Source organism: Maylandia zebra, linkage group LG12, assembly GCF_041146795.1.
Source record: "Maylandia zebra isolate NMK-2024a linkage group LG12, Mzebra_GT3a, whole genome shotgun sequence".
In the NCBI taxonomy this organism is placed as follows: domain Eukaryota; kingdom Metazoa; phylum Chordata; class Actinopteri; order Cichliformes; family Cichlidae; genus Maylandia; species Maylandia zebra.
Genome location: NC_135178.1, coordinates 37,121,513 through 37,173,199, shown reverse-complemented (window position 1 = coordinate 37,173,199; position 51,687 = coordinate 37,121,513). Strand labels below are relative to the sequence as shown.

The 51,687-nt window shown below is 40.0% G+C and overlaps 3 protein-coding genes across 6 annotated transcripts in view; 2 read left to right on the top strand and 1 right to left on the bottom strand.

The window, feature by feature from the left end:
- rufy3 (RUN and FYVE domain containing 3) overlaps window positions 1–1,347 on the top strand; it is a 17,411-nt gene extending 16,064 nt beyond the window's left edge. For all 3 annotated transcript variants that reach the window (XM_004555640.4, XM_012920346.4, XM_004555641.5), the window contains one exon: window positions 1–1,347. This exon is cut by the window's left edge and continues 393 nt beyond it. The gene's annotated coding sequence lies outside the window, so the exon portion shown is untranslated.
- A 105-nt stretch (window positions 1,348–1,452) lies between these two features.
- On the bottom strand, window positions 1,453–7,330 carry grsf1 (G-rich RNA sequence binding factor 1). Of its 2 annotated transcripts, XM_004555643.3 has the most exons (11): window positions 7,253–7,330; window positions 6,889–7,136; window positions 5,690–5,834; window positions 5,437–5,592; window positions 5,151–5,285; window positions 4,593–4,731; window positions 4,367–4,476; window positions 3,059–3,183; window positions 2,850–2,985; window positions 1,914–1,965; window positions 1,453–1,536 (listed from the first exon to the last, which is right to left on the bottom strand). In XM_004555643.3, the coding sequence occupies exons 2-11, from the start codon at window positions 7,087–7,089 to the stop codon at window positions 1,533–1,535; spliced, it is 1,203 nt and encodes a 400-aa protein (XP_004555700.3). In that variant the 5' UTR covers window positions 7,090–7,136; window positions 7,253–7,330; the 3' UTR covers window positions 1,453–1,532. The 2 variants fall into 2 exon arrangements, with proteins under 2 accessions (XP_004555700.3, XP_076747320.1); XM_076891205.1 differs by lacking the exon at window positions 7,253–7,330 and having other exon boundaries at window positions 6,889–7,245.
- Window positions 7,331–10,338: 3,008 nt separating this feature from the next.
- mapk1 (mitogen-activated protein kinase 1) lies at window positions 10,339–48,408 on the top strand. Its single transcript, XM_004555644.4, has 9 exons — window positions 10,339–10,718; window positions 34,468–34,650; window positions 35,687–35,876; window positions 36,166–36,282; window positions 36,496–36,610; window positions 37,557–37,688; window positions 38,700–38,809; window positions 39,919–40,047; window positions 43,845–48,408. The coding sequence occupies exons 1-8, from the start codon at window positions 10,573–10,575 to the stop codon at window positions 40,033–40,035; spliced, it is 1,110 nt and encodes a 369-aa protein (XP_004555701.1). The 5' UTR covers window positions 10,339–10,572; the 3' UTR covers window positions 40,036–40,047; window positions 43,845–48,408.
- The last annotated feature ends 3,279 nt before the right edge of the window (window positions 48,409–51,687 follow it).

Below are 51,687 nucleotides of genomic sequence, written 5' to 3'. Positions count from 1 at the left end.
TCACATGGCTGGATTTAAACAAATAAATAAAAGAATCATCTCATTTATGGACACTAAGTGATGAAAAGTTTAACTGACATTTTTATCCCCAGTGTTAACAGATAAAAAAGGAAAAACTGGAATTCAAGGCTCGGTGTTTCGATTCAGAGATCAGGATACGGAGTTACTCGTACCTTTATGCACTTTTGTGATTAAACTGGCGTCACATTCAGGGAAAATCCTGACAAACTCGGTCAACAAAATGACCAAATGCTGTCATGTTGTGTGTCATTACTTCCTTAAAGACGGTTTTAAATAAAAAATAAAAATTCATGCAATATATATAAAAAAAAAAAGTTAGTGTTTATTTCCAGAGTGGAGCGGATTCTGGGAATTATAAACTGGAATGAAAAATCAGATCACCAAAAATCCACAACGATGTTGTGAGACTTAGAAGCAGTTATGATTATTCCCTGCTTTCAGAGATAAAAGATGAAAACGCTGGTATCTATTGTCTCTATTTGCTTAAATATGACTGTTAGAGTATTAGCATAAATAACCAAATCCACCATAAGAGGTCAACATGCCAATTTGAGTTTACAGTGTTGTGTGCTGGAAACTTGGACACTGATTCAAAGTCATTCACAATAAAAATCAGTATCACCATTAAATTCTTCATCTAAGAAACTCAGCTTCATAGAAGCTGAGTTTGTCTCTTGTCTTAATATTGGTAAAGCTTTAAAAATTGGAGACCAATTTAAAGCCGTTCATGGAGACTCAACCTCAACAAGTCGGTGAAAACAGCAAGATCAGAGTTTTGATCGAAGGTTTGCACATTTCAGTCCCGGTGCTCTGTTCAGGAACAGCTGCTCCCGTCAGCGCGGGGAGCTTTAGATGCAGTGTTTCATTTTTGCAACGTTGTGTTAGTCGGCACTCGTTTCCCTTCTTTATGCTAAGCTCAGCTAGTTTCATGTAATGAGAAATAATAAATGTATTTTGCAAATGATCACCTGATTCTTAAGGTCACAAAGCTGCTTTTTCTTTCCTGCTGTTGTGTATTAGAAGTGTCATTAACAAAAAGGCTTAAAATCAGTCATGTAGCATGAAGTCACATCTGAGTCTGGTGTGTTTTAAACTGTAGCAGGTGAATCATACATTTTTAGACCGAAGGCTTTTTGCTCTGGATAAACTGAATGTGTTTCAGCACTTTTGATGCACGGCTCTGCCTGGCTGAGGTAAAGTGAAGACAGGTTTATAACTTATGTTCTGTTGATTTAAAAACTAAATCTTTTTTTTTTTGTGGCTGATGATGATTAACAGGTGAAGTGGAACAGCTTCTTGGCTTACAATAAACATGAGCATTTACAAGTGTTCGCCTCTTTCTTTCATTTTAAAGTGGAGATGCAAACCTCCAGAATAAAATCAAAAAAGCATTACAGGAATATTACATTTGATTAAATAAAGACCGACTGCTTTGTCTTTGACACCAGGAATGTTTATTCGATGTCCACGTGAGGCTGGAAAATAAATATGGGAATCCTGTGTGTCAACGTTCACCTGCAGAAGAGGGAAAAACAAAACGCGCTCAGTCAAGGCAGCTTAAGTTTTTCTCTGGGTTACACTCAGTAATACGTGTTTAACCTCTTTATATTTTCTAATATTAGTTTTACATGTAAAATCAGTCGATCCGTCCATGAATAAGAAACAAGAAGAGGGAAGGATCGTTGTACGGACCTCAGAGCAGTTTGTCTACGACACATTTGCATCCTTTCCTCTCCAAGACTTTGAGACCAAATATTTTCTCAGAAAAAGGAAACGGCACTCTGTTGGACTCTAGTAATTATTGGTTTACACAAATAGGGCCACTCCACTGTTTTATGCATAACTTGGTCTCTTTTAAAAGTAAATTAACTGATGGTAGATGTGTTTCCTACCTGCCGTCACCGTCTGCAACAGAGTTGAGAAATAACTCGATGTATCGCTCGCCTGAAAGAGAAGAACCAAACAAAGTCAATATGCCACCGATCAGCAAGCAGCAAAGACACGCTTTAGACATTTAGGCCAATATTATTTGGATCACAGAAAAATATATAAAGAGCAGAGAAGACTCAAATTATTCTTGTTTTTCTGATTTACGACGTTATCACAGACATTCAGGAGAGAGAAAAGGGGGGCATGGGGTGTACTAGACCACATTAATTTCAATACTTTCGTAACATTTTTCATATTGAAAGAGAAATAATATCAAATACTGTGTTAATTATTGTAATATTTAAACATGTAAAAATAAAAGCTTTTTTTCCACAGTTCCATAAAAATGCACGAGGGCCATTAAGCTCGCTGACCTGAGGGTTGTTGGTTTGGACGCTGAATTATTATTAATATAACATCTGTTTTCAGCAGCACAAAAACTTGCCTCCTATTAACGTCAGAAGGTTTTCCAAGAAGACTGAGTAAAGATAACGTTTTTATGCCTTAGTTTAGATTGCATCTATATCTTATTTCATTCAAGTTTGACATTTGACTCGAGATCATTTCCAGAGTTTTGCATTTAAAAATGTTTTAAATGTAATTTTAATACGAGGCGTACGATCAAAGAGTTTATTTCGGGGTTTTGACAGATGTTGTATGCAGTTAAACTTTAAAACATTCAAGTTTCTAAAATGGAAATCAATGAGAAGTTCATTCTGAACTCATCTTTTGAAAATGTATTGTGGCTCATTTATAAGACAAAAGTATTTCTTATCCGATTACTCAATTAGTTGATAAATTACTCGATTACTAAATCTATCGACAGCTGCTGCCCTGGTAAAGAGTTGAACTAAAAGCAAAAATAAACAACGCTGTGAAAAGCTCACCAACGGGCTCACCTATGTTCATCCTGTCTTTGGACATGGCGGCCACGGCGTCTCTGTGGCAGTGGAAGTAAACGTCAGCCTCTCCGCTCGGCCTGCCGTCGGGACCGCATTCGATCAGGATCTTACACACGGCCAGAGGACAGAAGAACTGCGAGAGAGAAACACCGACACGTGAAATCACCAAACTCAGCTTCATTGTCTCAACACGTGAACAGCTTTACCTTCACTATGTCTTCCCCAGAAGCCTGGAAAGGAAGTCCCCTCACGTGGATGTAGTGTAGCGGTACGGTGGAGCTCTGAAGGTGAAGTGACGGAGGAGGCGAAGCAGGTGATCTGTTTTCAGGGGCTAAAACAGGACCCATTACACTGCTGTCTGTTAACCAGGCTCATGTATCATTTGGGCTTGAACTTCCATAAATGGCTGAAATATCATCAAATATTCACTGGAGCTATTAAAGCTTGAAATGTATGTCAGAACATTCACATTACACATGCTGGGAAAGGAATGTGACAGTGACACTGAAATACATTTAATCTATACCCCCCTCCCCCGATGAGTCTTTATCAAGGTAGCAGAATTAACACGCCAGAGGGACGGGCCACTACCAGCACCTGTTGCACCGTATTGAACCCATAGAGGGCGCCAACTGTGTTGTATATGTCAGGTCATTTAAATGCTTTCTACCCTATAAAGCAGCGGTCTCCAGCATTTTTTGCGCCACAGACCGGTTTATGCCCGAAAATATTTTCACAGACCGGCCTTTAAGGTGTCGCGGATAAATACAACAAAATAAAACTAGTACCGGTACCGAAAAAAAAGATTTATTCATAACACACGTGAACAGACCCAGGAAAACCGAGTTAACGGTAAAAACGATAACAAAATAACGCTGGAAACCGATAAAAACCCTGAAAACCATACATTTCACACCTGAGCCTCTACTCTCGCGGCCCGGTACCGGTCCGAGGCCCGGGGGTTGGGGACCGCTGCTGTAAAGAACAAGAAAGTCTTTTTTAAAATATGGCTTCTAACATTGAATTGGCATGTGTAAGAGTTGTCCACATGAAGAGTTTTAACTCCTCTCTGTGTTACCTGTTCGTTACATCCTAAACTTGTCTTATCACATCTTAAGTGTAATTTATTTTCCCATAAATGTATCCGTCTACCGAATGCCGACTGATCGACAAGTAGGCTGGGATTGGGAAAGGAGCTAGAGCAGAGTTCACTGGGAAACACTGGTCAAACTAACACGTGTACACAGGCAGACGCATTTCCAGAACCATAAAAACACGCTTTATTCCCACCAGAGATTTGAGGAGAGGATGTGAGGCGAGAGGGTGTTTGGCTAACTGAGACACCGAAGCCTTTGAGCCTCTTTTCAAAACAATGTTAAATATGATATTTTGCAGAGCCACATCACAAATGTTTTGTTGTAGCCACTCCTGCTGTGCTTCTTTTTATTTGTTTTATGTTTATATTCATATTTTAAGTGTAAGATTTGCACGTTTTTCCAATTAAAATTCCTCACCACTCCTCCGGTCCACTGACTGAGGCCCGGACTGAGACGGAAATGGACTCGTTCTCTTCCTCCAGGTCGAGTGAATCTCATCTCTTCTGCTGGGAAACACCTCGATGTATCTGCAGATATTAGAAACAGCACAACAAGCAACAAACATGACAAAATATAAAAGAGTGCACTTCTTGGTCACCAGAGAAACATCCAGGTGAATTCGAGAGTCAGTGAAGCTTCCCACCTGCTCCCTATGATCTCTCGGTCCCTCTGCAGCGCTTCATCAGCTGCTTCCTGAGACGTGAACTGCACATAAGCCACTCCAGACTTTCTTCCCCTGGAGTCTGTGACCATGGTGATCCCGTTCGCCATTATCTCCAAACCTGTGAAACACAGCTTGTTAAGATAAAGTAGTTATAATTCTTTTCCCCTTGCATACTTTCACCTTTTCAAAAGGCTCAGTGCCAGTTTTCTAACTGAAAGCCGTGTGCTCAGCTGCTCATGTTGGGAGGTGAAACAAATGAATCCTACGAATGTGATTTACCAAGTTTACCAAATCATGCATGAATTTATTAAAAAATAAATAAGCAGGAAACTGCCAAGACTGTAAGTGATAACATTTTATTTAGCCACAGACGATGAGAATTTTACTTTAGTTTTCTTGTCTTCAGACTAATAAGAAACCAAAATCATTACCAAGCTCTACTTACATTCAATAGCTAACGTTTATTTGGGCTTTTTTGCAACTAAATCTACTGAGTTTACACTGACAAGAGTCCCATACTGTAGCAACACAGTGTACCTGAAAAGAAGTGGACAATGTCATCCTCAGTGCAAGTGAAGGGGAGCCCTCTGAGCAGCACCACGCCATCAGCTCCTAGAGGCTGGGTGGCTTTCTTCAGGATGACTTCAGCGTCACCGTTTGTCACTTCATACACTGAGACAGGACAGGAGAATGTGTTCTTGTGAGTTAAGCAAACATGACTGCTTCTTATTTATTATAAATAAATGTCTGTTGTCAGGACCCTGAAACTGAGTTTTCCTTCAAACCATCAGTCTTTGTCAAGGACTTCCTGTTTGGAACAAACCTTCAACATATCGTGGGCCGAGGTACTGCCGGTGCTTCTCCAGTGCTTTGCTGACGTCCTCCTCGTGCTCCATCTCGATGAAGGCTCGTCCTGACGGCCTCCCCAGCCTGTCCAAAGTCAAGTGGATGCCTTTCACCCCATCACGTATCCTACACTCTGGTACATGGTAATTGCAAAAAATAATAATCTCATTTAATTTATTCATATACTGTGTAGTTACAAAGTAAAGGTGTGCCACTCCTCAGACTCCCACCTGAGAAGAACTGCAGAAGGTCCTGAGTGGTGCAGGACCATGGGAGACCTTTCACCTGCACGATGTAAACCTCCCTGGACTCTGGTTTTGATTCAGGATGATAGGCCGGCAGAGGTGGGTAGTCATCCTCATAGGTTCCTCCTGTCTGGAAGATGTAGAGTCAATTAAATCAATATATCAGTGTGAAATGATCATACATGCTCGTTTTATCCACTGATACAATTTTAACTGTATGTGATTTTATATTGTAAAGGACTTTGTCACTTCTGTATTTGCAGCTTTCTGGTCACTGCTAGGTTAGGTCCTACCTGCACCAGGATCAACTGTATTATATGAAAGAGATGCTGCAGTGAAAAAAAATTAAAGGAACCTTTTTGAGAAAGAAACAGTGGTGAAAGAAACAGTGGTGGTAGACGTCATTTGGATGAGTGAAAAAACGTATCTCCCAATGAAAACTCTACGTTAAGATGACCAGAATCAGTCTTTTGGGGTTCTGTACATACAGTTTTTATACCCCTTTTAGTGAAAGGGAAATGAAAGTTAATTTAGATAATTCTTCAGGATAGCTGCCCAAATAAGTGCCTGGATGTGTTTCAATGACAACGACATGCTGCTAGAAGGACCATGTAGTCATCAATTCAAGTTGATGCTGCTCTTCAGTAACACCTGTCAAATCCCACAATTATAGCAGCTTTATAGTGACTAGGAGTCGGAAAGCAGCCACGATAGCTCAGGTAGAATAATTGTATGTACTGTAGAAGGCAGGTGGTAAACCTCAGAACCAGCTCAGGTCAACTGACCATAGCCAGACCACAGAGACATAGCTCACATTAGAAATTACTTATTCTTTTTTTCTGACAGTCATTTCCTCCACTGCTCTCCTACGCCGGAACTAAGGAACCCCCACACTAGCCCCTGCCAGAGTGGGTTTGGTACAAGTGCTTTCCTTTACATGAACAGGGATATTTCTGTCCTGGAGTTTCGCATATAAGGGACACATTTCTAGATGAAAGTTCATAAAAAGCACGAATTTAAGTGTCTGATGCTCCCCAAACAAAACATACGCCCGTGGCGTTAATAAACTCTTCTAGAAGCATCTTCAGAGCAGTTTTAAAGTATCTTCTCGGTCTTTAACCGTCTCTAGTTGCCTCTGTGACCCAAACACATGCTAAACCACGCGGGGCTGCTCTGAGACTAACCTTAGTACAGAAGCGGCTCTGGCTGCTTCTAACTGCGGGCTGCAGCTCGCACAGTCTCTGGAAACAGGCTGTCCGGGCCGCCGAAGTCAAAGTTCGCTGCTGAGTGAAGCCGCACATGCGTGAAGCTGTCGGTACCGTTAGCTGTCTGACTGCGACACACCGCCGCAGTAAAAACCACAGAGATTTACCGCTGCAGGACATCGTAGCCGAACCAAGCCGGAAGTCAGGTCAATAACAGACAGTCTGTTCTGCAAAAGAAATGAGGCGCCCGAACGGTGTGAGACCGGGTTTCTCTTAATGTAGTCGGTTAGCTTAGCTAACTACCGGCTTAGCATCACGATAACCTGTAAATGAACACACTCACGTGGGTCGGTGACAGTCAAGGGCAGAGCTCGAGAACGTGAAACTGATAGTTAACAGTTTCACATTCTCAATATCCGGTTTGGATTTTCGCAATAAAGGTCTATTTCAAGGGCAGGACGCTGCTCTTTCGTCATAATTCTATTGTATGGTTAAAAAAATCTTCAGCTTTGGTTTACTTTTTCTTAGTTCCAATATGGTATCTGACAGGAGAACCTTTTTTTAGAAATCACAATAGAAATTACGACATGAATGCAGCTTTTCAGAAAGCAGTTGACTTGGCCATGTGGACATCTCAAGTCTTTATTTTATTATTTGTGTTAGTGGATTTTATAAGTTTAATAATCTGGCTAATAACTGTTACAACTGTTGTTGTGTTTTTATTATTTTTTTCAAAATGTATTTTTTTTAAATTAAATGTTATTCATATAGCACTAATGCACAACGAAATCACCTTAAAGCACTTCATGCTTTACGTTAATGACGTTAAAAATAATAGAGAGAAACAACCATAAACCCCCCCTATTAGCAATACTTGGTGAAGGTGGGGAGGATAAGCACACTTTTATCAGGAAGAAAACTCTGGCAGAACCAGGTTTTGGTCAGTTGTGATGCAGCAGTAAAAATTTTAAAATATTAAAATAATATTTGTCATCATTCATGACTGAATTATAGAAAAACAAGTGCAAGGGATGATTAACATATTAGTAAGACCTGCTGTGATGCATGGTTAGGAGATGGTGGCACAACTGAGTGGCAGAGTTGAAAATGCTCAGGTCAAATAATCTAGAGACCACAGAGGAGATTCAAGGATGTAGTGAGAACATGCAGAGGGCTGGCGTCACACAGAGGAGGATGCCAAGGAGAGGATGAGATGGAGGCAAGTGACCCACTGTCGTGTCCCCTAAAGGGAGCAGCCCAGATAAGAAGAACAAAACATCCTTGATAATTAAGCAGATCTGATATCTTTTAAATGTCTAATTGCTTGCTTATGTATGTATGTATTTATTTAACTTTATTTTTAGATTCTTTCACATGGATTGGTTGTGATGGGTGCAAACTGCTAAAGACTGTGTGACAACAGATTCATCAGTAGTTATACAAATGTGCCACAAAAAGAGAAGCTGAATTTTTCACATTTATATTTGTCATTATACATGAATATTGCTGTGGTTATTTAAAGACAGTTCATTTCCGCCTTAGATATTAAATAAGAGTTTGTTGATCAGAGAAGCAGACTGGGCTTCTTTTGTTTTAGTGGGCCAAAATGGACGGGATGTTATTGTGAACTACTGCAAACTTGATGATCTTTAGCAACTTCTGCCTTGCAGCGCTTCCTCTCTCACATAGTATTTAACCCACACTGCCATCTAGAGGTCTGGGTCGGGGTCGTTGTGGGTATTATGAAGGGCCTCATTCACGAGTATGTGCGTAAAAATCTTCTCACTCTGTGGAGATAATGAGGAAGTAGTGGTTAGTCGTGGTTTTTGGTATTTTCATATCTTCTAAACAATCTGCTTCGAACCTTCTGTCGTTCAGCACTTCTTCTTTTTTTAATGTAATGGTTTTTCATTCTTTTCTCTCACTTCTTTTTCATTTAGTTATTTATGCTTTAAAGGTTTGTCTAAATAAGTTAAACAATTACAAACTAGAGGGAACTAAAGCTATTAGCAGAATGTAAAGAAACCTATGACTTTATGCCCAAAGCATCAGTGTACTGTGTGGAAGAGATGCTAGCTGAAGCTGAATTATACCTGAGCTGCACTTTTGCATAATACAATTTGCTACCACCAGGTGGTGCAGTGTGTCAATGTAACATTATTTAACCAGGTAAGTCATTGAGTGCACATTTAAAAGGTAAAAGAAAGCAGCTCATGTTTAAAGCACATGACAACTTACTTTTTTAAGGTGCCCCCCTATGGTCCAACATTTAATGAAATTCTGCAGATGGAAAGTATTATATGCAAAATAAAAGTGTTTATAACCTTCCAAAATTAACCAGTGGCATCAACTAAATGCGTAGAAGCTACGTCATTGATATTAAATCCGCTTTTCTTTCTTTAGAGATCGAATAAGTTTTTATATTATATTTATGTTACAATAAATTAATTCTAAAACTTCATCATCATCATTTTATAGGTAACTTTGATGTGAAAATTCTTATTTTTATAATCTATTTTAAAATAGCTAAGAAGGTGATAATTTTCCTTTTTATGTAAAAACCTGAAATAAAAGGGTCTCTATATGTAGACAAGGCTGCATATGAAATAATGTATAAGTTATTATACTTTATGTCCTTAAAACTTTACTGAATTTATTTACAGCTCAGCATGCCAGATCAGATCATAATTTAGAAATATTGTGACATGGAGAAACACCGATTTCATCAGTTACAGAGAAAATTAGGACATGTAGATATGTCATTTCGTCACTTGACTACATTTTTGTCTTTCAATATCTCCACAACCAAAGTTATTTAGTTATTGAACAAACTTGCAAAGGTCGAATTCATAGATAGATAGATAGATAGATAGATAGATAGATAGAATTTTATTTTGAATATGCAAATATAACTGAAATAACAAGAGAAAAACAAAAAACAAAACTTAACAAACATCAAGTTTTCATGTATATATCTATGTCTTCAGAATGTGTGTGCTCGAAAAGGAGTAGGATGCAGTTTAGTAAGATGAAGTTTACACTTCATGCATTTAAAGTAACTACTTTCATCGGGAAAGTGTTACTTTGGGGTGTTTTTTCATGTTTTAAAAGAACATGTAATCTTGTTCTGCAGCTGCTAACAGGTAGATCAAAGCCAACATCAGAGTAGAGGTAAATAATAATAATAAAATAATATAATATAGTATATATAATATTACAATTGCATTTATAGCCCACTTGATAAAGTTCCAAGAGCCCAGTTTCTTTTTTTAGTATTTGTAATGTTTCAAATGACGTAAATGTTATCTGAAGTCCTCTCCGTTACAGCCTTTCTGTGGCAGAATAAAAATAAAGCTTTTTTTCTTTTAAAGTAAAATAAATAAATAAAGACCGGAGTCACGTGACCGCCTCCGTTGATGTCTTGCAGCAGCATCCTCTGCTGCGCGCTCCTGCCTGCGACAGCACAGCCGCGGTGTGGTCGCTCTGAACGCACGTTAACGGAAAGGAAAAAAAACACTCCACACGTCGGGAAGGCCTCCGCCACACTCTACACCCTGTTGCAGTCACAGCGGCGTCGGATATAAGCACAGACACGCACGTTTTTCTGATCCTAGTCGCTCTTTTTTTTACATTTAAAAGCCCTTTTAAAAGACAGTCCTCGTAATGGCGACAGCTGCGGTGTCTGCCCCAACTGGCAGCGGCCCCAGCCCCGGGCCGGGAACGGAGCTGGTCCGCGGGCAGGCCTTCGACGTCGGGCCTCGGTACAGCAACCTCTCCTACATCGGCGAAGGCGCCTACGGGATGGTGTGGTAAGTTGTAGCCGAAGTGTCTCGGGCTGACACTTTTTGATTTTAGCCCGACGTAAACGGCGGCTAACCCGCATCTTTTCCGTTTCTAACTGTCATGTTTCGTCTGGCTAGCAAGGAACAGCGAGAAGCCGATGTTGCTTAAAGGAAGACGGCAGTTAAATCCCGGCCGGTGGTCGCTGACTTCATGGCATTATACTAGCCTGGAAGTGCATTTTATGTGGCTACTTTTAGCTGTTATCAATGCTGAACAGGGTGGACGATATCTGAGGTATCGATCGCTTCAGGCGGACAGAGGCGTTTCCAGGATTTCTTTTAAAGTGGGGTCCGCATAGGGGGCCCGCGGGGAATCGGAACATTTGATCAGAAATAAATGCAGAGTAGAAAAAGTCACTGGGTGTGATTTTTCAGGCTCGTGTGAAGCTCTGTGCACATGGAAAGTGATCGTGCTTAAAGGTTTAAGGCTGTTTTTACTAAATAGCTGTTTCGCAAAGAGATGGAAAAAAACTGTTTAGATTCTTCACTCGGCTAAAGATCGTTATCCTGTTTAACTAAACAGATGCTGGAAACATGTTTTATATTCTTAATTTTCCTAAAGTAAAAGGAAACTCATACATTACAATGTCACATCAAGAATATGGATTCATTGTTGTGTTTATCAGTTTAATATTGCAGCCATTAGCGACTTAATTGTTTGTACTTTATGTGTACTAACACAGTGTCATTTACTGTTATAATTGTGGAGAAACCGAGGCTTTAAAATAACTGGATTGAATAACAATTAGACTCAATCAAAAATGCTAATTCCATTTATTCCAGTGGACAGAAATACAAAAGTGTCTGCTTTAAAACAACCCTCAAGTCACTAAAACGACCCATCAGTGTCAGTTATGCCTCCCATTATCTTTATTTTAATATTTATATTTATGTTTATGTTTGTCACCGGTTTTCCTATAGCTATAGCAGATATTCTAAAAATGCATAGTTTGTTTTTGCAAACCCTCATTAACTATACTAACTTTGTGTGTTAGCTCTCTGCCTGAGGCTTCTGCAGCAGTGCTACTCTGGGTCTGTTAGCCATGGTTCACTGCACAATGTAGTGATTAGAAGTGGAAAATCACAATAAACTCAAACCTTGAATGTAAAAAAAAAAAAAAAAGGACTCCACTTAAAGGTACCTGGAGTCATGTACTCATGATGCTCTGAGAGCATAACTATTGATTTCTTAATATGAGTAATGTCACCTTAGTGTTTCAGCTGTAAACAGGTTTTTAATTTCTTTCCATTCAAAAGTAGTTGAGTAGAAGCAGAGAGTAGCGTGGCGTCGAAAAAATAATGTAACAGAAAATAAGAATGTCTCTTCAGTTTCTGTAACATGCTGCGTGTAGTCATTCAGTGACATGTGCAGTAATTTAATCAACTCTAGTTTCTATATGTGTCTTCATGTCTTCAGGTTCATTTCTGCCACATTTACTTAAACATTTACAGAAATGCAGTTTTAATCTACTACATTCTAGGTGCTAATAATGTAATTTGCACCCCACATGATTTATCTTGAAGCCTTGGGTTCTTAATATTTTAAAGATTGTAATATAAACCCAATAACAGCTTTCATGTATACATGAAAGCACCCAGACACATTTAAATAATCTCCAGCTGCATTATTAAAGTGATCATCAATGATTATGATTTGATATTAATTCTGCATTTGCTTTGTTAATGTTGCTTTGAAATGTAAAGTTTGTTTTGGTGCTGTGTTAGTACTCTCAGGCTGCTTAAGTGAGACTTTCACTTAAGTAAAGAGTCTAAATACATGCGTTGCAAAAACACTGGGTAAAAAAAATATGTTCAGTCTCATGTGCAGCACCACATTCCCTGTAATATCATCTTAATTATTGCACGGAGCTTCACATGAGCCTGAAAGTCATACCTAATGTTTTCTAGGCCAGTTTTCTCAATCAAATATTCAGATTTCCTGTGCCTCATTTAAAGCATCCTGGAAATACCGCTAGTGTGTGGGCTTTATAGTGAGCTGACATTACCTCATTAAATTTTTCTTTCTTTCTTTTTCTTTTTTCTTTTTGTTCCTACATGAGGTTAGTCCTCTGTTTAAGTTGCTTGGTGTTGCATAAAATGCCTGGAAAATGTATTGTGGGAGTATCTCAAGGGGTTTTCCTTGTAGCTGATGGCAGATTACAAGCAGTATATGAAGGAATATGAAGGAAAGATAGACCACAGAAGCATTATTTTCTATCCACTTTCTACCTAATGGTATGCGATCAGTAGTGCAGTAGAGTGTAAACTCAAATTATTCACCATTTTATTTGTGGTTTCTCTTAGTAGTGTACATTCCCACACAGGAATGGCAATCAAAGGTAACTTAGTTTTGTCCACATTTCTTGGTGTATTAAATCAAACCCTACCCTCTACTTTGAAAAACACTTCTTGCATGTGTTTCTTTAGCCTGAGGAGCTGCTTCTGACCTTAAATGTGCACACTGTACTGCATTACATAATATATTGTCCTTGTGTCAAACAGCAGCAGTGTAGTTCTTTTGTCTTCTGTAGTTAGAGAGAGGAGCAGGCTTTTCTGAGAACAGGCTTTGACACACAGTCTGCCCACGGTGTAGATGCACAGCAGGTTGTTTTAGCACCTTTTCGTCTGCAAACTGGAAAACCCACCGAAAGCACACAGCTACAGTTGTACGAGCAAAGAAATGACTCGTAGCTCAAGTCAAGCCGAATTGAAGTACATTTTTCCATGTGAGGATGTTCACTTGTAAAGAGGCCTCTGTGCTTTTACAGTAATGCTTCAAAGTACGTGTTGCAGTCTGCAAAGATAGCATTATTGCAGAGCTGAGCTCACATTAAAATTACTTTCAGAAGTTCACCTGCTTGGACAACTTTAGAAACACTATTGCATGAAAATATTACCGCTGATATCCAGCTAGCTTTTATTTGTATGTTTGCAACACTTCAGTTTTAACCACACACTGTGGTCAGGAGAGCTAACACAACTGAAAACCAATGATGATGCTTTGTCTTGCTCACCGCTTCAGCAGTTTCTTTATGTTAATTGTAACACGTGTTTGCAAGGTTTTACTGCAGTTTACAGCAACCTAATGTTCTACATGGATACATCACAGAAATGGAGGTAACGGCCGCAAGGACACAATTATACACTGTATCTTCAACTAGGCCGCAAACATCAAGTTGTGAGAGGTGCTCAAGCAGCTGAAAGAACGCCACAGCATGTGTCAGCAAAGTGATGTCACTTTTGCTATGTGCTGTCGTTCACAAAGGTGACAAAGTTTTTTTTGTGTTTTTTTTTTTGTTTTGTTTTGTTTTTTAAACCAATGTTTTAGTGAGATAGTATAGAAGCTCAGGGTAAACGGAGGGAGATGTTCCCACAGTTTGGAAAGATGAGACTTTGTGGAAAAACCTTCTTTGCTTCCGGTTTTGACAACTTCTCCTTCTACATCACAGCTGCCTGAGTGGCATACTGTTTTTTTTTTTTTGTTGTTGTTTTTTGAAGAATACTGCAATGGCTACTTGCGCTACAACGGCGAGTACTCATCAATGTGGTTGTGTGACGATTATACTGGTGGCACATGAAGAGACCAATGCATCGAGTGTACTGGTGCCTTAATAGTTCAGTGGTGAGCCTATGGGCAACTTTGCAGACCATCGTCCGCATGTTGTAGCTGTTTTACCAGGGGGAAGTGTCGCAAGCAGCCAGGCTGTGGGCTATTCTTGCATAAGCAAGAGTAGCCCACAGTTGCAGAGGACCCTGAACTTATAACGTTGCAAAGAGCTGAGGTGAAGCAAGAACATTTAATGTTTGGAACAGGGATCCAGCCCAGTTTTGAACAATTTAGCATTTTACTTATGCACAACATCATTCATGGCGACCTTCATGCTGTCTTTATGGAAAGCGAGGACTGCACACAAGCATGTTTGCATAGGTTGCAAACACCTCTGTGTAATCAAACCTACGCAAACTGACAACCAGTGTGCCATAAATTCACCATAATGTCTCTCACACTGAGCTGTTGTTTATTATTTTGATTACAAATACCAGCGCAATAAATAAATATTATTGGATTTATTTATTTGCCACATTGATTTCACACAGTTTGTAAAGCAGCATACCTTAACCCTGTTGTTGTCTTAAATATGAAGGAATGACTTCCAGTCTCTTCCCCACAGTAAGGACTAGAGCTTGGTCGTTTAACAGTGTTAGTGGATCGGTTCTTGGTATCCGCGTGGCTTAGGGTACGCTATCTATAGTGTGTCGGTTTGACACTGACAAAAGTTAAATGCAGTGCATCCCTGTCCATCTTATTACATGCTATCTTGTTTTATGAACTGTTGTGCTAACTATTGCGCTAATTGATGAACTGTGTTAAATGGAGGATTACTACCAAACAGAGCAGTTATGCTTTTTGAGATCTCTATCACTGTAACGTAATTTCCAGGAAGGCGGATTTAGGTAGAACTGTAAAATGTACATATCAGTGCTCTAGGCGTCGTCTTGGCAAGCAGTTTATGTTAATTTCCTACAAGTGATGACTTGCTTAAAGTTTTGCTTCTAAGATTTGGATCTCATCACTGTGGCCTTTCCACACCTTCCCTGTCCATCACACTGCCAACTGGGTGAAAGGTTTGAACTTTTCTTTAATGAACTTTGTTTCCGTCACCGAAATGTGGCCTCTGTCAGTGTGGTCTCTGCAGGTGCCACTTCCAGTAACCATCAAAGTTCATATTTTCCTCCAGAATTGGGTTCTTATTGATGTTAATGATGATGATGATCTTCTGTCTGTCTGGAGCTTTGTCATCAGTATTTAATGGCTGTAGCTGTAATAGTATTCTTTTAAGGGCCTTTTCAGAGAAAGCATGTTGTGACCAGTTTCAGGAATGTTTCAGTCCATTTGATGAATGATGATGAATCTGGGCAAGTTTGAACAAAACCTTTCAGGTCGAAAGGGAAACTCGAGGGATTTTTGCTTCGTTCAAAACTCTAATTTCTTTTGTTAGGGTTTTTTTTTAATTTCCAGTGATAGAAAAATCTCTTGGCTGATCAAAAAAATCACAGGTTTTAAAATGTATGGCCATTAGGTGTTATTTTAAATGTTTTACAATAGAACTTGTGCATTATTTGTTTTTCTTAAAAATATTAAATAGATGTAACAATTCTAATCTTGTCGCAGATTTTCCTACAGAGAAAAATTAATGTGCAAAGCTTTTCACTTCATAATTTATACTTTTAGGAATTTCGAATGCTCTTTTATTTTCTTCTGACTCAAATTTTTAAATTCTACCCTTGGACCCAGTCAACCTTAAGCACTGTGCGGAGAGTAAAGGTACAGCTTTAGAGTGGTATACGTTGCAAAGACGTTTTAATGTCAGTCATCTTGCTACTCTGTGGAGTTCCCCAAGGTTCTCTTTTGGGGACAGTTCTCTGCCCACTTCCCATCTGATCTATTGCTTTTTTAAAGTTAGAGCATGTCCTTCCACTTCTATGCTGATGATTCCCAAATCTACCTGCCCCTCACGCAAAATAAAGTGCTTGTTAAAAAGTTAGAAAGTCTTAGTGACATCAAAACTTTGATGACCATTTTAATGAGAGTAAAACCAAGGACATGATTCTTGGAGCTATTTGTTGTATTTGTTCATAATTGGACTGGATCCTTATCTATTATAAATAATCCTGTAAATCCTGAAAATTGACTTAAAATCGGGTAAAGAGATTAAATCCACTGTAAAATCAATAAACTCTTTCCAGTTTATGCTTATTTCTATGGCCAAGTCCTTCTTATTTTGAGAGAGTTACATCTGCTTTTATTGCAACTTGACTTGACTATTGTTACACCCCGTTGGATTGGATCATGCTTCCCTTTTGGATCTTTAATTGGTCCAAAATGACGCTGCTCGCTTATATACGATAAAGCATGTCCCATGTTCTGGCCTCTCTTCACTGTCCTCCTGTGCTTTTTAGGATATTATTGCATGTTTTTTTTTAAATCCCTTAATGGATTGTCACCAACAACAACTGCACATCTCTTAACACCTTACGTCCCGTCAGCATCACTGAGAACGGCTGACCAGTTATCCCCCATATCCTGAAGATTATACTGAAGAACGGGAGGGTCATGTCATAGCGTCTAAACTGTGAGTTGCCTCTCCATATTAGGCTGACCTTGCAATTTTTTAAGTACACTTCAAAACTTATTCTTTGTCCCACAATGACATTGGCAGGTATTTGGACAGCTGAGCTGTGTCATCTTGGTTTTCAGTGTGTCTGAACGCTCTGCTGGAGACACACTCAGCTATAGTCCAGACACTCTTGCTACTTCTAGAGGTGGTTTTTATTGTTCCTGACTGTACCGACCGCTTCCCGTAGCTTTATTAGCCATATGTTTCAGGGTGCGTTGAGCTTCAGATTTCAGCACTAGCACTGGCCCAAACTGTGCACACTAAGTGTCAGAGGATCTAATGACTTTGTAATAGCAACAACAATAGAGAAACGGATACATGTATGGTGTAAGCACCTGATGTTGTCACCATTAACATCTTTTTGCTTTGCTCCTTGTATTTGCGCTCTTGTCACAGTAAAGCAGACTGTATGGGCCTGAAGGAGTGACACAGATGCCGTCCCATGATGGCTTCTTCAGTTTCGCTTATATTCACAAATCGGTGATCCTTTCGCAGTCCTTACTCAGGTTCAGGTTGAAGCCCAGTTGTTTCACTGACTCTGGTAGCGTTACTGTATTTTTGGCTGTGTGTGCTTCCGAGTCAGAGGCGGTTGGAGCGAGTGCTGTGCGAGCCTCAGCCTCCTTGCACTCCTCTTTCTGCGTTCTTTTTGAGACCTGTGGTTTTCAGCCAGTTGGGCATGTAGCTTTGATGTGCAGCAGCCAGCGAAAGTGTTGCAGGGTGTACTTCAGACATCCCTCAGTTTGCATCTGAAATATTTTTAAATACCATCAGTCAGTTCTTTGTCAGGCTGCGCTGCTGTATGGTGGTGTTGGGCTGCAGTCAGCTGGCCTTTATGAGTCAGTAAAGCAGGATGCACTGTTCTGTTGTTGCATTTTCTATAGAGATTAAACATGAGTAAAAGCCACAGATGCACAGTGATACACTGATTGCTTGTGTGATTTCTTTTTTTTTTTTTTAAAGATTATGAAGAACTATGTTTCTACAGCTCTACTGGGTTTAACTCCTTTGGATTATTTAAACCAAATTCACATTGAGCATTTAACTGTCACCATCTTGCTGTTTTGAAACCAGACATGACAAGCTACAGGTTGATCTGACTAGTTTGTTATTGACAGTTATATACCAAATCGGTATACACGTTATTTCTCCTTTTTGACTTTAATAATGATCGTGCTTCATGTTTTATTCACTGTTACCCAAAATGAGTGACTGAGCCCATAAAGTAATCAGAAAAGTGTTTACGGAGGTTCTATAAGATCAGATATCGCTGATGTAAGCTTCTGCTTAAAGAGCGTATTTTTGGACCAAGAATCCCACTTCTCTTTCTGGTCGCCCACTGTACAGCAGGATATTCGTTTTCTGTGAATTCTCATTAAATGCACATTTTGTTTATTTTTCTACAAAAACCCTGAAACATGATGCAGATTCTTTGTAACCTAAGTTGGTACGCTGCATGAAGACATTTGCTTACCAGTCGACTGTGAGGTATGTCTGTGTCATTTTCAGAGCAGGCCTATTTTTGCTTTCAACAACCTCTTGTTGGTGCCTGTTGAGGCTGGAAAGCCCTGACATGAGCAGATGTACAACCACAGATTGGTGGTACACTGAGCCTCTTAACACTGTATGCTTACACAATCACAAGATACTGTATCACCCTCTGTGATAATATTCAGAAGCTGCCATGGCAAACTCTGCCTTTTTCAACCCGCCCACATGAGCAGTTAGATCATGGGGGAATGCTGCTGAAGTGGCTCGTGTTTATAAAAAGTTTTACATCTGAAAAGATGGGTGATAGTTGGTCAGATTCCACTTTTTTTTGTTCATATCACACTGGAACAAGGAAAACGGCAGGAGGGGATAAGTCGTATGCTTTTATATTAGCTAGTATGCAGTGGGGATCGCTTAGTGAAGCCTGTTTTAGGAAAGAGACTCTGTTTAATGGCCACCAGAGGATTACTCCTGTGGCTGCAAAAAGACTTGTAGTCCTACAGAAGGCTGCAGAAAAACAGCAGCCAGACACCATGTCTATAAATGGATTCTGGTTAAATACATGGGTTCATTCACTCATTTCAGGTCATATTGAATAAAATATTAAAGTCCATTTTGTAAATTTTGATCACTCTAAGTGTCAGATTATTCAGAATATGCTGAAAATGCTCAACTCAAGGCTTCAGAACTGGACTTGACTAACCAGTGGGTGACGTCACGGTGTCGGCGTTTATCTTTTATACGGTTTGTGGTAAAAACAAAGCAGCACACTGAAACTGCTCCAGTGCTATTCGAAAAGAGCTTTTTTTGTGTTGATGGCTATATAAACAAATAAAGGGAAGAAATTAAATAAATTAACCACATTAAAGCGCACTTGCGCAGACATGTATAATAGAAAAGAAAGACATGAACATGACTCCAGATTCGGATTATAGTTAATTACAACTAAATAAAAACGTAAAGTTAATTGTGAAGAAAATAGTTCTTTAGTTTGTCACACAAAAAGCATCAGAATGCTTTGGGATAATATTTGGTTTATTAAACTGACAAATACATGGAACTAAATTTTTCGCACTCACCAAACAGGTGGTCCGATGCTTGGCTGCTCCAGTCTGCATGCCAAATATCATCGGGCAAGATAGTAACCCAAGGTTGCTCTGCGATCCATCCGGTGTGTGCAAATGTTAGATAGAAAACACATACATGCATGGAAAAAACATGAAAAATGTGGTTAGCACAACAAGTGTATTCAAATCATAATTCTGATTGTAAAAGCTGCCAGACAGGATTTATAAAAAAAAAAAAAAAAAAAAAAAAGAGCTCCTGTGTGAATGTGTGAATGAGGTAAGTTGTATAAAGTGTTTTGAGTGCCCAGTTAGAGTAGAAAAGCCCTATATAAGAACCCGCTGGACTAATAAGCACCTCTGATATCTGGCATCTCATAATGTGAACCTGGCTATCATTTGAGCTTTGGTATTGTGTAGAAATACAAAGTTGTGTTATCACAGCAAACTCTTTGGTATCACTGACATCCAGCATGGGAAACACTTGTTGCTTGTAAACATTTCATCCTAAATTTATTTGTCATTCTTGTCCTCTGGTGATTCTGACTCCGTCTCGAGTCCTTGACCTGCCTGATTCTTAGCCACCGCCGATGCTCTGCTTCGTCCTCTCGAAATGCCACTGTGGTGCCCATCTCCATGGCAACTCCTCTGCTTCTGACATCAGTACCACCACTCCACAGCCAATGAGAGAGGGGGGGAGAGAATGAGAGCCTTGACACTCTGAAATCCTGTTGTGCATTTCAGAAGGAGATGTAATTTGGGTAATTTGGGTGGCTGCGCCTGCCAAGACGAGCATGACGACTTCTGGTTCAGAAGGGCTGTAAAACATTCAGGCGCTGCTCTGCTGCGTTGATGTTAATATCTGTGTTGATCATCAGGACTTAGAGGTGCATGTTGTTGCTGCTTTTACTGTTGCATCCGCATTTCTCAGAAACCACAGTGCTGAGCTTACATTAGGACTTGTAACCTAATGAGAAAAAGGCAGATATCGAGTTCATGCACAGTGAAATATGCAGAATTAGCTTTGATTCTATCACCTGCCCTCATTTTTATGTCAAGGTATGCTTACGAAAGTTCAACTTGCCTTAAAACACACACACACACACACACACACACACACACACACACACACACACACACACACACCAGTGTTATAATGAATACTTTTTTTTTTTTTTTTTTTGGGCTTGACAAGCAAAGTTTTGCTGAAGGAAGGATGTTTATCACAATGAACAGTGGAAGATTCTTTTTTTTTTTTTCTCAAGAAAAGTTGCATGTTTTCATTCAGAGATTTTAAAACACGCCTGTCTTTGAATTACCTTAGGTTAGCACCCTTTCGGCTGAATAGTCTAAATTATCTGCATGAATTACAAATCACAAGTGTGCTTCAATAAACAAACAAAATGTAATTGCCCTAAAATAAACACTTGTGACAAACTAAGATATATTTTTTGTTAATCGTTCCGTATATGAAGTGACATAAAGAACTAGAAATCCATGAAAATGACTCTGCTAAGCCCCAGAAATATTTAATTTAAAAGCACAAAATTGCAACATTTTAAAAGCTACGGTCAGAGTATTTGCTGTTTTTAGGACTTCATTATAGTCTTCACTCCCACAGTGGAAAAATACCTTTTTACAATTTTCAGTGTGACATCTTACTTTGGTTCATTTATCAGTTTTTAAACCAAAAGACTGAGTTTTCTAACCAATAAGTCACAGTAAAGTCCAGATTCTCTGAAAGAAGTCTAAAGGATTCCAACTTTCTAATTACAGTTCATCATTATGAAATCTAAATGCGCTTTAAATAACTATGAAGCCACTGACAAAATCCTTGTGTTGGTCAGGTTGAGTTCTGAATTCTAGAGACTGCCGATGCTTTCATTTGCACAATTTGTTGTCTATGAAAAATGTCTCCCTTGAGCTCTTGTATTAATTGGTTTCCCTCATTCAGAGATGCGAGAGAGTGCTTCATTTAAATGAAAGACTTTGAATTGATGCAAAAAAAAAAAAAAAAAAAACAGCATCTGAATCTGAGGTTCAAGTGTTTGGTCAAAGCCTTGGAACTGGAAGGTATGCTGTGGCTAAATAGGAGAGAAGCAGCAGGCCTATGGTCAGAAATTAAAACATGAGTGCTATCTGTAGGAGAGTTCCTATATTAAGCATTTATATCAGTGGTTCTTAGCAGATGCCTAAAAATGGGCTGCAGGGAAAAGTTTCAGTGAGTCACATGTGTACAGTGTTTTGTTTTGCTGTTGTGCTTTTCTCTGACTTGACCTCTGTAAATTACTTGATGCATGCTCAATCATCCAGGTGAGTAAATCCCCAAAAGTTGATTCTGTTCATCTGGAAGTAGCGTTTTCAGCGGGAGAAATGTTTTGTGACTCATCCAGGTGACTTCTTCAGTCTCAGCTGACTGCAGGTTTCCCCAATCTTATAAACAGTACATTTGCATAATGACTGAAACCAGCCCACTGAAGGAACAATGGGCTGGGTGGGCTGGGAGGTCAGTTCCTTAATCTTAATTATGGAAGTTTTCATGACCATTGATCAACACCCACTGATCAAAGCTACTTTATCAAAGATCACCATTCACAGAGAGTTGGGGAATGGCTGCAATCACAGCATTGTAAGATGGTGACAGATGTACCCTTAGGCCCCCTCCTCGATTCAGAGATGGTCTTTCCCTTTTCACGTAAATGGCCTCCTTGACTCCGCCCTCAAACCAGCGTTCCTCCCTGTCCAGGATGTTACATCCTCATCCTTGAAAGAGTGTCCACTGGCCTGTAGGTGTAAATAGTCTGCAGAGTCCTGGCCTGACGAGGTAGCTCTTCTGTGCTGTGACATCCACTTCGGCAGAGGTTGTTTGGTTTGGTATCACCCTCTTCCTGTAGCCACTTCCTGGGTCTCGTTTCAGAGGCTCGTAAGTATTTTCGTCACTGAGCGACAAAATTTTCTTATGATAGTCTTTCTGGTTTAGCAAAACTGTGCATCTACCTTTGTATGCCGGAAAGATGATAATGTTGTGGTCAGTACTAACTAGCACCATTGTTCCTTCAGTGGGCTTGTTTCAGTCATTATGCAAATGTACTGTTTATAAGGTTGGAAACCAGCAATCAGCTGAGACTGAAGAAGTCACTTGGATGAGTGATGAAACTGAAAACACTACGTCCTGATGAACAGAATAAATTTTGGGGACCTCTGTAAACACCTTCCTAATGGGTTTATAAGCTCAGTCACCCATAGCAGGTCATACTGAATAAAACAGAGAGTCACTTTCGGTCATTCTAAATGCCAGAAAGTTTTTTTTTGTTTTTTAAATTTGTTCGACATGCTTTAGAAAAATCGGGTTGTGACTCGATGACTCAAAAGAATGACAGCTGTAACTGATGGTAACAGGTGGAGATGCACATTAAGACTGATGGCGAGATTCTGTGCATTCAGGTTTTGCTTCATTTGCCTGATATTAGTCTGCTTTATGCTTTTAGGTTAAATAAACTATATAAATTTATTTAGATGTCATGTTAGCAGCTGTGATCAGAGAGTGAAATATAAAAACCTAGAAAGAAGTCAAGAGTACGTGTGTGTACGTATAAAGTATACTTTTTTTTTATTTGTTTGTTTTAAATGTATTTTTTAAATACATTTGGTTGTATAATCCACTTCATATGTGAAGAAATGAAAGCAATGAAATGGCTTACAGTATCAGTAAAAACAGATGTTCCTGGCATCTAATTTACCAGTTATTGTACTGGTAAAAGAAAATAATCGACTAGTTTTATAGTAAGAAAAATTAGAAAATAAAACTGAAATAACATAGAACTGAATGAAATGCCTCAGTCCATAGGTTGGCTTACTGACACCAGTATTGTGCCTTCCTAATAGCTGGCAGCTAACTAATAATAACTGGCGTTATTTTATTTATTTATTTAAATGCAAAAATTTGTGTTGGTTTCAGCTTCAGCTGTTGGGTTTTGGTCTGCTGGACTCGTAAACATTTTATACTCAAAAGGATGGGGACAACAAGCAGCAAATTTAAATGTTACAGTAACGTTTAAGCCTATAATGGTTAAAATATTAAGGCTATCATAACGGCACACCTAAATATAGAGCTGGGGTTATGAATGACTCCATACAGTCTCTTGGAGTTATATATGTCTCATTTTCAGTCTGAAATGACACTGGAAAGTTAATGATTTATTCCACGTAAATGGATTCATTATTTTTTTATGATAGTACCAGAGGTGGCTTTTATTATAGGAGTGGCTTCTCCCCTATGTAAGAATAGACTCCACCAGTCACTAATGCAAAGCCTGTGACGAAACCCTGCAGGCCACACTGAGGCTGTACAAATATATTAGAAAACTGCGATGCATACTGTGTGAGGAAATGGCTTTGAGGAAGAAACTTTTCTCTGCTCATGCTCTTCAAAGTTTCTTTATCATGTTTGTGCTAAATAGTCTGAATTGCTGCAATAAGGTTACCTGCTAATTATTACTTATAAATGCGAACAGTGAGTGAAATGATATTGTTGAGCTCCACGCACTATAGCGCTTTACCTCTGAAAACAAACTATAGGTATGTTTCAATGTGGGCATTTTGCTGACGTCAGGGAAACAAATGGCTTATTGTGCAGAGCTGAATATTTCATACACCCATGTAAGCCTGATTGAAAAGCACCTGCAGACACAAACACCATGCTGGCATGTTTTTATAAATGGGTTATTGTGGTTAGTGTACACAGAAACAGGAAAGACTTTTTTGTTTTGTTTTTTTAACTTTTTTTCTTTCTTTTTTTTTTAGTAAGCATGCAAATGCAGTTAAATCTATGATCGTTCCCAATGATAAATGCTGGAGGGTATAAATCTCAATGAACTTGAATTAAGCTTTTGCAGCCAATGGTCAGTGTCGCCCGGTTATCTGCTGAAGCTTCTCAGAGAGCAGCTCAAAAAGATTAAACTTAACAGATCTCTGTGCAGAAATAAATCAATGTTACAGGATGAAATTAACAAAAATAAGATTGCAGATTACGTGTTCTGTAGGCCGGACAATATACCAGTGGTTTCTGGTAGCAGTGCAGTCGTGTTAAGGAGAACAGTTTTCATAGTTGTTGCAGATGCACATGTCAATTTATTTCACTGTAGGTTAATTTTGATATTATTGTTAGGAACTCATTTAAGCAGTTTAAACAGGGGAAACCAATGACGTGTTTAAATTTATGTGTGGCTTATTCAACTGCTATGGTCCAATCACTTTTCTTTTTTTCTTTTTGTAAAGTTATTTTTCTCTTGGTTCTGACTAACATTTGTCTATTCAGGAAAAATTCCATGAGTAATCTGCAATGTGACTGATAAGCAGTTATGACTTGCTGTCGGTCTGAATCAGTAACTGCAGGCCACAGCAGTAAATTGTAAATGGCAGAGACGCTCGAGTCCTACTGTACCACCTCTTAATGCAGCAAACCCCCTCACAGCAGCACTGAGTGTGGTGTGAAGCCCAACCCCACAGCTATGGTACTCACGCTGCCTTTTTAAACCTGTGACTGTGATGTCAGTCCACATTCTCACCATGGGTCGCCCTTTAAGCACAGTGAACTTTGCCCCCCCCCCCCCCCCCCCCTCCCCTTTTTTTTTTTCCTTCCACTCTAACCATGAATATTGTCATGGTTACAGTCCTATTGCATAACTGAGAAAAGCCTTGTATTCTTGTCTCCATGGAAATGGAGGCACCCCACCCCCCCTACCCCCACAAAGCTTCTTCCTGAGCAGTGAGCATGCTCAGAAAACACTAAGTGCACAGAGGAAATAGGAAAAACAAGATTTCACTACAGAGCAACTTCATTAAAATAATGATTGCACAAGCTGTGTTAAATTTAGCTTGTAAAAATATTATTGCATAATCATACCTAGGCCTTTTTTCCCCAAATTCAGGAAAGTACACAATGTGGATCGAAAATTGGTCCTATTTGATTCACCTTTTTTCCTAATTGTAGGCCCGTATAACTCAAAGTAAAGGAGAATTTAAGGATTTAATACAACTTTTATGCTCTGTTTAAAAACACTGATTGGTTGACTTTACAGCTGATTCTTAATAAATGCAGTTACATGTAGGGCTGGGCCATATTATACCGTTCATGGTAATACCGGTACAATGTTAGGCAATGATAAGAAAATGAAATATCGCAATAGAATATGGGTAAAACGCGCATGTGCAGTGCCTTTGTTTTCATACGCACATGGCTGAAAAGCATGGCGGCAACGGAGAATGAGAAGGGAGAAAGCGGATCATTGAGTGAAACGGATGAATGAGAATTGGTTTGTAAAAATGGTGCCACTTCAGTAATGTGGAACTGGTTTGGTGTTTGTCCGTCAGATACACAACAAAGCACTTTTTTTTTTTTTTTTTTTTTTTTGTAGAACATGCAAGCGGGCCTTGTTATTGACTATGTGCACGAGACAATGCTAACTTCCTGGTTTGAGACCGGATGTGGGGTTGTATATTTCCGGTAGCTTTACTTTGCGGTCAATCGCTACTGCGAAGATATACTCCAAAATCATGTCCAAAACTCGAAAACGGAAAGATTGCGTTAAGTTACAAAGAGCAGAACGTGGGAACACTCACCGCTGTTGTGTCATAAAAAAATCTAATGATCAAGCGTTTAGATCATCAGTTGTTTACATCACTCAACACAAGCAGAACTGCATTACTGCAGCAGAAGACACATCGTCCACATTCAGAAGCACATCTCTGTATAATGACTGGTCTTATGAATTAAACAGGCAAATGTTCAGCATTCAAACTACAGGTGAAGAATAGTCAAACCAGATGTTTCCCCGTTATGTCGATATCAGCTAGTCAAGTACACACCTACACAGCATATTAACAAACCGTGAAAAAAGCCACACAAAAAATGAATGATTGCTGGTAATGGTTTCTATACATTAGTATGTAGGAAGGGTATGTTGTGACTTACCTTCAAAATTACAGCGGTCCCTCGCTATAACGCGGTTCACCTTTCACCTCGCTGTTTCAGATTTTTTAGTGCAAGTTTGCATGCTTTTTTTACGTCACATTGTGTCCTGCGTCCTGATCGCTGCAGACGATCTCCTCCGTGACGCCTCTCCTGTACAGTACAGAATCGCTGCATTGATTGTTAACAGTGTGACTCTGAAGTGTCCCCCAAACGTTTTGCATCGTCAAAAATAAATTTGGCTACTTGATTTCACCTCTCGCTGGTTATTTTTAGAACATAACACCCGCGATAAACGAGGGACAGCTGAGAAATATAACATTTGAATCCCTTTTCTCTTTTGCTCTGAGGTGCGGGGGAAAAATATCGACAAGTCAATGAACATCATTTACAGATATATTGGGTAAATGCCCAAGACATCTATAGAAATGTAAATCGCCACTTGATTCATTTGCTTAACTTGTTTTGGACCGTAAACCAGGCGCGAATAGGACACCGGAAACAAAGCTCCCCACAGGAGTTTCCGCACCGGAAGTAGCATATGCTAACGTGCACATAGTCAATTGCAGTATTTGTCGGACTAAGGTGCTCGTAAATCTGGGAGTAATCTGGGTCCTAAACTCCGTCATCTACAGGTCCCAAAGTCAAACGAACACTGCAGCATCACTAAGAGTTAAAAATCTGTCTAAATTCTTTCATCTTTAATAAAACGATCAGCATTGCTGCTTTACCAGGTGTAACTATGAAGTTTAGCATCCAGGCATCCATGAAAACAGAATTTATTACTTTTAACGGAGGTAGAAGTTAGCAGGAAGTTAGCGGAAGTTAGCTCGCTAGTTTCGCTAGTTACCTCAGCATGATATTGCATGTTCTGACTGAGAGATTTCTGAAAAAATTCAAATGTACAGCTCTGCTATCACTTCCAACATAAATGAAGTTAGAAAACTAAACAGCAGTGATGTTTGTAAAGTTACTGAAGTTGGGCTAGCTGGTATATAATGATGTGCTACGTGATCGCTAGCGACACAGCTATGTTAGCATAACATAAACAGTGAAGCTGGAGGATGAACGCTAACACTTTTCCACTCGATAAAAGTTAACGTGAAGGTTCCTGATGGTTAGAGACAAATACAGTCGCATGGCAGGATGCTGTAAACGGACCAAACTTCAGTCAGAAGAACAACTGAGACAATCCATCCACAATACGAGGTTAGTCATTAATATACTGCAACAACATGGGAATAGAGCAGCTGTGATAGAATACAGCATTAATGAATCAATGGTACAGAAGTGGAGGAAGCAAGAAGAATGAGTTGAGTAAAGTTTGATTTATCTGACTGCTTTGTTTCGCTTAATGTGCCTTATAATCCCATGCACCTTTATTGTCCAAAAAATACGTATTTGACTTTTTTATTTGGCACACTGCAGTTTAATGTTGCAAAGCACCTCTTTTTAACTTCAGTGGATATTATACATGGTTATGCTCTGGATATGCCAGCCCATTTCTACTGGAAATGCCTTTTGGTTAAACTTTCAGTAAGGAATTTGCATTTGCACTGTTAAATTTTTATATAGCTTCAATGCACATAAAAAAAACAGCTGCTTGTTTAAGTGAAAATAAATGGATGGGGGGGGGGGGGGGGTTGCACTAGTAAAGTTGTGGAGTTGCATTTTGTCTCGCATCAATTATATAGTCAGTTATATCGTTATCGCAAATTTTCAAATGTATATCGTGATAAATATTTTTGGCCATATCGCCCTGCTCTAGTCACATATGACGTTTAATGCTTTTTGATGGATGGATGTAGGTCAGTGAAATGGTCAAAAAAATTACAATAGTAAAATAAACTAAGTTAAACTATTGCTCATCAAAACAGGATAGCTAAAAAAAATGAGGGCTTTAAACCAGGTTTGATCTGCAGAGTAATAGCTTTCAGTTCAAAGGTCACAGGTGTCTGAGAGCAGCCCGAGTCCACCCTCCAGTGATAAAGCCGTGCAGCTCAAAACTGCCTTAGCAGGCAGAGATAACTGCATTAAAACTACTTGGTGAACTCTGTACTTTGTACTTCCTCAAAGTTCCTTCTGCATGCCAGATAAAGGGACAAGGAACTGCAGGGCTTGGCTCAGTAAATATGGTGAAATACAGTATGAACCAATACTTTTTGTTTGTCATAAATTCCTGTAGCATGGAACAGCATTTCAAAAGCTGAAACCAAAAAGTATTAGGCCTTTTTTGCCTTAGAAGAAGTTTTATCTTATGTCAGTGCGATCATTTAATAAATACTTTACAGTAATATGAACCACAAAAGCACCAAATTCTCTTTTTTGCAGCTGCAGCCTGAGAATAATAAAACAAAAGAAAATTGTGCACATCAGTTCAGGAACAGCAAGGTTGCTCATCTCAGGGCTTCATAACCAACGATTGATATCTGCATTCATCTTTATACCATCCTGGTCTTTTGCAAAACAGGAAATGGTCACATGATCATGAGCACAACATTGTGCCTGATGTATTTCACTAGAAGGTATATTTCTGCATCAGAAAATGCAGAAACGTTTCACCATGCCAACTAAGACACTGAGCTTTTTAAAAGAAGTTGCAACCAATGTTGTTTAGAGTTGGCTAAACCGTGATCCTTTTCTAGACCTGATCCAGTGATTTATGATGCCTCACCCCATAAACCTAATTGATGTGTGAAAATATGTGTAGTCTGATTGTCACCCTTAACCCCTCCCACCTCCAAATGTGGACTTTTCGTCTTTTAAAAGCAGAAAATATTCATTTCACATGCATGCACATGTGAATCAGAGCATAAGAGTCCAGACAGATGAAAATCCTGTCCAAAAATACAAATCAGTAGATTAGAGGTGGTATTTCAGACTGTTGTGTCTGTGTGTTACTCAAAGCTAACAGGAGGTTTTACTCAAGAAAAGTCCAAATGGAGATTTGTTTCACAGCTTTTTTGCACTAAAGGTTTGTCATCCAGAAATATTGCCATTAAATACTGGCTTCATCAGAAAGTGACCTCCAGCACTTACTGGGCCAGTGTGAAATGACAGGAATGAGAATTAACACCTCATAGTCTGAAGCCGTGGTTCTCAGCTGGAAATAAGTGAAATGCCCATTTCAGGTCAGGGAGGAGTTGCTGCCTCAAGTGGAGGAGTTCAGGTATCTCAGAGTCCTGTTCACGAACGAGGGGAGAGTGGTGCTGTACCGGTCTGTTGTGGTAAAGCGAGAGCAGAGTATTGATTTACTGATGAGTCTACGTCTACGTTCCTCCAAACACCTCAACAAGTTCTGGGTAGTGACTGAAAGAATGAAGTTGCTGGGAATGAGCTTTCCTCTTCCGGTGGCTCCTCACCGGAAGAGAAAAGAGAGGGAGAGAGGGTGAGGAGCTGCGCATCGAAAGGAGCCAGTTGAGATTGAGTTGACAGTTGACTAGAGTGCACCCTGGAGATACCCTAGGTGAGGTGTATTGGGCATATCCGGTGTGGAGGAGACCCAGGGCAGACTCAAGAGCTGCTGGAGAGAATACGTTTCCGGCTGGCTTGGGAAGGCCTTGGTTGTCTCTCTGGAACAGCTGGAGGAGGTGGCTGGGGTGGGAAGTCTGCACTGCTTAGACTGCTGCCCTTGTGACCCATACTGGATAAGTAGCAGATGCATAGATGGATTTATGCTGTGAAATAAAGTGAAAGCATCAAAGTCTTCCAAAATATACATTTTGTTATACCATCCAGTACTGCTGCAGACCTGCTGTTCTAAATGGTTCCAAAGTTAGGGACATATTTATCTTTGACCTTTGACATATTATCAGTTTCATGAAAATATTTAGCTTCTCATGTCTGCCATTTCCACAAACTAGGAGGAGGCTGTTGTACCATTGACTGTTTAAAAACAGTACGAGGATATGATGTCTGTGCCAAACTGCCTCTGCCCTGGATCGGATTGCAGCTTTGATGAATAACTACTGTCGTTGCCTGCTTCTCTGTACATGAGGGCATCTGCTGGTGTAGAACAGTTACATGGAGAACTATTTACTTACCTCCCACACACACACACACACACACACACACACACACACACACACACACACACACACACACACACACTCCTCTCACACAAGTGGAAAGGAAGGTCACTCATATTTCCCTCACAGAAGGCTGGCACACTTGTGTTTACATTGCAGTCCTTACACCCCCATCACTATAGCAACTCATTTTCTTATTTTGTCTGACTACGTGGGTGTTTTTCAGTCATTTCTGTTGTGTGTAATGTGCCGAAATAAAACAATGCTTGTGTAGATGTAAACGATGAAGCTGAGGAAGATGATAAAAGCTGCAAATTCTCTCAGTTTGTCATCCCGAGGTGCAGCTGCGTTGTGCAGTTTTGCTTTTCTGGTTGTACCAAATGGGGTGAGATGAGCTGGCAGCAGTGATTTGCATTTCCTGGCAGTACTAGGTCAGCTGGACTTGGTTTGGATGTGTCATCTGAAGATGTTTGATCATTTCGCACACCCAACACCAGGCTGTAAATTAATCGTTCTCCATGACGTATGTAGGCGGGCTCAACTTCTGTCATTATTATTCAGTTTTTTAAAAAAAAACAAAAAACTAGAACATACAAAAAAACAAAGTGCTTTTATAGTCAAAATTGCAGTCATTCATGCAGACTAATAATTGGAAAAGATTAATTGAAGTCGACTCCTGCATATCTTCTTATTTATTTTAGTAAAGTGTGTTTGCTTTTGTTTTGGGTTTTTTGGTAAGGCTGTGAGATTTAGGTTGAGACCACAGCGTGGGTCTGACACAGCCATTAAGAGTGAAAAAAGCCAGATATTCAGCAGTGGACATGTCTGTACCTGGGGTAGTGTGGAGGAGGTGTTTCAGCACAGGCAGGGCTGGATATTTGAGTGGATGAACACTGAGCCTGTTGGGTGCGAGCATAATCACCCACATTTTTCCACATAATCACTAAAGATACTTTTTCTAAATTAAAAATGTTTCCAAAATAAGTTACAGCTGTGAGCAGAAACTGAAGAGGAAAGTACTCTTGATGTCCAACATTTATATATTGTGTTAAAAAGCTGATTCTAGGATGTAAAATAAAGTCAATGAAAGCACTAAATTTGTTGGATCATTTTATGATGAATGGAAATGTGATGGCAGTGAAGTTTAGATTTTGTTTTCTAAAAGGCTTAATGTGTCCCACATTCAAAACATCACATCTGCTTTCTGCTTTGGAAATTATGGTCTCTGCACAGTTGCACAAGAGAAAATAAGACAAAGTGGGCAGACTAAACAAAAATCCAGCCAACATGTTTTTACTAGTTAGTACAAATAAGTGGTGTCATTCTTGGAAGTAAAAACCCTGCAGAGAAAAGTGCTGATACACAAACCCTCTTCATGCCAAAGGGTGTGCTAGTGTTTATTTTTCCCTTTCAACATCTAATCTCACACACACGGTGTTCATGTGCTGTGGTCCTGTCTTTGTTTATGGCCGCTGGAGTTGCATGGTACATAAAAATATTCCAGCACCTTTGGTCAGGGCGTCTGTCAGTGTCTGTAGGCAATGATTAGGATTGGGTTTTCTGCTTAGCCACATGCGAAGTATGACAATGAAGTGTCGTAGACTAATTTTGGAGTAAGAGTTTTGAAAAGGCTTGCAAATGTTTTTTCCAATATAGTAACTGATAAGCGTATTTATTATTTTTCCCTGAGCCTGGATCTGCTGGAGGTTTCTTCCTGTTAAAAGGGAGTTTTTCCTTCCCACTGTCACTAAAGTGCTGCTCATAGGGGGTCATATGATTGTTGGGTTTTTCTCTGTATGTGTTATTGTAGGGTCTACCTTACAATGTAAAGCACCTTGAGGCGACTCTTGTTGTGATTTGGCGCTGTGTAAATAAAATTGAATTGAATTATTTTATTATTATCTATATTTTAATCATACATGTTTGTGTAATGAGCCTTTACCTTAGTGAGGGATCTCTCTGCTAAGGTTGACCTCTGCTGTGAAGAATGTGTGATATGAAAGTAGCTAGCTAAGCTTTGCATGTTAACTCCCTGCTCCTTCTCTAAATCTAGCTTTAACTTTAGATCCTCCATACCCGGCATGCAAGACGGCTTCCTAATTTCCTGAAAATGTTTTGTCTTTATCACATTCCAGATATGGTTTGGTTGAAAGCACTTAAACCGGTTGGGTTTCTATTAGTGGTGCAACGGATCACAAATCTCATGGATCGGATCACGGTTTTAAGTCACAGATCGGATCAATTTTCGGATCAGCAAAAAAAGGAAAAAAGAGAGAATTTTAACATTTACTTATTAACTTATTTAAGTAATTTTTGCCTATTAAAACCTTCAACTCAAGACTCATTCCATGGAACTGTATAAAAACAAATTAAGGTGCAGTACAGGGCTTTGTATCTACCACTCCGCTGTGATATAATGAGCGGTCACGGTCACGTAGCTTTCCGTTGACCTGCAGCTCCACCCATTTTTAGTTGGGCAACAGAAGATGCCTGGGACAGTTCAGCCATAACTTTAATCTTTTCCTGCTCATACATGCCTGGAACGATCTTGTCACTGAAGTGGACGCGCAACGGGATATCATAGCGTGGCTCAAGCACGTTCATCATAGTTTAAACCCCTTGTTTTGCACAGGAGAGTACAGCCTCATGTCTGCAGCTAAACACCCCAGTAGCTTCTGTAATAGCTTTAAGCGGTCGAACTGGGCAGCAAAGGGCTGCTTAAATACCTCAAACTCCTCTGCTCCTCCACTTGGACCACTAGCGCTGACCATAGCTATCGCTTGACAGACTGACCACACTCATACTTTTTTTCCTTCTTTTTCGAATCTTCGGATCACGTGTGTGCCGAACCGTGGAGTGGGATCGGTTTGGATTATGGATCAACCGTGATCCGCTGCACCACTAGTTTCTATATTGCTGTAGTAGTTCTCGTGTAAAAGCTAATGTGCTACACTTATCTTTCCATTTTAGTGTGTGCTTACTGTTTTACAATACTTTTAATTCAAACCTAGCATTTCCTGCCGATTTGACTTAACATGAAAAACTTTTCGCTTGCAAACCACAGGAAGGAAGTGGCATTTGTCACAGAGGTTTGAGCGGGTTTGATTCACACAGCAATGTTTCTTTATTTTTTATCTGCCATTTTCATTTGTAAATAATAGTTAAAGTAACGGTTAAAGGTTTTTTGGTCAGTTGTTTTTAAAAATTGTATGGTACCTTTTTCATAAATCCTTATTTGGGATTATACGTGACTTTTTGGTGAATGAACATGTGGTCTTTTTGTGGAATAGGTTTTATTGTTGTCTTCTAAAGATAGTTATTAGAAGTTAATATAAGCTACAGTATCGTGCTGGTATGTGACATGTGTGGTTCTTCAGGCTGCACTTGTTGAACTTGCTTGGCCCAGTAAGCACAGAAGCTTAGAGCTGGATATGGAAGAAATTGATTATATCAAGTGTTATTTTGTGCGATATTGGTTATAGCTTTAATATTGATTACATTGACTACAGTCTGCACAGTCTCCACCAAACATTGACTTAAGGCAATTACAGGGGGAAAAAACCTTGATTCCAGGTGTGGAAGAGAGGGAGAGTCCTGAGCAGTTCATCTTAGTGAGGTGTGCTCCATCAGCTCAGTGACCCTTGGTCTGTATTTCTTTGATTGATTCTCATATTTACCATCCCAACTTGAAAACATGGTTTTCAACATTTGGATAATGGCTGTGCTCAGTTTTGGGCACAGCTGGGCATTCACAGAGGAGAGAGTGTGACTCACTTTCACCACAAAGGCCATGTTCTTAGCTGTGTTAGCACCATCACCACAGCGAGAAAGTCTTGGTCACCTGCGGCCTTTCTGTCCTAATAAGTGGTTCTGAATCGTAATTATAAATTAATGCAGTTATTGCACATATCTGGCATTTGAGTTTTATGGATTTAAAAGGTTTGCATTTTTGTCTTATTTTGGGGTTTTTGTTTTTTTTAAATACAGCTCTGCCTACGACCGGGAGAACAAGATACGCGTGGCCATCAAGAAGATCAGCCCCTTTGAGCACCAGACCTACTGCCAGCGAACCCTGAGAGAGATCAAAATCCTTCTGCGCTTCAAGCACGAGAACATTATCGGAATCAACGACATTATCCGTGCACCGACCATCGAGCAGATGAAGGATGTGTATCCTCACTGAAGCATGTTTGAGTGTAAAGCGTCTCATTCTTGTGTTTGATGGTTTTCTTTAGCTGCTGGTCAGATTGGTATTACCACCAAACGTTTGTGGTCAAGAGGTTTTTATTTGTCTTCCATTACATAATAGCCACCTGTCGCCATACAGTTGGCAGAGATGCTTTTCGCTGTAGCCAAATGGTAGCAGACTATCAAGCCTGCAGGCACTGTGTATAGTTTTACACTGCGTCTGTGACTGAAGCCTGCAGCTGCTCAGCCTGGCAACACAAGCATGTGCCCAAGAACAAATACTAAATTGCACTGGCTTTCTTTCACCAAGAGTCGTCAGGGAGGTGGAGTCCACCTGGACCAGTTTCAGTACATATTGGCCTCAAGAGCACCAATCAGAATCCTCATGCTTAGGGACTTTGAAACTTGACTAAAAGTCCTAAAAGACCCAACAACTGATCAGATAGTTTTGTATTTTTGCAGCTGTGCATCCGCCTTTGCTCTTATCAAGTCTTCCTTTAACAAAAAAAACAAAGAAACGTAAAACTGAATAGTTTTACTGAACTTAAGTGTCAGTGAGCTTTCAGCATGATGAATACATTTACCAAAATTTACCATACTGACTAATAATGGCCTCGTAAGTGAGTCATGACTATTGACTGTCTGTAAATGATGTACGTAGTCACTCTGACGCCACACGTTAGATTGTGAAACTCTGTTTTGAATCCTCAAGTGTTTTGGCTACGTGTGTGTGTGTGTGTGTGTGTGTGTGTGTGTGTGTGTGTGTGTGTGTGTGTGTGTGTGTGTGTGTGTGTGTGTGTGTGTGTGTGTGTGTGTGTGTGTGTGTGTGTGTGTGTGTGTGTGTGTGTCAGGGTCACGATTAGGTTAGGGTTAGGCATCCATTTTTGATGGTTAGGGTAAGTGGCCAGGGAAAGCATTATGTCAATGAGATGTCCCTGCAAGGATATAAATACACACGTGTGTGTGAGTGATTTTTTTCCGTATAAAGGCCGACTTTCCTTAACCTGGAACCGTGCAGATATATTGTCCAGGATCTAATGGAAACCGATCTGTACAAGCTCCTGAAGACTCAACACCTGAGCAATGACCACATCTGCTACTTCCTCTACCAGATCCTGCGAGGGCTCAAGTATATCCACTCTGCCAACGTACTACACCGTGACCTGAAGCCTTCCAACCTTCTGCTCAATACCACCTGTGATCTCAAGGTAGCGTCTCAAGCAGATGCTGGCTTCATTTAAATGCTTGTTTTCAGGCACTTACCCTTAAGGCCCCATTCAGATATTTTTCTTGTCACGGGAAAGACCTCCTCGTATGGTGGTTTAACTAACACCAGACATATTTTCATCATGATTTCATGATTAAATAACTTAATGTTGTCATAAATCCTCACCAATACAAATCTGCTGTGGAGACTCTCAACGTTTTACAGCCTATAATTTTTATGTTGTGTCCTCTAATGTGACAATTTCTTGTGCCTTTCTCATTTTTTTGTAGATCTGTGACTTTGGTTTGGCTCGTGTGGCTGATCCCGACCACGATCACACTGGTTTCCTCACAGAGTACGTTGCCACTCGTTGGTACCGAGCTCCTGAGATCATGCTCAACTCAAAGGCGAGTAGAGTAACAGTGGAGTATGTTTAGTGTTTTTAGGTTTTCCCAACTTAAAAAATACTTTGTGCCCTCCATTGAAACGTGTTGATTGGAATACTAGTTGGAATAATTTAAAATGACTTGCAGCACTTGATAGGCACATGGTATATTAATGCTGTGTATAACTAAGTTAGTTACTGTAATCATGATTATGTCTGTTCTACTTGATTTCAGGGCTACACCAAGTCCATAGACATCTGGTCAGTGGGTTGCATCCTGGCTGAGATGCTGTCCAACAGGCCAATCTTTCCGGGGAAGCATTACTTGGATCAGCTTAACCATATTTTGGGTAAAAATAAACTTTGCATGCAGTAAACATGTAGAACTTTCCATTTTTAAAAATTCAAATGAGTTGTGTTGATGTGTAAGTCCACAGAGGCTGACATTTAGCCCATAGGCCACAAAATTAAAGCCTCCTGCAAAATGAATCTGCCAGAACGGATCAGAGATGTTAGGGTTAGGTTATGGGTCTATAAGTCAAACACACATCTAGATGAATCCCATGATCCCCACAAACCGCACACACCTGAGTCACTTCTATTGCTCCATTGTTCAGCTCAGGTGGTGGCTGGGGTTCAGCTGGGGCTCTGTGGCTGTGTAGTGCATTGCTTTGTGGGTCTATCATAGCAAGCATTGAGGTTTTCTCCAGTTTGAGCAACAGTGGCCATGTAATCAGTAAACGTCTGCACCGGTTACTGGTTATTCCAGTTATTCCCTCTTGGATTCCTTTTGCTTGGTACTCGCTGCCTCATACTGGGAACCTGTTTTGTTTTGGAGATGGTCTGACCAAGCCGAGTCCTCCATGATGAACTTTGTTTTTCCTGATAATGAATTTGTTTGGTCTGTATTTGTTTGGTAGTACAGTGTATCATTATGGTGTGACTCAGCTGCGTTATTTAGTCTGTAAGAAAAACTTTGATACCTTTAGACTTCACACTCAGTCGCAACAGCTTCCTGGTGCCAGTCCATAGATACCGTAGACACTAATATGTCCTTATCAAGTCGGACTTTTTTGTCTCTTGGTGCTAGACCACATGTTGCTTCTCCCATCTGTCCGTTCGTTGTGCGGTCTGAATGTTTTTGTCCGTTTTTGAGAATTTTTCCTTTCAGTATAAACTTTTAGCGGAGGCTCTGCAAATTGTTACATATCATATCATTTATCATTTTACATATCATTTATTTATCATAAAAGAACAAAATCTGATTGTCTTTATGATTTTCTATTTGTCCTCCAGGAATTCTGGGTTCTCCCTCACAGGAGGATCTCAACTGCATCATCAACATTAAAGCCAGGAACTATCTCTTGTCACTGCCTTTGCGCTGCAAAGTGCCGTGGAACCGTCTCTTTCCCAACGCTGATCCAAAAGGTAAGAGGTGGAATCTCACCATAACCGCAGTATTTGGTCATCAGGGGATTAGTAAATGTTAAACATTTCCTGAGAGAATTTCGTTTTATAGAGCGGGGAGAAAAATGATTGCCTACACCTGGCTCACCTCATACACATCACATTACATTCATGTTGTGTCTACTTCTTTGATGACCTGTGCCCTGGCACAACACACAGCAGTCACAGTAGTCACAACATCTGGACTTTGGGGCTCAAACACGCTCACTACACTCTAATGATGTTTTTGCAGGTTCAGTTGGTTTTTCTGTGCATGATGGTTTTCTGTCTCCTTCACTGCTGAAATTAAATCAAATCATTCATAAGAACAGTGCTAATAAAGGCAGAGTGCCATTTCAACATAGTGAGAAAAGCTTTAGTAAAATCTTTGGTAATCACAATGTGAGTCCACCAACAGGCAGCCTGAAGCCAAATTCAGAGAGAAGCTGATGATAATATTTACACAGTGTAAATTTGAGTTTACTTAAGAAAAACGTCCTCAGAAGCTGTAAAATTCACAGAGAGAAGCTGAATGATGGATTTGGTCAAACTCAAGAACTGTGGCCAAACCTTTACTCAGAGCACAAAAGCAGTGCAGGTGGATGACGCGATATTGCTCTTAAATCCTTTTCTGTTTACAACACTTCACAATGAGTCACCACATATTCACCGTATCACCATGACATCTTCCAAACTGATATCATGCAGTGACACAGGCTAACACAGATGTTTATTAGAGCCATTCTGCAAATTCAGTAAGCTGAACCCCTCATTGTCACACAGTATTAAGGTTGGATGAAGGTTGGATGAAGAGATGCATCAAATTCGTGTTCAGTAAAGAGCTGATCAGAGGTGGACTGACAGACTTTGGTGTCAAAGGATGGTTTAAAAAAATGATAACATGTTGGATGTAGACTAGGACCTCTAGTGGACAGACAAGGATATTGTTGTTGTTTCAAAGTCACCTACAGTAAGTCCATCTTTGTGTTACAGCTCTGGACCTGCTGGACAAGATGTTGACCTTTAACCCTCACAAGAGGATCGAGGTGGAGGAGGCGCTGGCACACCCCTACCTGGAACAATACTACGACCCCACAGATGAGGTGGGTCAGGCATCTTGTGCTATATGGATCACCTGGGTTCAAAAAAACAGCACAACTTTTGTTATTTTACAAGATGATTGAAGAGCAGATTTCCAGCTTTAATTCAAGGAGTTCAGCAGAAGTATTGAACTGTTTTAGCAGGTGCTGTATTCCATATGCAGTTTTTTATATATATATATATATAAATACTGAGTCCTCCATTTTCAGAGGCTCATGTTCAGTTCAGGCCTGATCCTCAACATGAGGTTCAAAGATAACGATGGGAGTGAAGACCGTCAGAGGGTGAATGTACGCTTAAAAGTGTAAGAAAAAATATTATGGCATGAATTGTGCTTGTAGTTAGAAATTGTTTTTAGGTGTTCAAATAAAGTAGAAAAGCATCTTACAAGAACCAGTCGCCGCTAAAACGAATGAATGCACTCGTCAGCAGATGCATCTGAAATACCACAGCAAGCAACTGAAGTGGATGACTGCCAAATTATTTTCATGGTTAATAAAAACAGTTTCAGAGAATTTTGTCACTCTTGAGTAGGTAAACATATCAAAGTCTGCAATCACGAGCCACCAAATGCAACCTTGTACACTCAGGACCAGGAAGGCCAGATTAGACTGGCAGCAAACGTCTAAAAGAGCCTTCAAATATTCTTTGGAAAGATGAAATCAAGAGAAAATTGAGGAGGAGAGAAACGGCTCATTAACCCAAAGCACACCACATCCTCTGTCAAACATGGTGCAGGAATGTAATGAAACGGGCCACACAAGATTTCCATTAAATATTAAACACAGTTTTTATGTTTAAAATTGTTAGTTTGTTCAATTAATTTTGAGGCTAAGAAAATGGAAATACAAATGTCTGTAATTGCAAAACAGTTGATGCAAATTTCCATTGAGCTGCTTGAATTAAAGCTCAAACGTGCACTTCAGTCATAACTTTGATCTCAAAGTGATGGTAGTGGCGTTGTCCAAAAAGCTGCCTGCATGTTTCTCTGATCTAAAAATGTTCTTAATTTCTTTTGTGGTTGTTTGTGACTTAGCTGCTCTGTTGGAGCCAAACCTAAAGTCTCCATGAACATTTACCTCACTCTGCCCTCTTTGCTCTCTGTCTTTAGCCTGTTGCCGAGGCCCCATTTAAGTTTGACATGGAGCTAGATGACCTACCCAAAGAGACGCTGAAGGAGCTCATCTTTCAAGAAACTGCACGTTTCCAGCCCAGCTTTAGGTCCTAACATCCCACACAGGTAAGTACACATCACTGCAGCCCAACTTATAACCCTAAACTACTGAAAAATAACCTGCAGGGGCTGGTGACACAAAACTATGAGCAATTTGTTAAGAAGTACACAACAACCAACTTTTCCAAGGTCATAAAGATCAGGGAGATCCTCATGACTGTCCCACCTCCGCTGCTTCAAAGCGCGGTGGAGTGAGTTGTGTTCCCGCGTTGAAATCTGCTCAGGATCACCGGGGTTAAATTTAACAGCTCATCTGTTTAAGAGCTGTAGTCAGGACCTCACAGAGTAAGTTTAAATTTTGCTTTTGTTGAGTATGAAGCCGAGGTACTGGACAGGATAAAACCACTTAAAACCATCCATCTAAGCACTTTAAACGTAGTGAGTTGTGCTTTACTGCCATCAATTTGTATCCAAAGCAAGACACAAAAATTGTTCTGTGGTATGAAATTTAGATTTTTCAATATGCAGCATTTACCATGTATTAAGACTTATTTTTTCCCTATTGCCAATGTGTGAATTGATTGTAACGCAAGTTAAATTCAGTATAGTTTAGTGTGAAGGGTGTGGGACAGATATTCCAAGAAACTCTAAATGATAAGACTTTAATGTTCCTTAGCTCATGCCTCGCTTCGGTGCCTCTGTTCTGCTCCCACACTGTCAGCAGTGAGCAACACTAGTAATAATAATGGATTGGATTTATATAGCGCTTTTCAAGGCACCCAAAGCGCTTTACAATGCCACTATTCATTCAAATGGCTAACCTGTGTTAGCCATTTGAAACGGACGAACGTTCTTTGGTTTTGGGAATCAAACAAACCCTGAGCTAACGCTGGTTTGCCGGTTACAGGGTATCTGATGTACTGTCTTTAAGTGGCTGAGGTCATCAGTCCGTCCTCTCACACTAACCAATGGCACATACATGAAACATCCTGAAGTTGCATCTAGCTCCCTAGCTCCAGATTCTGCGGTTGCTAATGTGCCATCTGACCCACCTTAGATGTTTGGTGACTGGCCAGTCACCCTCACTTATGACTGATTATAAGCTGGTTGGAGTTGTTAAAGTAAACCTCAGGGGACTGCAAGAAAAATGCTCCTAACAACAAAGCTAATCAGACTCCTTCAGCTGAATATGGACATTTTACAAAAGCTAACAAAAGGAAAGTGGCTAAAGCTACCGTGAGCTGTGAGTCAGCCTCTGGCCAGCAGCTTCGGTATGAGCAAAAGATTAATTATGAAAAAGTGAAAAAGGCTCATGTCCTGTTATCTGGTGAAGTCATAAACATACTGGGAAGTGACGCAAGTATCTGATGTTTGCTGTGTTATAGAAATCTGCTGCACCTTCTTTTGTTTAAGATACAACATCTCAGCTAAAGGTGTTTTTCTGTGATTACTATCAGGGCATATACAGTGCCAAACACTTTGATATTTGTTTTCTTGTTTCTATGACAGGTGATCTGACAGGTTTGTTAAGCACCGTATGAAAGTTTTAATAACTGAAACTGCATCAGTTGAATATAAATGGCATAGAGGATCAGAAACCGGCATCGCTGGCCTGGGTGTTTGCTCCGTTTTCTGATGACTTGTGTGAGAAAACCTCCAAAAGTACAGTCAGATAGAAAACCTCAAATTCGTGTTTTGCTGATGAAACTGTGATGTGCATCACGATACCGATTCTCTGTAATCGTGTTGATATTCTTGGAATGAAGGTGAAGAGTCGCATGGCGTCATTAAATATGCAGACATCATTGTGCAAATACAATCAGCTGATTGTGAGGGAGTCAGATGGGAGACGAGCTGTCTGTGCAGCGTCTGACAGTAATAACTTTGTCATATCAAGAATTATTATTATGTAGTTCTAAAAGTTTCTTTAAACAATGTAAACTACCCAGTTTATTGTTGCAATGTAATTCTTTATTTGACAGATGCACTGATGCTAAAATGGATACTCACCACTCTTAACAGCTAAAGTGTCATTTCCTTCAGAAAGGATTTTGGCAAATTATACAGTTAAAAACACGTCTGGATTGAAATGAAAATTTGGAAAGATTGTTTTTGTTTGTCCCCTCCCTCGCTGATCTCTGCTCACCACCAGCTGCTTCCTGACAGGCCTCCTTTTGTGATAATAGCTATCAGCTCTACATTTTATAGCCCATCATCCTCTTTGTGCACAAGACGGGCTGTGTGTAATTACTGTGTTTCCACTGTGCATGTCTTGAAGCATAACACGAGTGCAGTGAAAGTGAGTCTGTTGTGCGACACCTCCCAGATTAGAGCACTGAGCATGTTTGCATTTTTTTAGTTCCTTGTTTCAGTATCTGCAGATCTGGTTATCTGTAAAAGTGCTGCCTTTCTGCGCTGCACTCATCTCCTGGGGCCTGGGCTGTCAAGCAAATGCATCATAGCCAGGGTAGCTTTCCATTATGTAGCTTTGCTTGATCTAACATCAGCAATCAGGCTAAAGGGTCACGTGAACACAGTTATCAGCTGCATAAGTCTATGCAGGGGGTTTATCTATGCAGCACGTTCACATGAAAGAGGAAGAGTTCAAACATGGACCGGGGTTAAAAATAAACGCGCTGTGAAACGTACAGGAAAAGTATAGCATTATAAAATTGACTGATTCTTATATAGTGCTTTATACAACAGCCTCATTCGCCCATTCATACAAGCACTTTCTTCTATGTTTAAGTGATGTGGGGTTAGTATCTTGCCCAGGGATATGTGGCTTGCAGACTGGAGCAGCCAGGGATCGAAGCACCGGCCTTCCGATCAGTAGATGCTGCTTTACCTCCTGACCTACAGCCTCCCCACAAAGCTACTGTATGACTGTGTGCAGGCGTCAGCACTAGATCTGCCAGAAGGTTCGTTTTTGCCCCCTGCTGCAACAGCAGTAAGCGCCAAAATATTATTTTTGTAATTATAGGCGAGATTAGACTAAAATAACTATTTAAGTGTTTTATTAGTATTACAAATGATTTGGAGTGATTTCATCACAGATCAGAAAGGGAAAATATATTTAGAATCTACAAATAAATGGTACAACAAACACAATAACACAATAATGTGATTATCTTTGGACGTCGATGAAGTTTAAGACTGAAAAAGCACCATTATATTAAAAAAGTTTGAAGCCAGGATAAAAAGCTGTTAAGTGACTTCTCAGTATCACAGCTCTGTTATTAAGACACCTGCTGCTTCATTCATCAACCCTTTGAGGTCTTGCTTCTGCATTTAATCTCTATATTCTGCTACATAATGGTGGGCACGGTGAGCATGCTTCATTTTCTCTCTTTGAGTTGATCCGTTCTCTTCCGTTCGTTTAAAAAAAAAAAAAAAAAAAAGGCGTCAGAATAAATAGCTGCACATGCGAAGGAGGAAATGGCGTGACTGACAAGCCAATCAGTCGTCGCCTGTACCTACATTTCTAGGGAGTTGCATACATGCCAGGTCACAGCATAGGGTTTGATTTATGATGTAACCGATGAGATTTAAGGCGGAAGTATAAATGATGACCCTGAAGCTGTGATATAATAATGCTACAGAGAGCTTTTTAAAACCATCTTTCTTACTGTCCCCACATGTTAAACTCTAAGTTGCCCACAGGTGTAAATGTGAGTGGGAATGGTTATCTGTGTGTGTGTTAGCCCTGCAACAGACTGGGGACCTGTCCAGGGTGTGCCCCGCCTCTCGCCCTACGACAGCTGGGATAGGCTCCACCCCCCCTCTGCTGGATGCTCAGTGTTATGAGTCTTGGGTTCAGTATGGCGGCTCATCACGGCGTCTCTGTTTCCTTCTCCTTCCAGATGATTCTGCGGACTGGCTCCTGCGTTGCCACTGCTCCTCCCCGCCTCCACACTGTTGCTGTGATATTTTATTATTCATTTTTATTTTATTTTATTTTTTTTAGTTTGGGTTTGTTTTTGTTTGAATGCTCCTCTGCCGATGTCCACATCTCCTGGATTCCTTGGGTCTCACTCGTCAAATCCACTTTGCTCAGGAATGGCGTCAGGAATCAATCAATCAGATCATCCTCCGTTTTGCTTTCTTTTTCTCTCGTTCTCTCTCGGAGGTGAGGACAGGTGAGGGGAGGGCGGGGTCACATCACAGCTTACAGGGGTGGTTGGGGTTGTGTGTTTTAAGCCAAGTTAAGCATTTTTTTTCTACCTGTGTGTCTCAAACAACAGGGGTTGGGGGGGGAGTTACTATTCAAGACCTTTAATGTCCAGTTGAATGATGGTCATAGACTAGCTGCTCTTTTCTCTGCCTTCATTGCACAAACAGCAGAGGGTTACATCTAAGGATCATTGATCGGAGTTTTCTAATGCTCGTCGCAGTGTTACAGGGGATGCAGTCTACGTTTTTTCTTCTATTTAGAAAAAAAATCCAAATTTAACAACCTGATTTATGCAATGAAATCACTGAATCAGCCAGAGGGTCTGCAGGCAACAAGCCATCAGTCAGTGAGGACCTATGTTTTATCAAACGCTGTATTTTAATTAACACACACAAGGCCCGAATGCAAATGTATACCTATAAAGACATATATAAATATATGGCCTAAAGAGTCTTAAGATATTTTAAAGGTGAGAATTAGGATTTCCTGTCTCATCAGCTGGAGGAGGAAAGTGTCCACCTTAGCTGTGAGGAATTTCCCACACGTCTGTATGTACAGGGTGGTGTTTTTCATGGTGGGTTGGGGGAGCTTTACCGCATCAGGACAAGAATTCAGTTACCGCTCAGCGCTTGTTTTGTCTGGAGGAAATGTTGTGCCTCCCCGTTTCTTTGTCTTCTTCTCTTCTTCTTTGTGAGTTTCTGTTGATCTCTCTCTGTCTCTCTCTCTCTCTCGCCTTGTTAGAATAAAACTGTGCCCTTTGCATGACTGTTAAAAGCTCTGTATACAAAGACGACGATGTTAAGTGCCACACAAACCGGGCGGATCTGCCAGGAGAGCGCCCAGGCTCTGTCCGTTCTATCTTTTGTGGTATATCACACTTTACACACTCACGGTGCTTTTTGTCCTCTTTCTTTCTGTCGCTTTCACAACCTCTCTGTCCATTTTTCTTCTGTCTTGTTTTTTCTTTATTTCTTCAGATTTCAACTTTTTGTTTCTTAGATAAACTCCATCTGCATGCTGTGAGACATCTTGTTGTGGTTGCAAATAGGAGAATAACCATATAACTGTATTTATGCCAAACACACACACACACACACACACACACGTACGTACGTTTCCTGAACCTGACAAATGGGATCCAGGCATTATAAAGTTAGAAATTATACTCAGATATAACAGATCATGCTTGTTTTGTTGTGGGGTTTTTTGTTTTTGTTTTTTGTTTTTGCTTTAAATTGCACATTTTAACGCTGATAGCCGTTAGCAGCGTCAGCGCCAGCAGCCGACTGCAGTAAAACTAAAAAAACAAAAAGAAATGCAGCAGAAGTCAAGACCATAATTCCACTTTTTGTCAGTAACTGCTGATTAAAGACTGTTGAATTTGAAGGTTTTATTTCAAGTGAGAGGAGCCTAAAAATAACACATATATCTGTGTGTGTGTGTGTGTGTGTGTGTGTGTGTGTGTGTGTGTGTGTGTGTGTGTGTGTGTGTGTGTGTGGATTTGGAAACTTTTGGGGAGCAAAAGCGGGATGAAATCCCCAAAGCTTCAGCTTGTTTAAATCTATTCGGCTTTAATGGCACACCTGACCTTAGGTTGGGTTGCAGAACTGCATATTCAAATTGAAACCTCTTGGTAAGGTGTGCATGACTCGTGTTAGTTACGATATTAAAACATTTCAGAGTACATCAAATTTAAAATCTACCTGAATGGATTCTTCAAGAATCTGACTCTGCTGCACTTAAAGTACAAAATTGAAATCTTTTATTAAAAGATTTTTCCTTTTTCCCCCCTGCATGTGGTCAGTCGCAGAGGTAAACTCATGATTTTTATGTTTCTCTGAGGAGACGAGCCAAGTTTAAGTCGTTTTAAAGTTGATCTCCCCGAGGGCGGAGCTGCTCTGGTCGATAATAAATCACAGAGCCAAAGAACCTCAGTTTTACTTTTTTAGTTCTGACCTAAATGACATTAGACTGAAGCTGAGCGGAGCCACGACAGGACGCCAGAGCTCTGCTGAGATGCACTCAAGCCATAATCGGTCAGCCAGCCAGCCCATTGCACCTCTGACTGTGATGTCACGGCGTACTGACACCTCCCTCGAGTACACGTCAACATCACTGCAGCCACGTGATGTTACGCCAATGAAAGTGGCAAAAACGAACGTTAAGACTCGAGATTAACGCGCTGACTTAAGACGAAAGCAAATGTTTTCTGGGTCTGCTGAGTTTTCTGGAAAGAACATGTAACTTTGCACAAACTGACGGATAATTGGAGTCGTCTTTAGAGCGAACCGTTCATTGAGAAGCAAAGATGGCAAATTGAGAAAAATGAGAATCCATGAATGGACACAAGCTTCAGGTAATAAATGAAGTGATGCAGTTTTAAAGGTACTTTCTGCAGTGACCCTCTGCAGAGTTTAATGAACTTTTACCACTAGGGGCAGTGTTACCCATCGATGTGTTCAGATAGTTCCAGATATGTGCCCCTTTTCTCGTAAATTTAGTTTTAGCCCTGCCCTTTTCCCTAGAGGCCGGTTCGCGACCTCCTGTCAGTGTCTGTTTAGATCACGGTTTTTACTGGCTGGGTTGCTGAGAGCTGCAAAGAGGGCGATGCAGTCACCTGTAATTTATCAGGGAGATGCTGACTAATCAGCCAAAACTTGGAAAAAACAGCCACTGAGTAAGTTAGTAACTTGGTCTCATTGTCACAGGTGTTTGCAGACGAGTCGGCATGTTTCTTGCAAACTACGGGACTTGCCTGTCACAAGGTCTGAAACTACTTTGACTTAATAACAGCACGCAGCTTCCTGCAGCCTCTCACCAACCATTGTTCTACCACAGCATTACTCATCAGTCGACCTTACAGCAGCCGCTCAAAATCGTAACCTGATGAGCTGCGGATGCTCTAAGCCTGTGTGACTGAAGCCCTTAAGCTCACCTGGTTTCATTGCGCCATCTTGTGGTATAAACTCAGATGGCAGTACAGCTGGCCCCCAGTTCAGTTTCTGCTGATATTGCATAAACACGATAGGAAGGTGTTCTGAACGTGAAGTCAAAGAAGCTGATTCTTCATTCTGCTGACAAAAAGTACCTTTCAACACGTTTTTCCACCAAGACAAACTTTATTGTAGTTTTTAAAACAAAATCAAACAAATCAGCATCAGAGGAAAAAAAGAAAAATCCACATAAAGAGGACACACCTCAAACCTTGACTGCTTTACAGAAGAGAGTAAAACTTTGTGACTTTCAAAAGTTCAAAAAAAAAAAAAAGGTCCAGCTGAACACATTTCCCCAGTGATCAGGGTAAAACTGCGTGGTCTTTCGGTAAACTCACAGACCTGTACAAATAAAGTTTGCTTTGTAAATGTATACTTTAATCTTTTGGATCAGATTTCCCTCTTTGCTAACATCTGAAAAAATATTATTTTTGGTTCAGTTTGCAGAGATTTACCTAAAAAAAATATAGTTCATGACCAAAACTCTGATGCAGAAATGACAGTTTTTGCACTCAAATTAAAAGACGCTGAGATTCGTCTGTCCCAGTGCTCCAGCGCTCGCTGCATACACCCGTCTGTCACACGATTATTAAATGCACTTGCTTCTACAGTACTTGGGATGGGACTTGTAATCCGAGGTGCCTGCCGGGACTTGACTCGCCTGTAGATAGCCTTTTTTTGGGGGGCGGGGGGGTTAGCGAGAACATTAAGGGCACTGGAAATCTTACTGGGATTAGTTGTATAAAACAAAAAAAAGCTTCTGCTGAGTTCTTTGTGCAACCTGTCTGTTTGTGCCTTTTTTGATAGTCTTGATATCTGAGATTTGATGTGCAGCTTTCGTTCAGTCGGGAATCCGTTGTAATTGCAGTATATGCGCTTAAAAATGAATACAATCAAGTCTGGGGGGTGGGAGGGGTTCGGGGGTTATCCTTACCTTTCATTTCTGTAAATTTTAAAGAGATTTGTTGCCACAGCTGTGTGATTTGTGACTGTATTGAAAAGATGAAAAGCAAACATTTTATTTTATTTTTTTGCGTAACACTTTTTTGAGATTTTTTTTTTTCCTTTTTGGGGGGGGGGGATGTTTTTGTGCAGATATTTTTATTGTAAAATGAATGTTATGTTTCTATCAGACACTAATCTTGTTTGAGTTGTCTCCAGTGGAACTACTTCACTCTGTATGTTTTGATCAGTATAAACCTTTAATTGTGTAGTTAACATTTCTGAAAGGAAAATAAATAAATAAATAAATAAATAAGATCCTTGGTTGTATTTTTAAGGGTTTCTCTTCAACCTGCCATAGAAATTGTTGTGAATTGATTGGTCAGTTTTATTTTGCTGTCGTGTGAAGGATTTGACTTGAACGAAGCGTTCACTATTATTAAAGACTGACTGCTACTTTGAAAGATCTGTTCTTTAATGTTTTTCTTTGCAACTCTGCCATGACAATTAAATAGACATTAAAGTTTGTGCTGCGTTTGAGGTGTTTCCTGCCAGCACGTATCAGTCCTGGATTCTAATTGGTTGTTGGACAAGCAGAGGTACATGCGGCTGCAAGTCAACTCTACTCGGCACCAAACCAAACCCAAAAAAGTACTCATGGCCGAAATGTTTGACAGCATTACTAATTTAGTTTCATCTGCTTTTATGCTTCAGTTTGTTTTTAACATCGTTCTTCACTTTATCATTAACTGATAAAAACAAACAAAAACAGCTCTGCACACTGACTCCAACTGATGATTTAATCCTTACAACTTTTATTTAAAAGCAACATTTCCATCGTGCTGAGGAGGAGACATGTTTGAGGAAGATCAACTGGATAAAAAACTTTGCTTTAACCACAGAAAACCACTGGAGGCGTCGTCTTCAGCTAAAAGGATACTTTAGGTTTATTTTGTAAGCTGAGTGGGCCCCAAAACGGAGCGATGTCCCGGCGTCTGGAAAAACGCACAACCAGTCCGAATGAAAAGGCTGGAAATCTATAAATACCTGAAATACGGAGTACAGCCTGTAGAGGGCGCTATTAAAAAAAAAAAACCACACACATGGCAGAAAAACTTTCCAAAGGGAGAAAATCCTTAAAGATGTTTGTTTTTTTTGTTTTTTTTTTAAATGTGGTGTTTAAATGAAGCTCTAATGCATCTTATACAATGAAATATTTTTCTAGTATAAACAAAGACATTACTTTTTTGTATAATTTGGGGGCTTTTTCATTTCAGTTAAATAGTTTTAATACAAATGATTGATTACAGGCTGATTGACAAATACTATCCCAGTTACCCAAATACCATCTCCCTGGTCCTGATCTCTAAACCTACTGATGGTGAATTCTACAATTTTAATGCCAAGTGTGGCGTAAAAATCTGATGGAATAAAAATGACGTATCCACAATCACTAAATACTAGATTTAATATAAGCAAGAGCCCCCAAATCCAAATAACACCTGTGACTGACACCTCCCATCACTCACAGCAGTGTTTGCCTTGCTCCTAACACACTGCCTGTAAGTGCATTCCAGACTCAATAATGACATTCCTGACAGTTGACAGGCTGTTGTTACTCTTTCTAATGGACGTTTTGGTGCTTCAGAGGGCTTTTCAAACCAACAAATGATACAAAGAGGCAGAAACGTTCAATAAAAGCACAGAGCATATGGAACATGTTGGAGTCCACATTGAGGGATTAAAGTTTCCTTTGAAACTACATTCTTTCCTGTGCCAGGAACCCATTTCAAGCACAGCCCCAAGGTGCTTCTGTCCAGTCACAGGCTGGATCGGCTCCCTTTAATGAAAGTAGGCTGGATGATTATTTCCGCCTGAAGTCTTTACAGTGTCAAGGATGAGGTTTGTCCTGTCACAATGTTTAAGAACGCATTAAAGCAGTATCATCTGCATACATAAAATACTCTTTAAAATATTAATAAAAAAGCAGATTAATAGTCCACAAAGTGTGTAGTACATGCAGCAGAGTCGGTCCTGAGTCTTCCACCTACCTACAGGGTTGGTGGGCAAATTGCAGGGGGTCTATACGATGCTCGTTTTGTGAGACCATGTACCTCTCACCAGGTGTTCAAAGCACTTTGTGACCAGTGATGTGTGACTGCTCTAAAGTCTTTGTGGACTTGATGGCAAATACTATTAATAGTAAATAAAAATGACTGATCATAAGGACAGAGATGCTATATTTTATTTGAAGATATATTTTCCCAGCTTCTTCTGTTTATTTTCATGATCTTATATGATCATCATTGTATACTCATCGTTTTCTGTCCCAAACTGTTACCTGTGTTTTCTTTGAACTTCAGCTGGGATACATTGGTACTTTTCTTTTCTTTTTTTGTAAACACTCGAAATATGTGTCATCTTCTCATTAAATGAGTAGGAGGGGTCACATCAGCATAAAAGTATTTACAAAGATTTAAGCATGTTTCTCAGATTCAAAACCTAATGGCATTTGAGGATTTATTGATTTATTTATTTTTAGTAGCATAATCTTTTTTTTTTTTGAGGAAACAACAACTTCAGCAGTTTTATACTGTCTTTAGGAAAAAGTCATCCATAGAGAATTTATCACCTAAAGCGGGACCAAACCAACTTCAAAGGGGACCAGAAGTATTCACGTTTTAGTAGTACTCAGTGTGTCCGGTAGGTGGTGCTGCGGTACAGTTTAATATGATGTGCTGCGGCATGTCCCGTGACTGATTCATAAATTCAAAACCTCATTCACTTTTTTTCAGCTACAAACCAAAGCAGGTCAGAAGTTCGAGTCTTTTGCTTTTCATTTTGTAGTAAATTTAAAAAGCATCTTCGTTCATACTTATTAATATATTAATATCGCAGAGAGATGTAAATTTAACCCATGACATTTACGAAGGTAAAAGCAGATTTTGCTGTATGAAAGCAAAAATATATTCAAAATTATTCAAACCAAAAATAACTGCAGTGAAGACGTCACTGAGCAGCGATCAGATGGATTCATTTCTGACGGCTTTGTTTACCAGCTTTGTTTCGACCACGTGCTTGCAATGTGTCCACGCATGCGCACTAAAGTATTGTTCTTATGGCACGCGTATCGGTGGCGCGCGCAGCCAAAAACAACCACCAGCCACGCGGGCGCGCAGCCACTTCCCTGCCCTCGAGTTGATTGGTTGTCATCGCGTCTCCCCGCCCTCCGCTGCAGCTGATTGGGTACATGGAGATCTTTCTCCTCGCTGATTGGACTCTATTTGTAAAGCAGGCTTTGTAGCTAGGCTGCTGTTGCCTTCACGTACCTCTCCAAACAGCGAATTTTAAGGACACAAAAAAACCCCACAAAAAACACGTCTTTATTTGCCTTTGTGTGAAGAGTAACAGCGAAATGTTCCTTGTCACAGTGCTGTTTGACTGGCCCGGTAAAGGTTGTATGACATGTAACATATGAAGAGTCATAACACAAATGAAAGGAGAGGGACGATTGGTTAGCCAGCAAAGAGATGCAGGAGTGAATTGTGGATACATATTGTAGATTTTACTCTCTCACTTTTAAGCCACAAATTATAC

Excerpts from the sequence above, each read along its gene's own strand:
- mapk1 (XM_004555644.4), top strand. The coding sequence starts at position 10,573 with ATGGCGACAGCTGCGGTGTCTGCCCCAACTGGCAGCGGCCCCAGCCCC. Across the intron at positions 35,877-36,165 it reads ATACCACCTGTGATCTCAAG|ATCTGTGACTTTGGTTTGGC; the intron begins GTAGCGTCTCAA and ends ATTTTTTTGTAG. Across the intron at positions 36,611-37,556 it reads TCAGCTTAACCATATTTTGG|GAATTCTGGGTTCTCCCTCA; the intron begins GTAAAAATAAAC and ends TTTGTCCTCCAG.
- grsf1 (XM_004555643.3), bottom strand. The coding sequence starts at position 7,089 with ATGTCCTGCAGCGGTAAATCTCTGTGGTTTTTACTGCGGCGGTGTGTC. Across the intron at positions 5,286-5,436 it reads CGGCCCACGATATGTTGAAG|TGTATGAAGTGACAAACGGT; the intron begins GTTTGTTCCAAA and ends GTCCTGTCTCAG. Across the intron at positions 1,966-2,849 it reads CAAAGACAGGATGAACATAG|GCGAGCGATACATCGAGTTA; the intron begins GTGAGCCCGTTG and ends CTTCTCTTTCAG.